Source organism: Corylus avellana, chromosome 5 (genome assembly GCF_965113065.1).
Source record: "Corylus avellana chromosome 5, dhCorAvel1.hap1.2, whole genome shotgun sequence".
NCBI classification, from domain to species: Eukaryota; Viridiplantae; Streptophyta; class Magnoliopsida; order Fagales; family Betulaceae; genus Corylus; species Corylus avellana.
The window spans coordinates 10,624,876-10,696,964 of NC_142494.1; the positions used below are offsets into that span (position 1 = coordinate 10,624,876).

General features: G+C 37.4%; 6 protein-coding genes across 7 annotated transcripts; 2 read left to right on the forward strand and 4 right to left on the reverse strand.

Moving 5' to 3' along the window:
• Positions 1-4,229: 4,229 nt before the first annotated feature.
• On the reverse strand, positions 4,230-4,886 carry LOC132181823 (uncharacterized). Its single transcript, XM_059595054.2, has one exon. The coding sequence runs from the start codon at positions 4,884-4,886 to the stop codon at positions 4,230-4,232; it is 657 nt and encodes a 218-aa protein (XP_059451037.2).
• A 3,169-nt stretch (positions 4,887-8,055) lies between these two features.
• On the reverse strand, positions 8,056-10,409 carry LOC132182520 (large ribosomal subunit protein eL18x). The gene is made up of 5 exons (XM_059595787.2): positions 10,326-10,409; positions 10,032-10,121; positions 9,814-9,942; positions 9,538-9,720; positions 8,056-8,346 (listed from the first exon to the last, which is right to left on the reverse strand). The coding sequence occupies exons 1-5, from the start codon at positions 10,326-10,328 to the stop codon at positions 8,188-8,190; spliced, it is 564 nt and encodes a 187-aa protein (XP_059451770.1). The 5' UTR covers positions 10,329-10,409; the 3' UTR covers positions 8,056-8,187.
• A 3,384-nt stretch (positions 10,410-13,793) lies between these two features.
• LOC148585759 (uncharacterized) lies at positions 13,794-14,240 on the forward strand. Its single transcript, XM_088516737.1, has one exon. The coding sequence runs from the start codon at positions 13,794-13,796 to the stop codon at positions 14,238-14,240; it is 447 nt and encodes a 148-aa protein (XP_088372863.1).
• A 14,782-nt stretch (positions 14,241-29,022) lies between these two features.
• On the reverse strand, positions 29,023-29,508 carry LOC148585760 (uncharacterized). The gene has a single exon (XM_088516738.1). It carries the CDS (start codon positions 29,506-29,508, stop codon positions 29,023-29,025), a length of 486 nt encoding a protein of 161 aa, XP_088372864.1.
• Positions 29,509-40,328: 10,820 nt separating this feature from the next.
• Positions 40,329-41,344, forward strand: LOC132182357 (ethylene-responsive transcription factor ERF011-like). The gene has a single exon (XM_059595586.2). The coding sequence runs from the start codon at positions 40,554-40,556 to the stop codon at positions 41,106-41,108; it is 555 nt and encodes a 184-aa protein (XP_059451569.1). The 5' UTR covers positions 40,329-40,553; the 3' UTR covers positions 41,109-41,344.
• A 2,034-nt stretch (positions 41,345-43,378) lies between these two features.
• LEJ2 (Cystathionine beta-synthase (CBS) family protein) lies at positions 43,379-48,159 on the reverse strand. 2 transcript variants are annotated; one of them, XM_088516954.1, is made up of 8 exons: positions 47,681-48,159; positions 47,360-47,447; positions 47,202-47,266; positions 46,655-46,703; positions 45,581-45,636; positions 44,004-44,119; positions 43,815-43,872; positions 43,379-43,730 (listed from the first exon to the last, which is right to left on the reverse strand). In XM_088516954.1, exons 1-8 carry the CDS (start codon positions 47,882-47,884, stop codon positions 43,656-43,658), a joined length of 711 nt encoding a protein of 236 aa, XP_088373080.1. In that variant the 5' UTR covers positions 47,885-48,159; the 3' UTR covers positions 43,379-43,655. The 2 variants fall into 2 exon arrangements, with proteins under 2 accessions (XP_088373080.1, XP_059451832.1); XM_059595849.2 differs by having other exon boundaries at positions 45,581-45,633; positions 47,681-48,154.
• Between the last annotated feature and the right edge of the window lie 23,930 nt (positions 48,160-72,089).

Consider the following 72,089-nt stretch of genomic DNA (forward strand, 5'->3'; position numbering starts at 1 on the left):
AGTAGAGGTTCCTGAGTCTTGTTCCGTGAGGGTTAAGGCTAGGAATTAATTACCAATTAAATAATTTCCAAGGGCGTTACAATGTGGCTCAAAACTGCCATTCTCTGTGATCATTTGCCGAGTGTTTGATGGAACAAGTCAAGGCCTTTCGTGACAGTAGGAAACAATCAAATGACGCTTACTCCAATTCTTACAACCAAGGATGGAGAAACCACCCAAATTTCTCATGGCAAGGTCAAACCTCAAGGAATTCAGCTCAACCTCAGGGACTGCACAATCAAGCACATTTGCAGCCCATCAATCATTCCTTCAACCCAACTCTCAACTATTATCCTCCTCAACAGCAATACCAACCTGAACCACCTCCTCCTAGGAACAACACCTTTGAGGATAAGGTGTTAGCAACTCTTAAATCAACCAATAAATTGCTGAGCTCCCAAACTCAACTAGTGAATTCCCGTTCTCAGTCCATAGCCAAGCTGGAAGCACAAGTTAGGCAGATAGCTAATATGCTCAATAAGAGAGAAGAGGGAAAGCTTCCAAGCCAGCTGGTGGCAAACCCTAAGGGAGTACATCTCATCCTGAGTAGGTCCATGCTGTCACCACAATGAGGAGCGGAAGAACAATTGTAAATTAGGTCAAAGAAAGAAGGACATAGCAAATTGACCCCCCTTAAGAATCTAAAGGTCACAAATGACAAAGGAGTGCGTAATGAGGACTCTTTCTCAACCTCTCCCACTCTTGAGACGTCATACAAGCCCTGAGCTCCTTTTCCTCAGCACCTCAAAGAGCCTTCTCATTTAGGGAAACGAGGAGAGAAGATCCAAGACATGATAGAGGTTTTCAAGCAAATAAAAATCAACCTCCCTCTCCTTGATGCTATTTAGCAAATCCATTACTACGCCAAGTTTCTCAAGGACCTATACACTTAGAAGCACAGAGCAAGGAGTCACATTCCTAAGAAGGTCCTTCTTACCAAGCAAGTAAGCTCTCTCATCTAGCACAACATTCCCCCTAAATTCAAGGATCCTAGTGCTCCTACCATTTCTTGGATCATAGAAGACCACGAGATTGAGAATGCCCTCCTTGACCTAGGAGCAGGTGTGAATTTCCTGCCTTACTTTGTGTATCTGCAACTGGGCCTAGGAGAGTTGAAACCCACAAAGGTTATCTTGCAACTAGCTGATCAATCTGTTAAGAAACCCCGTGAAATCATAGAAGATGTTATCATCAGGGTGGACAAGTTCTACTTCCTAGTAGACTTCATAGTTCTCAACACAAAACATGTCCCCAATCCCGATAAACTAATCCCTATAATCCTCGGATGTCCTTTCTTAGCCATGGCTAATGCGTGCATGAACTGTAGGACTGGAGTGATGCAGATATCTTTTAGGAATATTAAAGTGAGGTTGAACATCTTCAACCCTTTCCAACACCCACCAGATGAGAATGAGTGTTTCTTCTTGGACATCGTCGAAGAAACTATTGAAGACTCACTCCTTTGCCTTTTGGCAAAAGATCGTTTGGAGGCATGCCTGACTCACTTTAGCAGGGATGAATTTGATACACAGCAATACGTCGACGAGGTTAACACCTTGCTCGACAATGCTGCCACCATAGACTTTCCGCCTTGGAGAGTACCGAGAGAGCCTGTGCCTCTGACTTCCAGCACTTCTCCCATTCCTTCTCTGGAGTCCCCACCAAAACTTGAGTTAAAACCACTCCCTGATAAGCTCAAGTACGCCTTCTTAGGTTTTAATGACACTCTCCCAGTCATCATTGCTTCAAGTTTATAGAAAAACCAGGAGAGTAGCCTGTTGAATGTGCCGAGGAAGCACAAAAAAGCCATTGGATGGACTGTTCCAAATTTGAAGGGAATTGACCCGTCCATTTGTATGCACCACATTCATTTGGAGGATGACACTAGACCTTCCCGTGAGGCGTAGCGTCGGTTAAACCCTCATATGAAGGAAATAGTTATGAAAGAGGTAGTGAAACTGCTAAATGTGTGTATTATTTACCCCATCTTTGATAGCAAGTGGGTTAGCCCCATACAAGTGGTACCAAAGAATTCTAGTATCATTGTCGTTGAGAATTCGGCTGGAGAACTCATTCCACAATGCACAACCACTGGTTGGCACGTTTGTATTGATTATCGAAAACTCAACTCAAACACTAGGAAGGATCATTTTCCACTGCCATTCATTGATCAAATCCTAGAACGTCTTGCTGGCCAAAGTTATTACTGTTTTCTAGACGGGTATTCCGGCTATAACCAAGTGGCCATGGATCCTTAGGATCAAGAAAAGACGACTTTCACCTGTCCTTTAGGCACCTTCGCCTGTGGATGCATGCCCTCTGGGTTGTGTAATGCACTTGCGACCTTTCAAAGGTGTATGATGTCTATCTTCTCGGACATGGTTGAAAATTTTCTTGAGGTGTTCATGGACGATTTTTTTGTCTTTGGATCATCCTTTGATACTTGTCTCCAAAATCTTTCACTCGTTCTTCAATGATGCAAAGAGACAAACCTGATTTTGAGTTGGGAGAAGAGCCATTTCATGGTTCAAGAAGGAATAGTTTTGGGACACATCGTGTCCAAGCAAGGAATTGAGGTAGATAGGGTGAAAGTTGAACTCGTTGCTAATCTTCCACCGCCTACATGGGTGAAACAAATCCGCTCTTTTCTCAGACATGCTGGCTTTTATCGCCGCTTTATCAAAGATTTGTAGACCCTTGTGCAATCTTCTTTCCAGGGAGACTCCTTTTAATTTGATACAGAATGTCTGGGGGCATTTGAGAAACTTCACTCTCTTCTATCCTCTGCCCCTATCATGAAGCCTTCCAATTGGTCTCTCCCATTCGAAATCATGTGTGACCCATTCGACTATGCTATGGGTGCTATCTTGGGACAACGTGAAGACAAGATTTCTCATGCTATTTATTATGCCAACAAACTCTCTTGGATGCTCAATTGAATAAAACTACAACCGAAAAAAGAATTGCTAGCTGTTGTGTTTGCCTTGAAAAAATTCCGCTCATATGCAAAAGATCACATTTAAGTAAATTTTATTTGTTGTTTGTTGTTGTTTGGCACCATCTATTATGTTAATACTCTCTCTCTCTCTCACTCTCCCTCCTAAACTATCAGAAGCCTAAAGTCCCACAACCAACAAGAGAAAAAGAAAAAGAAAAAATGGGACAATATAAAGCATCATATATTTCAGACCATTTCTAACACTATATAGAGATATTGTTTAAAAGGAATTGAAATTTGTATTTGAGTCTGTTTTCACCCCATTTGGGTATAGTAAAGTTTTAATCATGTGATCTATTGTTTCATTGCTTTAGAAACATATGGGTATTCAAAATAAACAAAAAGAAAATCTCAATTTTGACTGTAAATTAGTATTTTCTTCTAAGCTGACATCAAATGTTTACTTTTGTAAGTTTTCGGTTCTAACTTGAATCAATAATTTCTCTTGGATTTGTGATTTTCCTTTAGCCTTTTTTTTTTCCTCCTCTTTTTTGTAGATGGTACCCATCTTTCATTTGCAATTCAGTAAGGGTCCGTTTGGGATTGTGATTTCAAAAAGTGCGTTTTTAAAAATTGTGTTTTTGAAACCTTTACTTTTTAAAATCGAAAAGGCATTTGGTAAAATATATTAAAAAGTTTTTTTTTTTTAATCAAATATTTGTTATGCGAAATTGTGATTTTGGTTTAAATTTGGGTTTTTCAAATAAGCACCCCTTAACTTGCTTATAGAAATTGCAGATTTTTTTTCCTATTTTAGATTAAGTGTTTTTTAAATCTCAATGCCAAACGATTTACATTTTGCGATATCTTGTAAAAACACAAATTATTCTTGCAAAATCGCAATCTTAAACGCACTCTAAGACAGATTATGATCATAATATAAAAGAAAGAGTAGGAATCAAATCCTTGTTGACAAAGACAACGACGTTGGACTCGGTCTTGCAGATGTAGGGACTGCGTATACAAATATCTGGAATCCAAATATCAGTAAGAAATTTCAAATAAATTGAATGTGAAACAAATATCTAAAATCCAAAACACCATAGAAGATGAGAAGCGTACCCGAGAGAGAGATTTGGGTGATGTAGAATGTGATGTCTTGTTTAGCTAGAAGAGTTTTGTTGAAGCAATGAATATCCCTAAATCCCAATTCTCCCTAAGTCTTTGAACAACCCAGCTTTTCCTATCTCATCTAATGTATTTTCTTCTCATCGTTCTTGTGGCCCCACCAAAACTGTTGCATAAGACCAATGAGATCATTACATAGCTTCTTTGGGAGCAATAAAATACTCATGATGTAAGTAGGAATTGCTTGAAGAACAGCTTTAATAAGAATCTCTTTCCCAGCTTGTGAAGGAAATTTCACCTTCCAATCTAAAATTCTTTTCCTTACCCTATCAGTAATATGTTGAAATTCCCTAACATGGGATTTACCAACCAAAGCTGGCAGCCCCAAATAGTGATCATACTGTTGCGAGGAAGGAACACCTGTCAGATTTAGAATAAGAGCCTGAGCATCGGCACTAGTATTTCTACTAAAAAAGACTACCGTCTTGTCTCTGTTTAACCTTTGCCTTGAAACATTTTCATAACATTCCAATATAAAGGCAAGGCACTTCCAATCATGTGAGATAGCCTTGCAGAAAAGGAGACTGTTGTCTGCAAAAAATAAATGGTTCAAACGGGGTCCTCTTTGAGAGGTTGCGACCTCCCCAAGATAATCCATTTCATTCCGCCTGATGGAGTTGGAACCCAAGAACCTTAGCACACAGAATAAACAAGTAAGGGGACAGAGGATCCCCTTGCCTAATACCTCTTGCTGGGCAAAAGCATCCCACCAGACACCCATTAACAAGAACAAAATAAGAAACTATAATCAAACATTTCATGATAAGCCGCACCCATCTTTTAGCAAAACCCATCCTCCGCATTACCTCCTCCACAAACACCCACTCCACTCGGTCATAAGTCTTACTAATGTCGAGTTTGAGGACCATATAACCCACCTTTACCCACATTCAAGTGTGCATGGAATGTAACGTTTCATACGCCGCTAAAACATTATCAGAAATCAAGCTTCCGGAGATAAAGGCACTTTATTTTGGGGAATTATAATGGGCAAAATATTCTTCGGCCGGTTAGCAAGAACCTTGGATATGATTTTATAATCCACATTACATAAGCTTCTAGGTCTAAAATCAGTCACCTTGGTAGGTATGGGCTTCTTTGGGACAATAGCAATATGGGTGAAATTCACACATTCCTCCAAAGCACAAGAATTAAAGAACTCAAAAGAAGCTTTACATACTTCGGGACCCACAGAGAATTATCAAGATAAAAACATGTTGGAAAGCCATCAGGGCCGGGTGCTTTCAATGATACCATTTGGGCCAAAGCAACGCTAAGCTAATCAGCTGAAGGCTCCATGAGAAGTTGATTGTTCATTGCCCCAGTCACCTTGCTAGGAAATCCAACAAAGCATTCATCCACACATCATTCTCTTAATTATCTCTTTTTGCAAATCTAATAGATCCACCATTAGATTTGTAGATTTATGTGGATACCACAAAAATTGAATGATAGATTCACTCATTCACTATACAAAGATGGTTAAAAGATGGTTAAGAGAATGAGTTTTATCATTTCTCCATGGAAAAACTCCCTTTGAGCACATTATCGGCACCTATAATACGCAATGAGCTGGATCAAACAGTCCCATAATAAGGCAACTAAAGTTGTTTTGTCTTCAGATGCTTCTGCCTATTACCATGTAACATTTCAATTCCCATGATTTTAGCATAGTCATAAACATTAGGGGTGAAAAGGTAGGTGGTTATAACTGCCCACTAACCGCACTAACCGTTAACCGCTAACCGCTTTTGAAGGCGGTTAGGATTTAGGTTTAGGTTTTGAAAAAACCACTAACGGCCTTTAGGTTTTGAAAAATGTAAAATTGGTCATTGTGGTAGGCCTAAATTACAAATTACTCCACGTGGTATAAAAAATAATTCATAAAGCTTTGTAGTTGACCTAAATTACAAATTACTCCATGTGGTGTTAAAAGACTTAGGAAAAGTCTACATATCCCCCCCCCCCCCCCCCCTCCCTCTCAAATTACCCCCAATTGACAGTGTCCCTTCCAAACTTTCAATTATGACAATGTCTCCATCAAACTACTAAAACATTGTTAATGTCCCCCCAATGACGAAACTACCCTTAGTAAAATAAAATAAAAAATACTAAAACTTCTAAAAAAAAACCCTAAAACTAAAAAAGAAAATAGAAATCAGGCAAAAAATTTCTATGTTTTTTATAAAAATTTAAAAATTTCGTTTTATATATATTTTTGTTTTATAATTTTTTTTTTTAAAAAAATGTTTCGTTTACAAAAATAAATTTTTCGTTTTTTAAAACATAATTTTAAAAAAGAAATCGTTTTTTTTTTAAATAAAAAATTCCATTTCAAAAAAAATCAAACATTTCCGTTTAAAAAATATATATTTTTTTTATATATATATATATATATATATATATATATATATATATATATATATATATTTTAATTTATAAGGGTATTTTTGTCTTATTAAGAAATTTGTAAGAGCATTTTTATCTTTTTTTCTATTCTTGGGGGGACATTGACAATGTTTTGGTAGTTTGGGGAAATATTGTCAATTGGCCGGTAGTTTGAGTGGAATAGTATCATTTCTAGTCCATTTTGGATTAGAGAATATTCAGTTAATGGCCAAGATCTCTCTAAAGAGATCCTAAGGCCATAAATGGGACATCGGTCCCATTAATATAAATAATAATTTATTATTATTTATATTAATGGGATTGATGTCCCATATATGGCCTTAGGTATTATTTATATTTGAAAAATAATTAAAAATTAAAATAATAAAATAATAAAAAAATAATGATAATAAAATAGCAAGGAGTGGCCGGCCACCGCAGTTGGGCCGAAGCCACCCCATGGCCCTTTGGGGTGGCCGAACCATCCCCAAGGCTCTTTGGGGTGGCCGAACCATCCCCAAGGGCCAAATAAAAAAAATAAAAAATATTTTGCCCTTGAGGGTAGCCGATCCACCGCCAAGGGCAATGGGGGTGGCTACGGCGGTTGGTGGCTCCAAAGCCACCCCAAGGCCCCAACTGGTGTGGCCGGCCACACCTTACTTTTATTATTATTATTATTATTATTTTATTTTTATTATTTTTAAAATATAAATAATATTTTATTATTATTTATATTAATGGGACAGATGTCCCATTTATGGTCCTAGGATCTCTTTAGAGAGATCTTGGCCATTAAATGGATATTCTCCTGTCCATTTTGGACTGGAGAGGATCTTATTCCAATTTGAGGGGGGTATGTGGATTTTACCATTTATTGTAAGTCCTCATGGTATGCCAAAATAACAGTTTACAGTTTACTTCATTGCAACAGTAAATTAACAAAATCTTTTATCTCCCCAAAATTTTACCCCATGCATAATTATCGCTCCCTCATCTTCATCTTCTTCAGCAACTTTAAAAAATGTGATCGTCAAATTCTCGCAAAATTCTCCCAAATTGTGGCGAGTAAGATAAAAATGAGTTAGGGTTACGCATCAAGTAAAATTTCAAGGATAAAACAGATTAGGTTAATTTACTGTAATAGTAAAACATGACAAAGTAACAGATTTTGTTAAGTTATTTAACGAAAATTGATTTTAGGAAGTAAACTGTTATTTTGACCTATCCTAAGGACTTATCAATTATTTTTTATATTACATAGAATGATTTGTAATTTAGGCTAACTAAAGGGACTTATAAATTATTTTTTATACCACATGGAGTAATTTATAATTTAGGCCAATCACATGAACCAATTTTGCATTTATCCCTATTTATATATAAAAAAAAGTTTAGAAATAATGTCATATGTAGTAGGGTATTATCATATTACCATATAAACATCGTTTTATAGCCGTAACCGTCAATTCACCTCAATTCTATGCATTTGAAAGCATCCAAAATAAATTAAAAGAAGACAAATTTAATAAATGAGCAAAGGTGTTTGAGCCAACCAAAAATCAAAACAAAAGGGCATAAGATGAGACAAAAATGATATGAATTGTTCTCTAAATGGAGAAGGGATATCGAGCAACTTAAACTCTAAACCCCCTGCTGTTTCTTCTTCCCCTAGCTTTCTCAAATTTTCTTCCCTTAGACCGCACGTAAGGTTTAGTGTGGCTGTGTGGCACACCAGGAGCTTTACCAAAATGTTTTACTGCTTCACGAGCATTCTTAGGACCTCTAAGAAGAACCTGCAATAAGCACCAGTAAAACTTTATTTGATGGAATCTACATGAGTAATAATAAACAAGCACGTTAAGACTAAATCTAGCCATTGCTTAAAAACAATCCACATACCATGATAAGACATGTAGCAAACCAGCAAGAATATCTTAAAGAGAAGAGGAATGCTACAATGCATTCTACAAACCATCTCCCCACCATCTCTTCAATTTAACATTTTGATTTTGATTTTTTTTTTTTAAAAAAAAGAGGTTAAGAGAGGAGATGGTGAGGAGATGGCTTGTAGAATGCAAAAGAGAATATCCCTAAAGAGAAATGACATTTTCACTCCCACACTCTCAAGTGTACTCTTCCTAACACGACAATAGTCCAATGGTAATTTTCCTGTTACAGTCAGGGATCAATGCACTTTGGAGTATACTCACGTGTAGCATTTCTCATATCTTAATAGAGTAACGATTTAACTTGGTGGATTCCCAATAGACGAGCAAAGAAGGATTAAGGGAAAGGAAAATAGTCAATGGGTTCCCACACAGACCATTATTAAACATCTATCTTTCATTCAGCCCGAGACCCGACAGAAAGTAAGTCTCCTAGTTCTACAACTTTCAATTTTTTCCTTCTTAATTTTCAAAAAGTTGAACATTTGCTAACAAAAAATCCCAATTACAAAATGAAAGGGGAAACAAGTCCCTACACGAACCAAAAAAAAAAATCTTTGACCCATTCTTGATAGAGAAATGTTTGGAATACTAAATATTTTACTAACATATGGGTACTAACATGATGTGAAGCTTATTCATTGGAGATAATCAAAACAATAAATAAAGAAAAATGCTACGAATACCAATGAATAAGCTCAACATCATGTGTAGTGCTCATTTATTAATAAAAGAGTTAGTAATCCTAACATTTCATTTCTTGATATCTCCTTTGAGGCCTTATGATAAAACTTCGAAAACTAATATACCGATTAGGCGATTATATACATTAAAATAAGCTTCTTTACTCATCCAATGCAGCTATTAAGACCACAAAAAATCTACAACTTCATCCTGGCCACTAGATTCTTACTTTCAAATCAATCCAAAAGCTGAACAGTTGGGTGGTAACATACATAAACACACATACATTCAAAAAATGAAGCAGATAAATCACATTTACATAAGCAAATAACAAATGGGTTCTAAGTATTATACCGTGTTCTGACCAAGAGGCGCCCTGAGAGCCAGCTGGTCAAAGGTCAAACACTCTCCTCCTGCCTTCTCAATCCTCGCCCTCGCCGTCTCCGTGAACCTCAGCGCCGCTACCTTCAATGCCGGCACCTCCTGAACCCTAACGTCGTCCGTCACCGTCCCGACGATCACCGCGATCTTTCCCTCCTATTGTCAATCCAAAAATCCACAATATTATCGATAGATTAATCCAAAAAAAAAATAAAAATAAAAAATAAAAAATAAAAAACGAAAACAAACCTTTCCTTGCGAGAACTTGATCAACCTCGAGATCGACAATGGCGGCTTGTTGATCTTGCTCATGAAAAGCCGCTTCAGAATCACCGCGCTGAAGTTACTTCCGGTTCTCCGTACCAGAAACCGGTATAGCTGATCGTACACCACAAGAATCATTCAACAAATTGCGAAATCCACATATACATATATATAATATATACGCAAAGAGAGATTATGGAGACCTTGACAAGGAGCTTGAGGTAGATATCATCGGATTTAGGGGCAGTCCGCTTGCTATTTTTGACTTTACCGCCGGCGACCAAATCGATGCCCTGGTAAACAAGATTTCAAGAGCGTTGCATGTTATGGATTGTAGAGAACAGTGATTATAATTATTACAGTCCCTGTTTGGTTCTCGAGAAAGCTGGGAGAAAATGGAAAAAAAAAAGAAAGAATTCTCAAAATTAATAAAAGACATTTTTTCTATTCCTGAGAACCAAACAGAGATCAACCTATTTGGGTAAAGAGAATATTACCATTGTTGTTCTTTCTCACAGGTCGAAGACTCGCACCAGAAGAGGAAGAAAAAGAAGGTTTTATAGGGTCCCAACTCCCCCAAGTACTTCCTCTGGTTTGCTAGGGTTTTTGGGAATCATAGAAACGACTTGTAGCTTTCTTCTTTTTGTCACAAAACGAATTGTAGAACAGTCCTCAATAGTGGAGGGATCGAACTTGAACATTCATTAGTTGGGCTTGAAATGTTAGCCCAGAGCTGCACAAATGAGAAAGAAGCACTATTGGACCAGAAGGACTGCTGGCCCATGATCAGGTGTAGGCGGCCCACTCGACCAGTGAAAAGAAGCGTTTGAATTTTGAAGCATAAAGTGAGTAGCCAAAATTGGATTGCCAATATCCAAGTTGTTTTAAGGTTTGTTAAAAGTGTAAATCATGTTTTAGGTACGAGAAAACCAACAAATGATTATGAAAGCATAATCTCAAAATTTATTTTCTCAAACTACTTACCAACATCATGTTAGCATTGATAAATGCTAATTGTAGCTGTTTTGACTCTGGGGAAACTTTTAAAGAAGTTTTTTTTTTTTTTTTTTTTTTTTTTTTTTCAGAAATAAAGGAGGGTATAGAATATAGATGTCAGAGAGTAATGATTCACACAACGCTGGCGTGCATGAACAGTCATGCACGCCCAACAATTTTTTTTTTTTTTTTTTTGTGCATGACTGTTCATGCACGCTAGCGTTGTGTTTATCATTACCGGATGTGAGATGAAGTATTTCTGTAAATGACCATAAGATTTCGACTGGCTACCCTTTCTTAAACAATTTTTTTTTTTTTTTACCAAAAGAGCAAAAGCATTAACAAACAATTTTTTTTTAAAAAAAAATACTCAAAATAAATTACTTTTTCCTTGATGGCACACCACAATCAAAAAGCCAAAAAAAAAAAAAAAAAAAACCCTTCTAAATTGTTTTTATCATAACCAAAATAAATTACTTTTACCTTGATGGCATACCACAATCAAAAAGCCAAATAAAAAAAAACCCTTCTAAATTGTTTTTACCATAACCCCTGGCTCCGTTTAGTAAGAGGTATGTATTATTTATCAAAAAAAATTAACTCTTAATATTTTTACTTTTTACATTACATCACTCACTTTTTATTATTATTCAAACAAAAAAAATTACTACAAAATAATTTTTTTTACACCAAATATTTTTACTTTTTTTTTTTTTTTTTCACAGCAATCAATTTTTACTACAGTCCTATAACACTAAAACAGTTTTAGGCCAATGCCAAACGGAGCCTCTAATTCAACCAACAAAACTTTCCCTTTCCATATAAAACAAAACAAAACACATGGTCGTATATTTCCATGTCCGATGTGACGCGTGTTGACGTGTTTGTCTATGTCGCTCGCTTATCCCCCGTTTACCTAAATCTGTAGGAAAGGCAAGAGTCTCCTAAATCTTTAGGAAATATTTGTTTGATGTTGCCCTCCACAACATCAACGACTTGATTCAATGTATGAGTTTACCAGTTACCATTTAACGTTATTTATTTATAAGTTGAGAGTAAAGTCACGTATTCACCTAAAATTGACTTTAATCTCTCTCAAAGTCTCTGAACCATTCCCAAAATTAATGTATCCATGTATCCTATGACTTCAATACTCAAAATTTTCCATGCATATCTATGACTTGTCTCAACTAATTGGCCAGGTACGTGGCCTCATCTCCATTCGGTACATTATTGATAATTTCAACCTTTTAGAAGATGAAAAAATCAAAATGTATTTAAAGATTCACAAAGAAAAAACAAAAAAACAAAACAAAATGTATTTAAAGGTCCTACATATATACTTATTAAGGACTGGTAACTTCCCCAAGATTATTGTCTTTTGTCTTTTGCTCATCTTCACACCCTACTACGTAGTCATTGCATGCTGCATCATCATTTTATTTTTCTTTCTTCATTGCCCAAACTATGTAGAAGAGCAATTTGAGAATCCTTTCAAACTCTTTCTTCAAACCAAAAGGAAAATTAAAGCCTTTTCTTTGAGATGTATAGAAGAGAACTTTGCGAATCCTTTTCAAACTCTTTCTTCAAACCAAAAGGAAAATTAAAGCCTTTTCTTTGAGATGTATAGAAGAGAACTTTGCGAATCCTTTTCAAACTCTTTCTTCAAACCAAAAGGAAAAGCCTTTTTCTTTGAGATGTAATGTTACATTATTCCTATGGTGCTTAGGATTAGAAGTTCATCTTTCTGCCTATATTCTCTTTGAGTAGATTAGAGAAGTACAAGTTGTTTGTAGTAGAAGTCGTCTGTCAATTGTAATATGAGTCTCTTTCCGTTTCAATCAATTGTGGTTAGGATTTTTGAGTTTGTTTTACATTAGGATTAATATGGTGGTAAGTATAGCACCCTTGAAATTAATTGGCTAAAAATTACCTCTGAGTACCACTCGTAGCACCCACAAATTAATTAACTTGAAATGCCACTTGTATTACTAAATATCAGAATAAATGCAGTGGAAATGTACTACTGATCTGAGCTAAAAAGCTATTTACCTTGGTATCCTTTTTTCTTTTATCAGCAATACAAACCAAAGCCTCTAGAATACATTAACATTTGAAATACTATACTTTCAGAAATTCAACAGTAAGAAAACACATAATTCTATCTCTATAAGACTCTGCACAACGACTCCAAATCATCGAGCCTTCACTCTCAGGGAACTATTACCTGCTAGTTTATAAAACAACAATGTTTTACAAGTAGAAAAGTAAATATATAAGTCCACAACTTAATAAATAAATCACTAACAAAACCTAACCCACACAGCCCGATTTAGTCACAAATAACGTAGAAAGATGAACAAGTATGCTCGATAAATTTCGATACTTGTACTTATGCTAGTAAAACCTCATGCTAAGCCATATTTGTCTAAAACCTCATGCTAAGCCATAATTTGTCTAAAACATCATAACGTAGAAATATTTTGATGACATTTTTAGAGGGAGTGTCATCAAAATATCATTAAGGCTTGGCTTAGCATGAGGTTTTACACAAATTATGCTTGATAACAATTATCAGAGTAATTATGCTAGTATGGAATACAATACATTTAGGAGGCAGTTCAAGGCATAATCCCGAGAAAAAATCATGCAGTTTTAAGACATAAAATCATGTTGATGAATAATACAATATAATCCATGAAACATAAGAAGGGTAATGGAGGGTTCATGGCTTTGAAGTTTGACATGGAGAAAGCTTTTGACTATATGGTATGAGAACTTCTCCTGGAGATTCTTACATTGCTTGGTTTCCATCCCAATTGGATTCAATAGATAAGGCAATGCATCACAACCTCTTCATTCTCTATTCTTTTTGATGGGGCCCCTTTTGGTAAATTTTTTTAGGATCTGAGATCCTTTCTAGGTTGACTTTGAGAGAATAAAATTTGGCTCTTCTTCATGGTATAAAGATGGCTAGTTCGAGCCCTCCCATCTCACACCTTTTATTTGCTGATGATGTGATGATTTTTTCTCGTGCCAATGCTAGTGAAGCTAATGTGATACTCAACTACCTCTCCACTTACTCCTCTTGGTCTAGTCAACACAGTAACATTGCCAAATCTGCAGTACATTTTAGTAAGAACTGCAAACCAGCTTCTAAGGCTGTTGTTAATAACATCCTGAATTTAGCTCAGATTCCGGCCACAACTAAATATCTTGGCATCCACCTCTTTATGCATCGACGGAAGAAAGATACAAAACAGAGCTCAAGGATAGGATTTTTGCAAGGATTACTGGTTGGCAGAACAACTCTAGTAAAAGTAGTGGCTAAATCTTTTCCTACCTATATTTTGTCTCTTTTTGTCTTGCCCAAGTCTCTTTGCTCGGATATTAATGCAAGTTTGAGGAAGTTTTAGTGGGGTTTCCTTCAAGATCAAAGGCATAATCTCTCCTTTCTCTCTCGGGAGAGCATTTGTCAGCCCAAGGCATTGGTGGGAGGGAGATGGGCGATTGAGGATCTGGTCTATGGAGTTTTTTTAACAACTCTTTGCTGGCTAGAATTGGCTGGAAGATGACTACTGTTGTGCCAAATACTCACCTAAATTCAATTGGTACGTTTTACTCGCAAGTACGCAAGATCAAACGATAGTATAGCAGGCAAATACGAGATCATTCCCACGAGAATTTGTAAATTACGTTTAGAAGTAATTTCCTATTTAATTAAACAAATAAAATTCAATTGTCACGATTGAATTTAAAATAAAGAAATAAAATAAAAAATAAACTAAAACTAAAGAGATTAGGGTTTTGATATCCACCACTAATCAGACTAATAAAAATAACAATATGTCAATGCGCCAATCATACCGGTATATTTAATGTTTGCCAACCTAAGGGCATGAGTGTCTACTCTTTGAGCTATTGATCTCCTTAAGCAATGAATTAGGCATGAGTGTCTACTCTAATTATTTTCTTTCTTAAAGGATTTAGCATGGATGTATACTAAGTTGTTCTTTAAGAAAGCATAAATCTGTGAAAATTGACAAAAACATGAGGCATAGGGGATGGGTGTCTACTCCCAGTTCCCCATGTTGATTAACCCAAGAATCCGGGGTGGATTTCTTTTGTTACTCTTATTAAACTCAGGACTCAGTAATCCAAAATTGATTTAATTAACTAGTCCATACCACATATATATGTTGATCAAGTGAACACATATGAGGAATTCAAGATAACATGAATTAATCAAGTTAAATACACCAAAATATAATTGTAACAAAGGCGCCAATATTGAAATTTTAAAAAGACATGATTAGGGCTTCAATCTATCCCCAATGAAAATATAAACTACATAACAAAATAAAAGGTGGAAGAGAAGAAAAACCCGAACTCCTCTTGATCTAGCCTTTAGTTCCTTTCCAGAGCTTGTACCTCTTTCTCCACACTTTTTCCTAGAAGCTAAGAGGTCTATTTATAGACCTCTAGAAGTCTTTGTTACACTAGTAAACCTAGAAAATCCGTAGGGTTTAGTCCTATTACAAGTGGGACTTGGAATACCCAAATATGGAAGGAAAGGGCATTCTGGCCACAGCTCACTGTTCTCGATCGATCGCAGCCCGTGTGCGCTCGATCGCACGTCTACGATCAAGTCTCCTTGTGTGCGCACGAGCGCAAGGCTACACTTGTCTGGTCCTTTTGCTTGTAGTGCGCTCGATCACACTACCAGAGCCTCCAGCTTTTCACAAATTTGCTATTTAAGCTCAATACTTCCTGGTTTTTTTTCTTTTCTTCCAAAGGCCTACAAAGACATAGAAAATACAGAAAAGGAATAAAATGGTATAAACTAACAATACTAAGGAATTAACACATATAAGTTTAAGGGCTAATATATGAATAATTTGGCACTCAACAACTACCAACCAGCCACTTCTTTAGGTGGAAGCTTTAAGGGGTAAATATCTGAAAAAATGGTATGTCTTTCTTGAATGCTCCTTCTAATCCTTTATCTTCTTGGATTTGGAAAAGGGTTGTTGAAGAATAGAAAGGTTGTTATGAAGGGAGTTGTATTTCTATATCTAGTGGGGCGAATGTTGACATTCGGTCCTTTCTTTGGATTCCTTCTTTGCCAAACTATAAGCCTTTTCCAAATGTGAACTTGCAAGATTTTCTTGATTTTTCTTTGGCTGATTTATTTCTCCCTAGGGAAAGATCTTGGAATTTTCAGCTCTTTTTTGATCTCCTTGAGCTTTCCACAGTCCAAAGCATTCTTAGCATTCATTTCCCTCAAATTAGCACCCCTGACAAGTGGATTTGGGCTCCTTCTCCCTATAGGCTTTTTTCTATTAACTCTATTCATGATGTCGTACTTATTTATTCTGGGAGAGTTTCTCCTTTCTCTGTGGCAACTTGGCATGCTCTTTAGAACCTTTAACTTCATGCTAGGCTAAAGCATCTCATTTGGAAGATTGCTTGGAATCTCTTTGTAGTGACCCAAATAATTAATTAGGCTTAAGACAGCTAAATTAAGGAGTTAATTGGACTTTGGGTCACTAGTGACACTTGGAGGGGCATTTTTAGAATTTTTTAGTTTTGAAGCTACAGTAGACGATCGCTCGTGTGGAGGACCAGATGAGCGCTTGCCTGGCAATCGTACACGAGCGCTCGTGTGGGGACAAGGATGAGCGCTCGTTGACTTTTTGTTGACCATTGGTTTTTCCCCGTGCATGCCATCTGCAAATCGAAAACTCCTAGATAAACAGTATACGAGCACTCGACACTGTAGTATACGAGCGCTCACACCTTTTCAGGAATTTTCTGTAGCGCCCTCAGTTTTTTCCCCTATTTAAACCCACCCCCCTTACGCCTTTAAACCTCCATTTTAGCCTCCAAAACCTCGGAGAAACTCTGTTAGTTTGATTCTTGAGTGTGTGTGAGGTTGTAAATGTTTTTGGAGAAGAAGGAGGTGTTCTTAGAGACCTTGCTTTGTTGAGGTAACCACTGCACCTCATTTGTGTTTTGTTAGGTTATTATGTTAGCTTCTTGCTTTACAATAGCTTAGTTGTTAATATCTTGGAGTTTTAAGCTTTAATCTCGTATTAAGTTTTCCTTTCCGTTTAAGCTTAATCTTGTTACTTGGAGATGTTATTGTGGTTAGGAGATGTTAGAAACCATTTTTGTAGTTTAAGGACCTGTTGAAAAAGGCTTGGGAGCATGTTGGCCCAAATGAAGTTCTACCTGAACCTCACTGGCCAAGTGCTCGCCCTAGAGGATGAGCATTCAACCAGAGACGTTCCAAAGAACGTCATCTTGGCCCGACGTTCTGCTGCCCATGTTTCTGAGTCTTAGGTTTGTTTTAGTTGAACTTAGGATTAATGGGAGGTTTTCCATAAATTTGGAGAACCCGGATCGTTTGGAAGAATACTCAGAGAACTTCTTTGACCCAGGTGAGTTTTAACTCACATAATGCTCACCATTTATTTTTCGCATTGTACGACTATTTTGTGTACCAAGACATACATATTTACAACTCTCACGATATACACTTTGCTACACCATGAACTTTATCATTTGTGAAAATGTGCTACCTAACAAGATAATGACATTGAGATTTGTAAAAGCATGCATGTAAAATACGAACAAGTTTAATTGCATCGTATGACATGGTACACTGGTACGTGTGGGATAACGGCCATGAGCTTACTATACATATTAACTTTATGGTCAAATGTGTCTGTTGTTATATGGGCCTTGGATCTAATGATTGTTTCATAACCAGCATAGCCTTAATGGGCAGTCACTACAGGACATACATCATTAGTACCGTGGGCCACCCGAGGTCGGACTCGGTCAGGTTGCTAGTATTATGGACAGTAACATACAATAGTCGGGGCATTGGCATTGTATTACAGGTCCTTCGGGACAGTGCCAACCCTGTTGAGAAGGGGTAATATCTCGGGTAGACCATATTGTTGAACTATCACTGATTCTCATGATTATAAGCATGTACTATATCTATATCGCATTCATGGATAACTGTCATACCTAAAATGTTGCATTCTTTACCAATAGATTTCATCATTAAAATGGCATGGGTATTGTGTGCATTATCTCTCACTAAGTCCTTGGACTTGCCCCTTTTTATTTTTCCCTCCCATTATGTATAAATTACACGGTTTAGCTAGCGTGAAGGAGGATGCTTTCAGACTAGATCATGGTGAGTGCGCAGGACCTAATTCAGTTCATTTTTTAGGACATGGTCCCTATTTGGCTGAAGTCTATGTGAGACGATGGAGGGGCTATCCAGGCAGAGATGATAGAGATAGTAATCATGCTTGAACTACTTAAGATTATGCATTGATCTTTATCTTATTGCCAGACAATTATCTTTTGGGTCTGTAATATGTATATTTTGATGATTAGTCTTCGACCAGTACATTCGGGAGATCTCTTTATAATATGATGCCTTATCTCTACTCTAGTGATTATACTTGTGGTATTTAGTTATTGCTTCTATTCCTGTAGTTTAAAGCATTCCGATGTATTCTCTCGTTTAGGAGAGATTAAGATTCCTGAGTCTTCTCCCGTGAGGGATGTAGACTCGAAGATGAACCATGGAGTCAATTACCCGTTAATTGATTTCCATGGGGCATTACACTCTTGCCTTCTTGAGCTAATATTGGAATTTTTTTTTTTTTATCGATGTGGTCTTTTTAAAGCAAAAATATATCAATAATAAAATACCACTCGCAATAGGACGAATCCTTATAAGATAGGGCTATATTGAAGGTGTCGAACCTCAATGACTGTATGGAAATTGTTATCAAGTTTTTCAAGATTAAAAGTAACTTAAGAAAAGAGTTGTTGATTTTGGTTGAAACTAAGGTGCATAAAATAAACGTAATAGAGAATTAAAATATAATAGAGAGGGAGTAGGGTATTGATTTCACCGTTATACGCACATCAATGGTTAATTATATTTAATCAGAGAAATTCATTCTATGCATATAAAAATAAACAAAAAAATATCATTATTAAGAAATAAATATAATCCATCTTTAGTTGACACGGACTGTCCACCTAATCACTAAGATGCGGTACGATCCGTCTTCCCTATATATGGATTATCTAATTCCTTAATAGGCTACATACAATCAAGGGACAAGCATAACCCATCTTCGGTTGGTACGAACCGTCTACCTAAATTACAACTAAGTTAGGGTGTAGTACGATCCGTCTTCCCTAGGCATGACCTATCTAACCCTCTTGATCATATGTCAATTAAAACCGTTGTATAATCAGCATCCTCATAATCATAGAAAACAAGAATGATTTAAGTTCAATAAAGGTAAAAAAAAGCTTTATAAGACGAGAAAAATTTCACCAATATTGAGTTTTGAAATTAAGAACAATTGCATTTTAAGATTAAGAACATTATCAAATAGTAGCAATCCTCTAGATTATACAACCAATATGCATAAGCAAAAAATCTCTAAATTAAGATATAATCAAACCATTTTGGTTAGATAGGGTTACATCAATACCCCATGAGGGTTTGAGTCGTTCATGACTCTACTAGGATGGCCTCCTGCCATGATCTTCTTCTCTTCAAGCCTCCAAGAAGTTATTTCTAAATTTTGCTATAAGCTAGCAGTGTGTCTTTCTTCAATGGTTAGAGACCTATTTATGGGGAGCAGGTAAACCCTAAAAACCCTAGAAACCCTTAAAAAACCGTAGTCAGTCTCCTAGTCCTAGTGGTAGACTGAAACCTTTTCCAAGTTGGAATTGTGCTTCTGCCGTGTTCTGGAAGGCCGTGTGCGCTCAAGCCCAAGGAGGGGTGCGCTCGAGCATAGGTGCACTCGAGCTTAGCTGATGGGGCGCTCGAGCCCATGTGCTAGGGCATTGAGCACAGGCGCGCTCAAGCCCTTCTGCTGGTGTGCTCGATCCTAGGTCTCTAGAATGCATCCTAACTATGCTTTTTACCCAATTTTTATTGGAGTTCGGGCTATCATTCTATGTAGGTGCTCCTCCTAGCTATTAAGCATTGTTGTGTTCTCTACCAGGCCCATTTCAGATTGGATTTTAGATATTCTAAATACTATTGAGTTGTTGGCTATTCCTAAGTCTAAGGTCTTTTCAACTTTTTGCAGCTCTCACTTTGGACTTTATTTGGATGTCCAGCAATAAACTTATTCATGAAGACCTATAGCATGTGCCAGCCAATGTAATCAAGCAAATATATAGCTCCATGGTTTGGCATCTCATTGATTGGCAGGCTTCTTCACTGCCTTCTATTTGGACTCCTCCATGATTAGGCTGTATTAAAGGGAATTTCGATGTGGCGGTTTGTGGCACTTTTGCTATTGCTGGTATTGATGGTGATGAAGGGAACATCGTTTTAGCAGCCATGAAGTGCATAGCTTTGATGCTCTCCAAGGTGAAACCTTGGCTGCTTTACTTATTGCTTGGTTGGTAGCTTCTACGGGTTGTAGTAGTCTTGAGCTTGAGGGTTACACCCTTTTGGAAGATTTTCTTTAGGATATGCCATTCTCTCTTCTATTCGGACCAGGAGTGAGAAAGATCATCACATGTAACCATTTTCCTCATTCAATTAGAAAAAAAAAAAAGTAAAAGAAAAATAAGTATACAATATAATAATAATTATACCACAGTCTATAACCATTTTCTATGTGGCCTATCCGTACCCATAACCCACTTACGATGATGTTTGGACGTCTCGTAGGACATTAGGTATAATATTAGCGTTCATGACATATTTTCAAGAGAACATGTATGTAAAACTGCACAACTTATAGGTGAAATTACTCATGCTCAAGATAAATTATTTTGGCATTCTCATGGGCGATTACATACCTTATATGCAAAAATAAAAAATTAGACTTTTCGAAAAGGCAAGCTCCTTGTTTATGCAAATCTATACTTTATTATTAGCCAGTCTTCTAAAAAAGCAAATCCTAGTTATGCTTATAACCCTACAATATGTTTTTTTTTTTGGGGTTGTAAGGATCGATCATTGTCAGAGGGTGACAGATCTCTGGTAGTGGCTAATTGATCACTTAGTGCCCAAAATCCATTTTGAGCCATTTTCATGTCCATGCGCTTAAATTTACCAATAACCACTTGATAAGTGCCAAAATATTCATATTTTAGCCCTTAACTTATATTTGTTAATTCCTTAGTTTTGTTAGTTTGTGCTATTTTATTTCATTTTTGTATTTTTTTTGGTTTATAGGTTTTTGGAAGAAAAGAAAGTGTTTCCGGAAAAGTTCCAAGCTTAAAGGGCAAATTGGGAAGACCTAGAAGATATGATTAAGCTTAACCAATCATAATATGATGTGGTTAAGTTTAGTCAAATAAATGAAATGATTAAATCAAAATTTCTCAAATTGGAGCCAAAATCGGATTGGATTCAAATTTGGATTCTGCATATGTCTCGGTATTTTGACCATAACTTTCAGTTCAAATATTCTATTGAGGTGATTCAAGCAGCGTTGGAAAGCTAACTCAAAATTCTACAAATTATTGTGAAATAGCATTTTCCTAATTCGGATATGCCAAAATCACCCCGCAAGATAGGAACGCAATTCTAGACGAATCCTATTCCGATTTAGACTTAGGTTTTCTTTATCCAATTGGACTAAGACTTAAATCTCCGAATTTCCTAAGATTACTAGGGCTTCTAGGACTCTCCTAAGTCCTATAAATAGACCTCTAAGCCTCACAATTCAATACACAATTTGAAGAAGACAACTTTGGGGAGAGGAATTGGAGGCTACTTCTAGGAGTGATTTTCGGTTCTTTCTTTCCCTTTTCTTTTTAGTTTTATTTTAATTATGTGTAACTAACTCTTAAGGAGGGCTAGATTGAAGCCCCAATTATGCGTATTTAATATTTCAATACTGGCACCTTTGTAATAATCATATTGTGTTGCTTAACTTAATTAATTCTTGTTTTCTTGAATTCCTCATATGTATGTGATTGGCCATTATATGCATGTGGTATGGATTAGTTAATTGAATCAATTTGGATGATTGAGTCCTGGGTTTAATAAGAGTAACAAAAGAAATCCACACTGGGTTCTTGGGCTAATCAACATGGGGAACCGGGAGTAGACACCCATGCCCTAAGCCTTATGTGTTTGTCGATTTCTACAAATTTATGCTTTCTTAAAAAACAACTTAGTAGACACCCATGCTAAATCCTTTAAGAAAGAAAAAAATTAGAGTAGACACTATGCCTAATTCATTGCTTAGGGAAATCAATAGCTTAAGGAGTAGACACCCATACCCTTAGGTTGGCAAACATTAAGTATTCATAATATGATTGGATCATTAGCATATTGGTATATTATTTAAAAATGATTAGTGGTGAATATCAAAGCCCTACCTTTTCATTTATCTTTATATCTTTTTATTTCTTCTTCACAATATCAATTTAGTGACAACTTCATATTTTTATTAATTTCAAAATAAAATCAACAATCCTCGTGGGATCGATCTCGTACTTGCTACACTATACTATCGTTTGATCTTGTGCACTTGCGAGTAAAACGTACTAAATATTATCTATTAATTTAGATAGTATTCGGCACAACACCACTCATACTAAAGTGTCCTAAGGTCCTAAAGGTAGTCATTTTAATGACCTAGAATACATTTAGGTCTTAAAGGTTAATCTTTAACACAAATCCCTTAAAAGATGTTACATTTTTCACCCACTTAGCTTTGTGTGAGTGTGTTAAAGTACTCCTTCATACCTAATTATACATTATCAAGTCACAAAATCATAAGCAAATTATAAAGTTTCAACCTTTCTTTAAAGCCATCTCAAAATCCAACTTGATATACACATCAAACCAACTAAACAACATATAAATAAACAAAAATAGAGGTTAGGGTTTCAGATTATACCTTAAGAGGGTGTATATTTTCTCCTATTTAGTCATAAGGAACCTTACAAATGGTTCTCTCTCTCTCTCTCTCTCTCTCTCTCTAGGTTGCTTAGTAGTCGAGCAAATGAGCTTCCCCAGGGTTCATGGCCTTTTTATATGGAAAAAATAGTGATTTCTCATGTTTTGGACACATTGATTTGGCATGTTGTGATGGTGCTGTTATCAAGGAAATCTCTAACCCACATAAAAATTCCTAGATCCGTGAGTTGGGGGGATTTTGGCCATCCGAGCCAACTAATACGTGCATCTATTTAAGGACAAAAAACAGGGAGCTCGATAGCAAAAGACAAAAGCATTTCTATTTATTAAATTATCATTTTCAAATTTTTAAATAAATTAAAAAAATATGTATTAAATCATTTAATTAATATTTTAACATTTATCATCTCATGTGGGTTAGAAATTTCCTTTAATAAATGAAATCCATAATGTAGAATCTTTAATTGAAATTAAAGATGAATTACATAAATTTTTTTGAATGCTTTGATATCATATCTTTTTTTTTTTTGAGAAAAAGTTGTAACTTATATTGAATCAATCCATAGATAGAGCAATTTGCTCCATCAAAATTACATCACGGATATAGTCAGGTATGATTTCTCTCCATGTATAGTCAATAGCTTGGTGGCTAGCCACCTTCACCATAATAGGAGCTGCATTGTTAACAGTTCGAGGCATATGACAACACCTCCATTGGGGAAAGGAAAGCAATAGCTGCTTCATGTCCGCTACAAGATGCCCATTACGACTCCAATTTTGCCCCTCCAAATTCATTACCATCACTGCATGGAGTGCATCTCCTTCAAAATATATGGCCTGCCCTCCAATTCTTGGCACACTTGAGCTATAGTACACACTGCCAACAATTCACCTGCAAGTGATTCTACAATACCATATTTGGTTAGACTTCTTGCTGCTACCACTGTCCCATTTGAATCCTTGACCACCACCCCTATTCCTATCCAACCAGAAGGCTTGTCGAATGCCGCAAATTAACCTTCGTAGGCAACAGGTTGTGGCAAGCACGCCACATAAATTTTTTTTCGACATTTGGGGTAGATAATTTCCATATCTTCCCCCCACCCCCCCCCCCCCCCCCCCACTATCTCTTATGCATGAGGAGCATTCTGGCTGCTTGCTTCTTTCAATCTCCATGGCTACATGGTAGGCACTCCTTACCCAAAACAATCTATTAGATGTTCCCCTCCATATGAGCACATCATCTTGATTGGTTCTACTAAGAGGGAGAGTGTTGATTGCCTCCACTTCCTCCTTCGTAAAAAGGTTTGCAAGAAGCTCCTATCCAAATCAGTTAGTTCTTCTACCCTAGCATTAGGGCTTAACATCTGGGGTGGGGAAGAGATCATGAATGTTGATGGTCTAGGTAGCCATTTCTTCCCCCATATTCTTGCTTTTGTACAACTTCCAATCCTCCACATAAGTCTCCCTTTCAATGTATCACCTGCTCCATGGATGCAACGCCAAGTAAAGGATGGCTTAGAACCCAACTTAGTATCTAATATCATAGTTTGGGGATAATATTTTTCCTTCATGATTCTTGCTAGAAGACTGCCCAGTGAGTGAAGAAGCCTCCAACTTTTCTTTGCTAACAAAGCCTTATTGAAACTAACCAGGTCTCGAAACCCCATACCACCCTTTGCCTTTGGGAGGCCCATCCCATTCCAACTCATCCAATGTATCCTAGATTCGTTAGATTGATGACCCCACCAAAATTTCTACATCAAAGCATTTATCTTCACACACAAACCTTGGGAAGCTAGAAGACACTCATGCGATACATCGGGATTGCTTGAATCACAACTTTCAACAAAATCTCCTTTCCAACTTGAGAAAGAAACTTCAATTTTCATTCCTAGAGACACTTCCAAACTCTATCTTTGGTGCCTTAAAAAGCCATGGATCTAGACTTCCCCACCAAAGTAGATAACCCCAAGTATTTTTAATATCTGTACTGAGCCGGAAGACCTGACAATTGCAATATTTCCCTCCTTACCTCTACTAGGGTATTACGGCTGAAGAAAAATGAAGTTTTCTCCCTATTTAGCCTTTGCCTGGATGCCATTTCATACTTCTTTAGTAACTTTGTCATTCTCAACCAACGACTCCTGTTAGCTTTGCAGAAAAGCAAGTTGTCATCTGCAAAGTGATGAGTGCCAAATATTGCATATTTGGATCCCTTAATTTGCATTTGCTAAGCCTTTAAGTTTATTATGTTCTGATGTTTTGGTTAGTTTTAGTGTTTTAGTGATTTGCAGGTTGTTAAGAGAAAAATACGGCTTTAAGGTAAAATTTGTAACTCATTCCATTAATTCTAGGGCTTAAGACACTTCAGGGAGCATTGGTAACAAATTGGGATCGAGCGATCATTCGCACCGAACGAGTCCCACAAAAAAGGCCATATCTGGAGTTGTATACCTCAGATTGAAGCGATCTTGGTGTCATTGGAAAGCTAACTCAAAGATCTACAAAATCATAGTTCACAAGAGTAGGCTAATTCTGACTAGAAGTGTGCTCCAGTGCACTTTTAGTGCGATTGAGTGCACTCGCGCCCTGCGTCATAGGAGACATGTTGCACGAGTGCGATCGAGCGCATCGAGAGTGCGATCAAGCACACTCGGCCGACCTGGCAGCCCTGAAACCCTAAAATTAGCTTATAAATATCATTCTTTTCCATTGTAAACGCACGGAGATGCGCCGAGGGCGCCGTACTTTGTCAAAATTTGTGTTTTCTAGGTTTTTGGAGCTTTGAACTCCAATTCGATTGTAAGTTTTACGTTTTTTTCATGATGTCAATTCATTTTGTTATGATTTTTGTTATCATGAGAGGCTAAAACCTTCAACTAAGGTTGAAGATGAAGCCTCGTCATTGATAAACATTTATGTTCTTGTTGTTTTATGTATACAATGTGATTTTTAATTAAATTGTTGTTCAAAGTTAATTCAATTATTTGATTAATTTCATTTGATTGATGTTGTCCATTTATTCAGGCTAAATTTTATATTCATTGTGTTTCGTCTGGTGGTACATCGAATGATTGGATTGAGACTAATATCCATTGTGATCTACGGATACAGTGGATGATTTGACTTCAATTAAATATTCGTTGTGATTTTTTTAACGGATGGATTCATCGAATGATTGAATATTCGTGTTTATGACTTTTGAACAATGTATAAACTTTTTGGTTGTCTATTGTATGCATAAAATGCAAGAATATGTTGTTTGATTTGGCGAGGAGGATTCGGATAACCTTAGTACTCTTCTATTAGTTGTTTTCAAATCATTTAGTTCAGTTTATGTTTTTGCACAATAAAAATACGAAATTTGGAACTAGGTTAAGATAAAATTGGTTTAAATTAAAAAATTAATTTTTCCAAACATGACTCCCTGTGGATTCGACCTCGCACTTGTACACACACTTTATTGCACACGACTCATGCGCTTGCGAGTACAATTAAATTTGTACATCACAAAGAAGAGGTGGTTTAGCCAGGGTCTCATTTTGGATGTCAGGACACCCGTCAGAACTCCTCTTTGATCTGCTTGAGCTAGAAGGGAGCTGAGAGCTTCTATACACATGAGAAAAAGATAAGGTGAAATTGGGTCTCCTTGGCATATTCCATAGGTTGGTGTAATCTGCCCCACTAGATTTCCATTAACCATCATAGCATAGTTAGCCGTTTGTACACACATCATAATTAACCTCACCCAACGATCATCAAAACCTAATTTTTTCATTACAGCCTCCAAAAATCTTCATTCCACCCTATCACAAACCTTACTCATATCCAGTTTTATTGCTATAATACCCTCCTTACCCCACATATGAGAATGCATGGTGTGCAAAGTCTCATAAGCAGCATGGATGCTATTCGTTATCAATTTGACTAAAATAAAAGTGCTTTGATTAAGTGAAATGATATGTGATAGCACAACCATCAGTCAATTTGCAAAGACTTATAGGTCGGAATTCAGTGACACACATAGGGTTTTTGATCTTTGGTATAAGTGCTATATATGTAAAATTCACCTCTTTATTCAAAAAAACAAAACTTAGAGAGAATTTAGAGAATTGATTACAACCCTACTAACCTCTTCCCCTACCACTTGCCAATTTTTTTGGTAGAAATCTACCGAGAACTCATCCAAGCCCGGTGCTTTGAGAGGCGGCATCTGGTGCAAAGCCAAACTAACCTCTGCTATAGTAAATTCTCTTAATAGTGTAGTATTCATCTCTGGAGATACTTTTTTCTTCACTGCTCTTAGGCAGCTCGTCATGTCCCTCGTAGCACTACTAGTAAAAAGCTGTTGACAGTAGTGTACAAAAGCTCCTTCCACTCCTACCTGATCCTCCCACAGCCCCCCTTGTGCATCGTGGATAGCATTCATCTGGTGGGATTTTCTTTTCTTGTTGGCAAGCATGGAAGAATTTTGTATTCTGGTCCCCATATTTAAACCAATTTTCTTTAGCACGTTGCTTCCACCTTAGGTTCTCCTCTTCCAATAGAGTATGGAGTTCCTGTTGCACTCCACGGAGCTGTTGCAGGTCCGTATCCTCAACCCATTCCTGCAAAGATGCCAGCTGGCGGGTCTTCTTTTGGATGGCCTACTCCACTGTTTTGTCGTGGGTTACTTGCCACTTCATCCACTGGTTTTTGCACAATGTCATCTTCACATAAGGGGCCTTCCATTTGTCAGCTCTATATACCTTTTCTCTCCACACTTTTTTGACAATCTGCTTACATTCCTCCTTCACACCCCAAGTGGCCTCATAACAGAAGCCTTTCTTTCCACGCCCCCCACGTCTTTGGTTTTGCATCAGCACATGCAAGGTGTTATGGTCTGAGCTAAGGGCAGCTTCTATGTTGATCTCGGTATCAGGATGAATTTCACAACATTCTTTATTCACCATTACTCGGTCCAGACGTTCTCTTGTGAAGTCATGTCCCTCTCTTCCATTATGCCATTTTTTGTTTTATAAAACAATTTCTAAAACCCATCTTTTGTTTTATTCCCTCCATTTTATTAAAGCTCAACTTAGTCTCCATGAGAAAGACTAGCTTGGGACACTTATCTTTCACCATACGGTGAAGTCTCTCACTGTCAGGAGGTTCTCAAGCCCCCGACAGTTCCAACAAATTAGATTCATGGCGGTGGGCTGGTTTGCTCAGCAAGCCCGGCCATTCTCGATCCTGTAATGCCATTCTCCTTGCCATTCTGCTTCTCATATTCTTCCCTTGCATGAATTTTTCTTCTTCGGTCCACCTTGCTTGTGTCGTAATCCTCCTTACTCTTTGTCTCCATCCTCTTCTTGCTTTTGCCACTCTGCTCTACCTTCCCTACGCTGTGGGTTACCACCAGGTTTGCCCTTGTCTTCCATTTCCAAGTTGCTAGCGCAAGTCCCTGACCTCCTCTTATAGGAGAAAAAATCTGTTGCGAACCGTGGATCTCCTCCTGCTCCTTAGATCCAAAGCCCAACCCCGTGGCAGAGTGGGCCTCCTTGGCTGTCCCCCCCTCCCACTCCTTTGCACATATTGATTTTGGGCCCAAATCCCTCTATACAATCCAAAGTCCCCTGCTACACATTTTTTGAGTTAGCTGCCACATGGCATTTTTCCATTGGTCCCACTATATCCTCCACTAAATGCAAAGCCTTGAAAATTTCTGTCCCCTCCGTATTTTCCTTTCTCATAGTAGTAAAAGTCATTCCCATAAAACCTCCCTCCCTTCCTTTCTCAAAATAATCAAAAAAGATACAGTTTCCCTTTTTACAGGATTCCTCACTCTGATTCTCCGTTTCCATTTGTTGCACAGAAACACTTGAGCGTTTTTGTCTCCATTGGAGGTTCCCGTAACTTCCATGATTCTGTGCCTGATCATATTATTTTCTTTGACTTGCCTTTCCCATCTATTATTTCCCTTTTTGGCTTGGCGTGTTTGTCTTTTGTTCAGCTCCACTAGAACTCCTCTCCACCTCTTCCTCTTCCTCGCTTGCTTTTCCACTGCCTCCTTCGATGTCTCCTTCCGTTACCTCCCGTTCATCAGTCCTACTCCGATGGCCAGGTTTCCTTCCATACACCATGGGGTTTGGGGAGTTATTGAAAACTCTCCCCTTCATCTCTCCATACCTTCCTCTCCCTACCTCCCGTTGCGTGGTGGGTGAAGGGACTCACATCCAGGGTCCAAATTGTGGACCAGAGCCATTCGTCTATGATCCTCTTCTACCACTACATCCCTTGCTTCCATGGCAAATTACACCACTATGAAAATAGAATCGTGTTAGCCTCTCATACTGAAAGACCACACAGACTGATTGTCCTTGTATCTTCAGGATTTTTCCTCTCGATAACGGTTTTTGCAGGTCAATTTTTACCCGTACCCTTAGGAATTCTCCTCGCTTCACACCATCTTTATCTGTATCTACCTCCTCCACAGTCCCAATGGAAGATCCAATCTGCATTCCAACCTCCTTGCTCATGCATGACAAGGGGAGGTTAAACATACGAACCCAAAATGCCACCTTTTCAAAAGCAATCTTTGACAGCGATGCAATGCCATCAAAAACCTCCACTAAGAAAAAGCTCCCCTCAAAAACCCTAGGTCTACCTTCTAGGACTCGGTACTTCTCCCACTCATGCTCAAACTCCATCAAGAACAAATTACTTTCTTGAACATTGAAATAGAGGGTACCCATTGGTTTCCATCCTCTTATCAATGTGGTTTGGATGAATTCCTTGCTTATGATCTGTTCCACAAACAGCTTCCCTATCAAATAGGATTGGCCTCGATTTACACCACCCTTCACGGTTTGATTCAGCACTTCCAGTTCCAGACTTTCCTCCTCAGGCAAGGAGAAATTCTTCTAGAGTTTTGTAAGGTCTTCCGCCATCACAAGACAATCCTAGCGAGAAAACTTTCTGTCACCGTCAAAAATCACTCTACCCGATCTGTAGTTGATATGTAGAAACCATCTTCTTCTCCTCTAGGTTTTAGGGTTCCTAGAGAGAATAACCCGCTCTGATATCATGTTAAATAACCATTTATTCTAAAAACTTAAGCTACTAAAAATAATATATTTAATCATTTAGGACCCATTTGTTTCCAATTTTTTAGAAAAAAAAAATGTTTTTTGAGTGTTTGGCGGGGTGTAAAATATTAGTCAATTTGAAAATGTTTTCAGTTGACAAAAAAAAAAATCATAAAGCGTAAATTGGTTAATGATTGTTGTGTGCATAATAGATTTTCCACCACTCTCCCACACCTCCATGTGGGCAATAGTAATTATGGGGCCCACTTGCCGGAGCAGATCTAAGGGAAGGAATTTAACTACCTATTCTGACCGGGGAGAACAGGCCATTCGACAGGGAGATTCTAAAATTGCAGAGGCTCTTGGGCTACCTGAACACCTGCCTGGAAAGGAAAGCCCCACAAGTGCTCTCTCACAATTGTCTATCCAAATGCAAACAATATGAGCAGACAATTACACATAATCTCAATCTCATCCCCGAAAGCCTCTTATTCTTAAATAGTCTCTTCCTGCACAAACTCCTCTTTGTTGTTTCTCAATCTTCCTCATCACTTCTCAGATTATATATATATATATATATTTTTCATACGAGCCAAACGCCAAAAAATTATTAAGCTGAAATAATTTCTCGATAGAAAAAGTTTTATACTGAAACAAACATGGCCTTAATAAATATTTTGACACCATCTTTAGTCTCAAACAAAGTTCTAACCCACATGGAAATTCTTTGATCCATAGGGGGAATTTTGGCCACCCAAGCCAACTAAAACGTGCGTTAAGGACGAAAACAGGGAGCTCGACAGTTCTACTTATTAAATTAACATTTTTCAAAATTTTAAATAAGGGTAAATATATTATAAATCTCTGAGTCAACCACCCAAAACTGTAAAATCTATAACTTTTTTTTTTTTTTTTTAGATTTTTTACTCCCTATATTAATTAAAATGCCAAATAAATCTCTACTGTTAAATTTATGTAACGCTTATTAGTCCTAATCAAAACGCACCATTTTTCCACATCAGTATAATAACTTTTTATTAATTTAATTTAAAAATTAAATCTAAAAAAAAAAAAAAAAAAATTGAAGGGGTGGCCAGCAGTGTGGCTGCCACCCCTCAACCCCAATGGGTTGGGCAAGGGGTGGGCCAACCAGGGGGTGGCCACAAGCCGCCCCCAAACCCTAGGGGTGGGCCAACCACCCCTTGCCCACCACTGGGGTGGCTTGCGGTCACCCCATAAGGGATGGGGGTGGCCAGGGGTGGTAGCCCCACCGTTGGCCACCCCTTCATTTTTTTTAATTTAATTTTTAAATTAAATTTAAAAAAATTATTATGTTGATGTTGCAAAACGATGTGTTTTGATTGAAACTAATAGGCGTTACACAAATTTAACGGTGGAGATTTATTTAGCATTTTGATTAACGTAGGGAGTAAAAAATCTATAAAAATAAAAAATAAATAAAAATAATAAATGCAAAATTGGTCCATGTGGTTGGCCTAATTTACAAATCACTCCCTATGGTTGAAAAAATAATTTATAGGTCCCTAGGGTAGGCCAAAATAATATTTTACTCCATGAACTTATTTTCCGTTAAATGACTTAAGGGAAACCGTTACATTGCCACATTACACCGAATAAAAATAAGACATATGTTCTTTTTTATTTATGCTTTTAAAAAATGACAAATAAGTTTTTCCACGTCATTTTGAGGCTCCAACACACATTGCATATCAAATTAAATAAATATAATCCCTCTATATCTCTTGTTCTGCTGTCGTCTTCATCTTCCCCAACGATTCTTGCGTCCATCTCCTGGTGAGCAGTTGGGTTTCATAGTACAACTGAAATCGTAGTCAAAGAATCGCCGAAAATGTCACAACGGTAAGCCACCTTGCTTTGGAGCTTTTTTACTTTCGTTTTTTTTATTTTCACCTTGATTTCAGTCTTACTATGAAACCTAACAGCTCACCTGGAGATGGACGCAAGAATCAATGGGGAAGATGAATATGACAGCATGAAGACGAAGATGAATACGACGGCAAGAATCGTTGGGGAAGATGAAGACAACGGCGGCACAAGGAACTTAGAGGGATTAGGTTTATTTAATTTGACGTGGAGTGTGTGTTGGAGCCTCAAAATGAGGTGAAAAAGCTTATTTGTCATTTTTTAAAAGCATAAATAAAAAAGAACACATGTCTTATTTTTATTGGGTGTGATGTGGTAATGTAACAGTTTCCGTTAAGTCATTTAACGAAAAATGAGTTCAGGGAGTAAAATGTTATTTGGCCTACCGTAGGGACTTATAAATTATTTTTTAAACCACAGGGAGTGATTTGTAAATTAGGCAAACCAGATGGACTAATTTTGCATTTATCCCTAAAAAAAAAAAAAAAAAAAAAAAAAAAAAAAAACTTATGGATTTTACATTTTTAGCAGGTTGACTCAGGGATTTATAATATATTTACCCTTTAAATAAATTAAAAAATATATATTAAATCATTTAATTAATATTTAAACATTTATCATCAAATGTGGGTTAGAAATTTCCTTTAATAAATGAAATCCATAACGAAGATTCTTTAAATGAAATTAAAGATGAATTACGGAAAGAAAAAAATTTGAATGCTCTGATATCATGTTAAATAATTATTTATTCTAAAAACTTAAGCAGCTAAAAATAGTATATTTAATCATATAGGACCCATTTGTTTATGATTTTTTAGAAAAAAAAAAAGAAAAAAAAAAGTTTTTTATTTTTAGTTTTTTTGAGTGTTTGGTGAGGTGTAAAATATTAGTCAATTTTAAAATGTTTATAGTTGACAAAAATAATAATAATAATAATAACATTCATAAAGCATAAAAGGACATAGTTTTCCTCCAAACTGAGTTGTAGAAACTTTCTTCCTATTTTTTCTCTTCAACGTAGGTATTAGTTGGCTCGGATGGTCAAAATCAGCTATGGATCAAAGAATTTCCATGTGGGTTAGAACTTTCCTTGAGACTAAAGATGGTGTCAAAATATTTATTAAGGCCATGTTTGTTTCGGTATAAAATGTTTTCTATCGATAAATTATTTCAACTTAATACTTTTTGGCGTTTGGCTCGTATGAAAAATTAATAAATATTTTTTATATTTTTATATAATATGAGGAGCAATGAGGAATACAAAGAAAAAAGCAAAGAGGAGTTGGGTAAGAATAGAGTATTTAAGAATAAAGGCTTTTGAGGATGAGATTGAGATCAAGTGCAATTGTCAGCTTATCTTGCAATTTGGAGAGACGATTATGAGAAAGCACTTGTGGGGCTTTCCTTTCCAAGCAGGTGTTCAGGTATTCCAAGATATGTTCTGGCAAGTACGCCCCATTATCACAATTGCCCACCTGGAGGTACGGGAAAGCAGCGGAAAATCTGTTATGCACATAAGAATCGTAAACCATTTTACGCTTTATCAATGATATTTTTCTTGGTCAACTAAAAAAACATTTTTCAAATTGACTAATAGTTTACGCCCCAGTAAACACTCAAAAATAAGAAAAACCTTTTTTTTTTCTTTCTAAAAAATCGGAAAAGAAAGGGTCTTAAATGATTAAATATACTATTTTTAGCAACTTAAGTTTTTAGAATAAATAATTATTCAACATGATATCAAGGCATTCAATTTTTTTTTTTTTTTTTTTTTGTAATTCATCTTTTATTTCAATTAAAGATTCTACGTTATGGATTTCATTTATTAAAGGAAAGTTCTAACCCATGTGTGATGATAAATGTTTAAATATTAATAAAATGATTTAATACATATTCTTTTAATTTATTTAAAATTTTTAAAAATGATAATTTAATACATAGAAATGTTTTTGTCTTTTGTGGTCGAGCTCCCTATTTTTTGTCCTCAACGCACGTATTAATTGGCTCGAATGGCGAAAATCCCCCCTATGGATCAAAGAATTTCCATGTGGGTTAGAACTTTCCTTGAGACTAAACATGGTGCAAGAATATTTATTAAGGCCAGGTCTCTTTCGGTATAAAATGTTTTCTATCGAGAAATTATTTCGGCTTAATACTATTTCGGCGTTTGGCTCGTATGAAAAATTAATAATTTTTTTTTTTTTATATATATAATTTGAGGAGCTATGAGGAAGACAGAGAAACAACAAACATGAGTTGCATAGGAAGAGAGAATTTAGGGATAAAAGGCTTTCGACGGTGAGATTGAGATCAAATGCAATTGTCTGTTTATATTGCTTGCAATTTGGACATACAATTATGAGAGATCACTTGTAAGGCTTTCCTTTCACGGCAGGTGTTTAGGTGGCCCAAGATTTGTTCCGGCAAATAGGCCCCATTATCACTATTGCCCACCTAGAGGTGCGGGAAAGTAGCGAAAAATCTGTTATGCACATAAGAATCATAAATCATTTTATGCTCTATTAATGTTATTTTTCTTGGTCAACTAAAAACATTTTGAAATTGACTAATATTTTACGCCGCACCAAACATTCAAAAATAAGAAAAACTCTTTTTTTTTTTTTTCCTAAAAAATCGGAAACAAATGGGTCTTAAATGATTAAATATACTATTTTAGCAACTTAAGTGTTTAGAATAAAGAATTATCTAACATGATATCAGAGCATTCAAATTTTTTCTATAATTCATCTTTTATTTCAGTTAAAGATTCTACCTACGTTATAGATTTCATTTATTGAAGGAAATTTCTAACCCAGATGTGATGAATAAATGTTTGAATATTAATAAAATGATTTAATACATATTTTTTTAATTTATTGAAAATTTTGAAAAATGATAATTTAATAAATATAAATGCTTTTGTCTTTTGCTGTCGAGCTCCCTATTTTCCTCCTTAAAGCACGTTTTAGTTGGCTTGGGTGGCCAAAATGCCCCCTATGGATCAAAGAATTTCTATGCGGGTTAGAACTTTCCTTGAGACTAAAGATGGTGTTAGAATATTTATTAAGGCCATGTTTGTTTAAGTATAAAATTTTTTCTATCGAGAAATGATTTCGGTTTAATACTTTTTCGGCTCATATGAAAAATTACTAAATATTTTTTATATGTTTATATAATCTGAGGAGCTATGAGGAAGACAGAGAAACAACAAAGAGGAGTTGTAGAGGAAGAGAGTATTTAAGAACAAAAGGCTTTCCAGGATGAGATTGAGATTAATTACAATTGTCTGCTCACATTGCTTGCAATTTAGACAGACAGAGAGAACTTTTGTGTGGCTTTCCTTTCCATCATGCGTTCAGGTAGCTGAAGATCTGTTTCGGTAAATAGGCCCCATAATCACTATTGCCCACTTGGAGGAGTGGGTGAGCTGTGGAAAATTTGTTATGCACACAAGAATCGTAAACCATTTTACGCTAGACAGAGTTTTTCTTCAAACTGGGTTGAAGGAACTTCTTCAAACTTTGTCTATAAAAATGACATGTGTTATTTGAACATGTGAGATGGACATGTTTCTTTAATAGTATGGACATAGTTAGAATAAATAATATTAAAAACTCATGTGCATGTCACATGTTATTAAAAAATGAACATATGTCATTTTTATAGGCCGGGTTGAAGGAAGTTCCTCCAACCCAGCTTGGAAGAAAACTCTGTCAAAAAAATAGAGAGCTCGATATCAAAAGACAAAAACATTTCTATTTATTAAATTATAATTTTTCAAAATTTTAAATAAATTAAAAAAAAATGTATTAAATCATTTTATTAATATTTAAACGTTCATCATCACATCATGTGGGTTAGCTTTCCTTTAACAAATGAAATCCATAAAGTAGAATCTTTAACTGAAATTAAAGATGAATTACAGAAAAAAAAAATTTTGAATGCTCTGCTAGGGCCGGCAATTTGGACACGACCCGCGAATCCGACACGAACACGACACGAAGTTAGCAGGTAATGGGTTTGGACTTATCGGGTTCGGGTCTTAATCGGGTAGACCCGATTAAGACCCGGATAAATTCGTGTCTGGCGGGTCGACCCAGCGGGTCCGCGGGTCGACCCGCCAGACACGTTTAAGTTAACGGATCTGGCGGGTCGGCGGGTCTCGGGTGACCCGCCAGACCCGTTAACTTATTTAAATTTTTTTTTTTTAAAAAAAAAAAAAAAAAAAAAAAGAAGAAGAAGAAGAAGAAAGGTAAAAAGTAAAAACCCCAACCCAAGGCCCAAGCTGCCAAGCATAAGCCCAACCCGGTTAGAAACTTAGAACTATGAAGTAAGAAGTGAGAACTAAGAATCAGTGATTTAGTGAATAAAAAACTAACAAGTAACAAGTGAAAGTGAAACCCTAAACAGCTAAACACTTCTTCTCCAGTTCTCCCTCTCAGACACTCACGCAGCCGCTCAATCGCTCACCCTCAAGGTCACGACTCACGGCCTCACGAGCCCACTACGGTACTACCCCACCAATCGCCAGCCGCCAGCCGCCACCCCCCCCACCGGCGACGCCTCTCTCTCCCCTCTCCCACTCCCTCTCGGCTCCCCTGCATCCACCAGCTCAGAATGCCTAAGGGTCCATGCTTCTTAGTTCTCTATATTTTGCCATTTTGGTCCTTCCTGGTTCTTGCACATTTTTTTCCATTTCATTTTCAATTCTATTTAATTCCTTTAAGATCTAAATCATCTAATGCTCAACAAAAGAGAAGAATGTTGAATCGTTGATTGCCCAAATGGCTTTTTAGCCTTTTCTACATATTTTTCCATGTCGGGTCGGGTCGGGTCGGGTTAGATTACCTGTTTGACGCATGTGTCGGGTCGTGTCGTGTCGGGTCTTGTTTACCCGATTTTACCCGGTAATGTTAAATGGGTCGTGTCGGGTTACCCGGGTATTTTCCGTGTTATAATCGTGTCAGACCCGTTAACCCGATTAGTTAAACGGGTCGTGTTCGTGTCTTGGGTAATCGGGTCGCGGGTCTTAGCGGGTCTTAATCGGGTCTACCCGATTACCCGAATTGCCACCCCTATGCTCTGCTATTATGTTAAAGAATTATTTATTCTAAAAACTTAAGTATATTTAATCATCTAAGACCCATTTGTTTCCCATTTTTTAGTAAAAAAAAAAAAATCTTATTTTTGAGTGTCTAGTGCAACATAAAATATTAGTCAGTTTAAAAATGTTTTCAGTTAATCAAGAAAAATAACATTGATAAAGCTTAAAATGGTTTACGTTTCTTATGTGCATAACAGATTTTCTGATGCTCTCCCGCACTTCCAAGTGGGTTATAGTGAGAAGATCCTTATGGGGCTTACTTGCTTGAGCAGATCTTGGGCTACTTGAACACGTGCCTGAAAAAGAGAAGCGCCACAAGGGCTCTCTCATAATTGCCTGCCCAAATTGCAAGCAACAAAGGCGACAATTGCACTTCATCTCAATCTCACCGCCGAAAACCTTCTATTGTCAAATACTTTCTTATTCCGCAACTCATCTTTGTTGTCTTTGTCTTCCTCGTTAACTCTTTAGATTGCATAAAAATATAAGTAATATTTATTAATTTTTCATACAAGTCAAACTCCGAAAAACTATTAAGCTGAAATGATTTTTTAACAAAAATACATTTTACACTTAAACAAACAAGACCTTAATAAATATTCTAATATTATCTTTAGGCTCCATAACCTTCTAATTAACCAAGATTCAGTGTTTCCTATACCTACATCTATCTTGCATCAAATGTGGATCCTAAAATTAACAAATGAACTTTTTTTTTATAATTATTATGATAACAGCTAGCGTAGACCTTAAAACTTTATTATATAAAATTAAAATTCACAATGGCACCTCTGTCTCATTAAACGTCGACTCTGCCACCGGCGAATTTGTAATAATAATCATTGTTGTAATGATTAGACTGCCACTTTAATTGAATAGTTTCTAAAAAAATAGTAAAATTAGTCCATTTCAAGCACTATAAATAAAAATGAGAGCTTATAAATCCCATAATCAACATCATAATCCCATTATCAATATAAACATAAAGGAACAATCACAACCCCTCACAACATTCATTACCCTTTATTCCCGTACCTAATAGCTCTTATATATATATATATATATATATATATATATATATTAGGTATGGAAATTCATCCTTCTTCCCAACACGTTTCTTTGCAAGAAAAGTGTACTTTCTCTTGTTGTTTTGTTATAGAAAGATGCTTCTTTGTATTTTGAGGCCAACAATTTTTGGCAGGATTTATTAATTTGATATGAACTTAATACAAAATTAAAAAGTTAATATTGATGAGTCTGACTTATTTAATTAAATAGATTGGGTTAAAGTTAACATATGAACATAAATTTTATCCAAACGAGTTTGGAGGAAATATTCTTCAATCCATTTAAAATAGTGTCAAGTGTCTATAAACATTTAAAACGTTAGTCTAAGTTAGTAAACTGCAATTAATGACCTTAAGAATTTAGTATGCATTTTAAATGCTTATAGACACTTAGCACTATTTTAAGTGGGTTGTAGGATATTTCCTCCACACTGGTTTAAAGGAAATTTTTGTCCTTAACATAAATATCCTTATGAGAATAACTTATTTAGGGAGGTTGCACAAAATGTGAGTTTTGTACAACCAATCAGAAGTTGACACTTAAGCCAAACTTACCAAACTTAAGTTTTTTTTTTTTTTTTTTTTTTTTTTTTTTAAAAAAAAGCTTAACTACACTAGATTATATCACATATGAAATAAAAAATTAATTATTTATAAATAAAAAATTGTTTTTTTAAAAAAGAATTGAAGGTGTGGCTGGCAGCCACCCCAAGTCCTAGGGGTGGCGGCGTGGCCACTCCCATGGCCTGTGGGTGGCTCGCCGACTACCCCAGATCCGGATTTGGGATGGCTGGCCGCCACTCCCAGCTCATGGGGGTGGCTCGCCGGCCACCCCCAGGCCATGGGAGTGGCCGCACGCCCACCCCTAGGCCTAGGTGTGGCGGCCAGCCACCCAAAGTGGGCGAGGGGTGGCCAACCAGCCACCCCTTCAATCTTGTTTGTTTTTTTTGCTTGTTATTTTTTTTAAAATTAATTTTTTATTTTATCTAGAGTATAATCCGGTGTGGTTGAGTTTTTATTTTAAATATAAGTCTAATTAAATTGGCTGATGTATTAGCTTCTTATTGGTGGCACAAAATGTGACTTTCGTGCTAAAGGTGCACCCAAGTCGCTTTCTATTCTTATACTCATGGCTCGACACGAGTCGAATTTGACACGCGACATCATTTATGGAAATTTTTGACATGACCTTCGTACTCCACACAAAAAATGCTAGGAGTACCAAATCTTTTACCAAGAGGTGAGTACTAAAATGATGTGGAGCTTTTTCATTAGAAATTATCAAAACATTTAATAAAGATAAATGTTACGGGTACCAATGAATAAGCTTCACATCATCTTTGTATCCATTAATCCATCTTTTGGTAAAAAATTTGGTACTTCTAACATTTTTCGTGTAAAATTAAAGGTTTTTGATTGAAATGTTTGACCCGTTTAATTAAGTGGACCAAGTTAAGGTTGACTTATATAATCTTATATATAAACTTTGATACGAGTTGAACTTGACACACAAACACGAATTAATACCCCTAATTTTGGAGCGTATATTTTCTTTTTTAATTTCCGAGCAAGAATTTTATAAGCACCGAAAAGAGAGATATTTATAGGTGAAACGACCGGGTAATAATCTTTTAACCTCATCAAAGAGATGTATATTTCTCAGTTTCCACCCAAAAAAATGGTGCTGTATATATAAATAATTACGCCGCCCTCTAATATGATAAGCAGGGCACCCCCAACTTGACTAAGTGGGCCACAAAAAACATGAAATGCCAAAACTGACCCTAAATCGGTCATGTCAAAGGAAGGTTTAACAAGGACAAAACTGATAATGTATTATATCGTTAATTGCGTGGAGGGAAAGTCAATTCCTAACGGTATCTATCCACCGACCACCGACCTACCCCTTTGCCCCCTCCGAAAATTATATATAAATAACAAAGACACAAAAAATAAAAAATAAAAAACAAACAAACAAACAAGTGATATAAATGGTAGCTAGCACCACCAATCCCATCTGAGCGTATTATTTTCGCAATTGATTATTTAAGTATTATACTAAATAAAAAATAATTAAAAAAAGAAATCCCAAAATCCTTTTTTCCCATTTGCCAAACGGAGCCCAAACAAAACCCACTCAGATGCAATTATATTATTCCTTTTGACTATATATATATATATATATATATACCCCATCTTTTATAATTATAGGCAGAGCATCTACGTCTACAACTAGAACTACAAACTGTTTTTTTTTTTTCAATGTTACGGCCTCGGATAACCATTACAAAAACAAAGGAAAAGCAGAGAAAGATTTGTCGGTGAATTTGGTCAGTACCCTTTTTTTTTATTAAAAAAAAAAAAAATTGTTTGCCTTTGAAAGAAAACCAACGTGGACGCTTACCCAGATGACAAGCTGAGTGGCCAAGTAGTAGTAGTAGAAACAAAGAACCCCCCACCCCCTCCAGGCCCCATCTCTCTCAAAAACCGCACTGGGTTTTTTCTTCTACTCGTTGAAATTCTAGTATTTTGATGAAGAGGATTATTTGCTCGCCCCCTCTATAATCCAGAGAGAGAGAGAGAGAGAAGAAAAGGGGTTTTTTAGGTTTTTTTTTTTTTAGTTTTTTTCCAGAGAGATGGAAGGTGGTGAAGGAGGAGGAGGGGGAGGAGGAGGAGAGCGAGAGGAGAATAGGAGGAAGAGAGGGGTTGAGATCTGCGAGAGACCCTACAAGGGGATAAGGATGAGGAAGTGGGGGAAGTGGGTGGCTGAGATTAGAGAGCCAAACAAGCGTTCAAGGATTTGGCTCGGTTCCTACTCCACCCCCGTGGCGGCGGCGCGCGCTTACGACACCGCCGTTTTCTACTTGAGGGGACCCTCGGCTCGGCTCAACTTCCCAGAGGTTTTGGCAGCCGAAGTTGCCGGTGGCGCGGCGCTTGGGGAGAACATGTCCGCGGCTTTCATAAGGAAAAAGGCGACCGAGGTGGGCGCTAGAGTCGACGCGCTCGAGACGGCTCTGCATCATCCGCATCACCACCACCACCACCATCACCATCATCATCAACATCAACTTCGGCATGTATCGCCGGCGACGAGCGAGTTCGAGTCTTGTGGCGGGTTGGTGGAGCGGGTCGACTTGAATAAGGTGCCCGAACCGGAGAACTCGGAGTCGGAGTGGGATGAGAGGAATTAGTGGAAAACTGGAATTGGAAAGTCTACTGCTTTTCTTTTTTATGTGGATTTGTGGGGGTGGCGCTAACGTGCGCGCCATGGAGGTATGGGAGTGACGGCTGAAGAAATGATGAGGCCCTCTGTTTGTAGTGTACTGTACCTTTTTCATTAGCCCTATTTTTATTTTTCTTTCTTTGTTTTTAATCAAAGAAATTTTGGCCCTGTAAAAATTGTAAATGTAATATTATTATCAGAATATTTCCTAATTTTTCTGATTTTTTTTTTTCTCTTTATTTTTTAATGGCGTGGAGGAACGAAATGGGAAATGGGAAATAGCAGTTGGGCGCAAAGGGCGACGCTAACCACTAAAGTTATAACTACTAAAGTGATAAGATTTGAAGAGTAGGTTTTTTTTTTTTTTTTTGGGTTCTGATTAGTGATTAGGAGAGTGAGAGAGAAAGAGTGGGGGGAGGGAGAAAATGGTGTGGTGGTGAATGGTGACGGTGCATGATGATGATGACGAGGGCAGCGTGGTCGGTGGGATTTGTCAATTGAGATCCAATAGATATGGATGTATTGTATCTGCCCCATCTTGAGGTCAAATCGCAAAAATTTCTGGTTAAATTAGCGGAGATCTGATGAGAGGTTTTTTTTTTTTGACTTGAGGTTTTAGCTGTTATCCACGTTTGGTTGACGATTTCTATGCGTTTCCCAGAAGAGGACAAAGGGATTAGTCCACAATTAGCGGAGAGTAACTTCTTTTTAGACATATGATAAGTTTTATTAAGATGATGATGTTAACATTTAGTAAAGTGTGAGCGGCAGCATTTTGTATTCATTTCTTAAAACGAAGATCGACAGTGCAAAAACTATTGGTAGGGGTTGATTTTTTATTTTTATTTTTTCTAATCAATTAAGGGGGAAGTGAAAGAAAAAGTACAACAAACAAAATCTGATAATGGTTGGTAACCCAAACAAGAGCCAAAAATAATAAAAAATCAGTGCAAAAAATTAGTCAAATAAATGACCAAACCTATTTGATCAACTAGGACCGCCACAAGGGGCGGTTTAAAGAAGAAATATTTTTAAATGGTCCTACACAGCAACAATTATAGCAAGGAAAAAAGTACTGAAATTTGTTGGATGGGAGCTATTGAAGGTATCCGGCAAAAAAAAACTTGGTGGGCACCAAAATAGAAACTATAACCAGATCTAGGGTTTTCCAAAGGCAAAAATAAGGTACCAGCTCAAGAGATCCAGTGAAGAAGTAAGGGAGAAGCCAATAATCTAACGAGTGGACCAAAAACAAATGGTGAAAGTGGCAGCGCATGTTGAGCATGCATTCTAGCCGGAGTTGCCAACAGAAGCTTTTGGACGTCATTGATGCCGAAGGAACGATGCTTGGGTGGTGCGGAAGAGCTGAGCGCAGTAAATCTGACTTTCAAATTGTAGACAAAAATAAAATTAAAAAATTAAAATTAAAATTAAAAATTTAAAAAATTTAAAAATAAAAGGAGGAGGAAAGAGGAGAAGAAGAGAGACCAATCCGCGTTGAGCAAAAGAAGACGAGAAAAAATTATCAAAAAAGATCTCATTGGAGTGATTAAAAAACGAAATCGACAAACTCTCCGGGTTAGTTTTTTTATAACTTTTTCTTGGAAGTAAATCAATCCGCCCTCCCAACTCCTATCTAACCCGGAAGACGAGAAAAAATTATCAAAAAAGATCTCATTGGAGTGATTAAAAAACGGAATCGACAAGCTCTCCGGGTTAGATAGGAGTTGGGAGGGCGGATTGATTTACTTCCAAGAAAAAGTAATAAAAAACAGTGATTAGATGCGCCATTACCACCCCCACCATCCGTGCGTTGCTTTTTGACCCATTTCATCTTACAATATTTCCCTTTCAATCAACAAATGTAGCTTTCACGTGGTTGCACTACAACATGATTATTATTTGTTTGTAATTAAAGAAGAAACAAGAGATTATCTCAATGGACACACAATCATTTCATACATTGTGCATTTTCTCTATGGCCACTGGGTATGGTAAACCCCTGATATTCATGTCCTCAACCACATCTCCGAACAATAATCGACATGGCAATAAAGAACCAAACCCACTCCTTTTCAACTCTTCCACCTTCCTAAATTGACATTGCAAGGACATATTGATGCTCTCCTAGCTTACCTGTTTGAATACCGGTAGTTTCCACCACAACCAAGTCAGATGTTAGCTCAAGAATTTAATTACATAGCTCCACGCCATCCGACTATGAGTGGCCCACCAACGTCCCACTAACGGAGCCTTTATGCTCTGTCCGAGCATATTATAGTCGCATAAACGTGTCATTTTAGTGGGTAAAAAAAACTGTAGCCTTTTGTCTTGATAATTATGTATAACAAATCAAATCGGTGTTTTTACATACATAAGCCAAAATTGTACATAGAGAGAGAGCTGAGAGATCCTCTGACATCCCAGTTTGTAGACTCATGGCACTTGCAGGATCGAATGAGCCCTGCTTGCCAAATTGGGGTGTGCCCCTAATTCATAGGGTAGTATCCAAGTATTATGCTTTGATTTCATCAGCACGTTTTATATGAAGGGCAGCTCTGACGACATTTCCTCTCGTAATTATCCCAACCTTCGGGTTATAAACAACGGCTAATTAAGAACTGGAGGAAGCATGATAAAGAAAGAGAGAGATAATGAAAGGGGAATTACTTACCAGCTTGCCATCAGCATCCACAACAGGAAGTCGGCGATATTTTGTTTCGAGCAACAACCTGTATTTGATAGAGCAATTCAGAATTGTCACTCTCTAGCTGCAGCTACTCAGAAAGATGGAAGAAAACAATAATAAAGAAAGAAACTAGAGAAGGGGTAAATCTGGAAAAAAGAAAAGGGATGAAAGAACCTAGCAGCGTCCTCAAGATTAGTGGTTTCACGAACAACGACAGGGGCTGGCGTCATCAAATCACCAACCAACTTCCCGTGGGTTTTACTGAGCAAGTTCTGTACCTCATTAAATGTCTGCAGCACTACAGTCAATTAGAGAAGTACCTGGTTGGACAATATAACTATTGCAAAGAAAAAAGGACAGAATTTTAATCGGGATTGCATGAATGTATTTCTTTAATAAGGTCACAAGTTTATAATGCTTCCAAAATTGAGATGCAGGTCTCAACTTATGGAGTCTCTTCAAGAAAATCCTCCTAAAATACAAAACCCTCTCGAGTAGAGATATATTCATTCTGTTTCCTTGATAATTTCTGATGCCTGACAGCATTACAAAGAACATTACATGCTTAAAACATGGACTGGAGGACTCCCAGCAAGAAAGGTGCTAAACAAAGTAGGCAAAGAAAGAGCTGAAGTTGATTTGCTTAGTGGGCTTTGGATTGGGCATCCGTTCATGGAAATTTTTGGAATTCAAAGGAGCATAGTAGTGTTTTAAGCATCAAAGAAACTGAGCAATGAGGACAAGTTGAGGGAAAATTGTCTGTGATGGAACTCATGCACCAAAAATGAAATGATGCAGCAGTAAGGACAATGATTTCAATTAAGTCGAAGGCCCCACAAAGACTCAAGGAAACCCAAAAATAAAGTGGTAAGCAAGGTCATGAAATACTTCAATGTGACTGATAAATGAAAGTCACGGATCCTGTAGCTTAACCATAAATAGTTAAAATATAAGACACTATTGAATTGGGTTGAGCTGAATTACTGATTATATTTTTTATTTTTTATATTTTGCTTTTTATTTATTTTTTTGTTTATAAGGTCAGTTCCACATGAGAAACACTAGAGCATCCCCTTTCTCTCGAAGTTCAAAACAAAAAGTGATGGAACGAAGACCAAAAAGGAACCTCAAAACAAAACCACTTTCTAACTTTGGAGCTAAAGACATTAAAAGTAAAAGGCAAAAGTGCATAAAGAAAAGGGGAATATCCTATCCCCAACAAAAGGAATATCACGGGTCCATGAAAGCCTTCAGGCATAGTTCAACAAGTACATGCTCACTGTGACTAACTGATGTTTGGAACAATACTCGTCAGGAGAGGGCAACTGTAAGGGTATGCCCACCTAACATGGTGGAGGCAAGGAATGGCAGTTTCTAATCAACCATGGAATCAACCCACAAAATCACCCTTTAAACAGTACTCTACGGACCTGGTTGCAGGTCTGAGGCACTACAGCCTTCAAGCAGCTAAAGTAATCTCACGCTCTGCTGCAACTCAGTTTTCACTTTGCCCCTAGACTCTCCTGTAGTTGGCATTCTATTTATTACATGCAAATCTTCGGAATTTTCTTTTATCTAATGGAGCATTTATAAAAACCCTAATCTTTAGTTGCCTCTATCAGGATATGATACAAACAATAATGGCTTAGGAAACCAGACATTCATCAATTCATAAATATAATATAAATGTAAAAGACACGGACAACCATGAATAGACAACTTTATTTTAAAGAGAGAATGTTTTCACATACTTTCCAAGTGCTGTCAACTTCAGGAAACATGCTCGTATCATTTCGTGCACCACCTACTTAAGATATTCAATTGCATCATGTAAGAAATGAATAATAGTCATTTTGCACATTCAAAATATTCAGTTTCAAAAGGATTTCTGAGATAAATTAAATTATGGAGAACATACCTTAAATTAGAAGATACATACTAAAAGAAACTCAACTAATAATCCAAAAAAATAAAAATAAAAATGACAGGCAACCTCTAGCACACTCCATTTTCTACTTGCACAATACAAACTGGCCTCTATTAGTTAGAAGTTCAAATTATTATTGTCTAAAAAAATGTTTCTGTCACCAAAGTAATAATCTCAAGATTCTTTAGGCTTTTCTAGATTTGATTAGTGAGATGATATTAAAACATGAGAATAAAGCAAAATAAAAATAAAAAATAACAGAAAAGGAAAAAATAAGAAGAAGAAGAAGAAGAAGAAGGCAATATTAACTCATAACTCCGTACTAGTTTGAACACATGACCTCACACTAAACCCCTTGTTTATAGTGGAAGGAGATGTCACTCCCAAAGACCATTAACGCTTTAAACATCATAAAACAGCTCAATTTTTTTTTCTCATATAAAGAATAAGTATATACTATCACAAATTCCATGAAAAAAAATCCTTAATATTGTTCCAAAAAGAATTGGATATGGCTTTATATCAGTATTTTCCCCTTTCTTTTGATAAGTAATCGAAATTCATTAAAAAGCACAAAGGCTCAACCAACTACACATGAAGTATACAAGAAAAACACCTAACCAAAAAAAAGAAAAAAAATCAAGAAAATCATGAAAGCTAGAAATATTAAAGTAGTCAAAGGCAGATTTCCAATGGTAAAGTGCATTTATGCAAAAAGCCTTCAATTCCACCAAATATTTTCCCTCATACAGGATAATTAATCTAGTTTCCAGAAACTACAAATTTCACGGGTGCAGTTTTTTTTAAAATGAATAACAACATCAAGATATGAGAGTACCTTTGTTGTTTTAAGAGTAATAATGAAAAAGTAAGACATAAATTGAAAATTTTGATTTACCTGATATGGAGTCCAATGCCAATAAGTCATAATCTGAAACAAGACCAACCTGCATTTTAAGAGAATCCTCAAAAAGCATACCCAGGATAGTAATCACTAATCCCTAAATCAGGTCATTCATCCAACACCCATTCCACCAAGCAAATAGAGAGAAGTCAAGAAACTGAAATTAACTATGCAGATAGATGGTGAAAACAGGATGTTTGTTTTAGTGTAGATAGCAAGTTTGTGACATTATGCTGAACTAATTGAAGAAAAATTCTCAATCTTAGTGAAGCATGCATAAGCTATTACTTTCGGACACATCAGTAATAGTGGGAGTCCTGTTCATTTTCACTTTCAAAGACACGAGCCGTCAAGTGACCCTCAGATATGGGACCCATTGGGAACAATTTGAGTACCTATTTCTTCTACCTAACCAACAATATCCTCAATAATTCGAAAAAATTGAGATAGTAAACAATTACAAAGCCTGATACCAGTACTTAAAACACATGCATCAACAAAAAACAGGGTGATTCAACAAGAAGGGGTAAGCAAATCTTACCAATTTCCATTCTTCATCAATCACCGGAAAACCAGTGATTCTGTTTTCCACAAGAATTTCCAGCGCTGTTGACATAAGAGGCTGGTGCATTAAGAAATTGGAAAAATATATGACATATTGTCCAAGAGTCCAAGACGCAATCTAAGTTTAACAACTACCTTCTTCCACGGTTGTCGTAGGCTTCACCACATGCAAATCTTCTTTTCTTGTCATAAAATCACCAACGGTGTACACTCCACTTCTTGGCTGCATTTCACGTGTCAATGCACAAGAACCATAAGGTATCGAAATCACAATATACTCCACTAAAAGTATGCTCGAATCCAAATCCCTAAACTTATACTCGTTCGAAAATTTTAATTATACGATTAGCGTCCACGGCATAATTAAATGCACAAAAAAAGTAGGAGGCGATTAATATTGCATAATCAAATACAAAAGGCAAAATTGAAAGCCAAAAAACGAAGAAGATAACGTACCGGCACGGAATTGGCCATCAAGGTGCCGGTGGCGGCGATAGTCAAGGACCTCCGGAGCCCCGACGAGCGATCCAGACAAAGTCCCCGCCCGGGACGCGAGACGAGCAGGCACGGCAGCTGGAAACTGAACGAACGGTGAGCGACGCCAGCGCTGACTCGGTGGTTAGCGACGGCGAAAGGCTCCGGAAGAAGAATCGAGTCCATGTCCTTGCTATTGTCGAACCCTGGACTCCGAAAAGGGAGGCTACGTGTTTGGGAAAGTGCGAGAAAGTTTCAAAAGTGTGGCTAAAGATATTATAGCCACTGACAGAGACCGCGCTAATTGGCTGTTTTACTAAACAATGCTCGCGGGGTAACTTCAGGTGAAGGGGCAAGATAAAGATCCGACGGTGGGGATTGCGAAATCGTATCGAGATTTAATCGGTGTCATGTAACAGACGCGTGCGATGCCGCCACTGTGCATCCCTGCCCTCTCTTGTTTCTTCCTTCTTTTTCGATCGTTTCTGACATTCTGTATTATCGTGCGTCGTCGTTTTTCCGACCACTTGTGTTCTTTATTCAAAATAAAAAATATCTTACAAAAAGAATAATTTTATGATTTTTGTTTTAAAAATTATAATTATAATTAAAATGGGAAGACCATTGACAAGAAAGCCCACTAGATGACACATTTTCAATCAAAAGGATATGGTTTTGTACATTTTGATGATGATGAGTCTGCCAAACTTGCAATTGAGTGACAAACAAGAATTTGTGAGAAGGAAAGAGTGCCACAGATAAGAACAAATTCAACAAGGTCAATGTCAAGAATTAGTGAGAATCAACCAGTGAGGAAGACGGTAAGAATTTATTATTATTACTATTTTTTTTTTTTTTTTTTGATGAATATGGAACTATTACCCAGTTTTGTATTTAGTTAGGAGAGATGTTTTGTCTACTTTGACAACTCTGATCAGGGAGCTCCAAAAATTTTAAATAATAAATATCTAATTAAATTATATTTTACTCTAGAAATATTTTAATTGAGAACTTAGAACGTACTCTTGGCCAAGCACTAATATTGTTTTGTTTTTCTCTCTAGGCTACCAAACCCTAGAGGAGTAGTTAAGGCTGTGTTTGGGGAAGGGCTGGACCCAAGGACCCAATGTCCCAAAATTTTTTTCCTCAAAATCAATTTTAACATTCTTACTTTTTAAATTACATCAATCACTTTTTATTATTATTTAAATAAAAAGACCACTACAAAACAAATTTTTTTTACTTTTTCATACAAAACATTCTTACTTTCTTTTCTCACATCAATCAAATCTGCTACAATACTAGCCCACTCCATTTCTTAAGTTCATTCCCAAACATGGCCTAAAGGTTTTTATGTCCGCCTTGGACTGTGAAGGAATACTTTGGTTCAGTGCTATTTCATTGTCTTTTTCGGAAGTGCTATTTCATTGTCTTTTTCGGAAGGTTGCTATGGTAGATGAGATGACTAACATGTGGAAGAAGTTTCATTGTCGGAAGAGGAAGATGTGAACTTAGTGTAATGCCTCCAAAATTAGCCTTGGCTAACCTTGCAGGGTTATTGGCAATTACCTCAGTTAAATAAACTTGTGGCCAAATGAGAAATTGCCCCTCTAAGCATTATCAGAGTTAATGCATAGGAAGGTGAAGAAAACCTAAGAAAGCTATAAATCATTACAGAAGCAATTATATTCCTCAAATAAAGACATGTAGCAACTAATCAATAATAAAAGACAAACCTGATAACTGTACAAACCTGATAACTGTATGAAGAATCTTAATATAAAAGCTGTGGTAGCAATCGCGCTACTCCTGGATCCTAGTGACAAGCTCCCTAAAATGGTAATAACAGCGTAAGTCTAACGACTTAATAAGTAAACCTCACAATTAGGTATATAATGAGCTCATTATTAAGCAGAAATAAACGTATAGTTTTGGTAGACATTTAAAAGAAGTATTGTCTCCGTTAATACACTTTGAAAATATCGTTTGGTTTGATAAAAGGTGGTGTACTTCCGGGGTATTTTAATGCATAAAAACTAATGGTTTATAAGTTATAACTATCATGTATGGTCTACCCGAGATATTACCCCTTCTCAATAAGGTTGAGGCTGTCTTGAAGGACCTGTAATATTATGCTAGTGCCCTGACCATTGTATGCTACCGTACATAATACTAGTGGCACAACCGAGTCTAACCTCGGGTGGCCTACACTACTAATAATGTCCGTCCTGTAATGACCGCCAGTTAAAGCTACGCCAATCACGAAACAACCATTGAATCCAAGGCTTATATAACAACACACACATTTGACCATAGAATCAAGTCTATATAGTAAGCCCTTGTCCATTATACCGCATGTACTGGTGTACCATGTCATACGATGCATCTTATCAACCATTTATTAAAAGCAATTACTAAGTTATTACAAAAATATAGACATGCTCACATCATCCGTGTGGTGAATCAATTGACATATTTGACATTTTTAGGAAAAGTGTTCGTAAGTGTTTACTTACCTTGTACGCTTGCTCGAGTCTTCCAACATCACGAATCCCTACTATAATGAAAAATGACCTATCGTTATAAGCAGTACTAGAGAACTCTACGAGGGTCCATCAAACGAAAAGGGTTGTTAAAACCTATTATCACACTTTTGGGGTTAAGGGTACGTGTGGCTTGCTCTATGGACGAGTGCTCGTTCCCTAGGGTGAGCGTTTGGCCAGTGAGTAAGACCCGGCCAAGAAACCCTAAAAATGCGTATAGGCTTCTATCTAAAGCTATGGGTTGGTACTTCTATTTCTAGGTTCTAAAATAAACATGCATATCACAAGAAAATGCAACACAAGAAATTAAAGAGGTGTTTAAAAGCCTTTGAAAACATTCTTAAGAAATAGGTTCGTTTTAAGCACCAAAACATATTACAAGTGTCCTTAATAGCGTCTCTTGAAAACACCTTTTGAAACAAGTTTTGTTAAACAAGGAAATGGTGCAAAGGATTGCCTTAGCACTAAAATGCTTAAAACATTGAAAGGAGAAATCATCACTTCAAGAAAACGTTTTGGCTATTGTAAAACAAGAAACTTAACAACACAAAAACAAGAAGGTGTAGAGATTACCTCAACAAGTAGGTCTCTCAAGAGTGCTCCTCCCTTCTCCCAAGTTACTCACAAAGCTCACACACTCTCAAATATCAAAATAGCAGGGTTTTTCCAAGGCTCCAGAATGGGTCGAATGGGGGTATGGGGTATTTATAGGGGAGGAAGTTGGGGGTAAAATGGGAAAACTTTTGAAAAGGGGTGAGCGCTCATGTGTTCCATTTATACAAGAGCTCGTGTACTATTCACTGCTTTTGTTAGACGATTTCTAAAAAGGTGTGAGAGCTTGTGTGGTCCCCGGTTGAGCACTCGTGTACTATTCACAACAAGCCAAAAATGTTTTTCAGACGTGTGTTTTGGGTACTAACCAATGGTCTAAAAATGGTCAACGAGCGCTCATGTGTACTGTTTATGCGAGCACTCGTGTACTATTCACAAAAGGCCAAAAATGCTTTTCAGAGTACAGTTTCACGAGGGTGGTGTGAGGTTTAGACGAGCGCTATGTGGTCCCCTGGACGAGCGCTCGCCTAGTGAGGGTATTTTAGGCCTTTTGTTCCAAAAGTTGTTGAGGACTTGGGTTAGGGTTTTATGTTTAGGGCTGATTAGAAGGCTATTAACTTCTTGAGTAAGGAGTTAAAGCTCTTTTTAAAAAGTTAGGGTATTATATTTAGAGATTAAGGAACAGGTGATGACAGGGACGGTGACAAGAGGACAATTCTATTTGATTGGGAAGCTGCTTGCAGAAAGAATAGTCAGTAAAGAGTTTAACAAATCAACCCTGATAAAGGGATGGAGGCCTACGGGTTCAACGTCCTTTAAGTTGTTGGGACCCAATCTTTTTTTGATTGAGTTCGAGCATTGTTAGGACAGAATAAGAGTGTTGGAGGGGAGACCGTGGATATTTGAGGGCAGTTTGTTTTCGGTGGAAGAGTTTGATGGGTTGGCACAACCTTCAAAGATCGAGTTCAAGAAAGCGTCGTTTTGGATACGCATGTTTAACTTGCCCTTGGCTTGCATGAATCAGTAGGTGGGTTCCCAAATAGGAGCGACAGTGGGTTTGGTTGAGGAGGTTGACATGGATGAAGAAGGAATTGGATGGGGTGAATCCTTGCCATTGAGGGTCAAAATGGATTTGTCGAAACCGATTACTAGGGCAAGGAAGTTGAAAATTTAGGGGGCAACGATTTGGGTGACATTCCAATACGAACGCCTTATGAGATTCTGCTTTCAGCGTGGAGTGGTTTTTCATTGAAGCGAGGGATGCCGAAACCAGGGTATTCGTACTCAAGGATCAGAACCTCAATTCGGTCCATGGTTGACGGTTCCACCCCCAAAATAGAGAAGAATGGGAGGGAGGGGTCGTGGAATTCCATACTATGAGTAGGAGGGCTCTGAGTACATGCCTTCTAATGGAATTTTAGGGACAAACTTCCTAGGGATATCCTCAGTAATGAGAATGAAAATGTTCGGTCCAGGATCTCTTACAGGCTTGTCATGGCTTTCCTCCTCTTTTCTCGCCTTTGTGGTCTTTTCAGGCATGGCCACTTGATTGTCCACTTGCTTTCCTGACCTCAAAATTGTGATGACTTGCACATGCTTCTGTCCATGAGTAGGGGTAGAAGAACTTCCAACAATGAACTGCCCTTTTGGGTTAGGCACAGGTTGACTAGGGAACTTTCCTCTTTCTCTCTCCCCCAAGTGATTAGCTAGCTGGCCAATTTGCCCTTCCATCTTGGCAATAGCTTGAGTGTTGATCTGAGTGAGACCTTTTAACTCCATAGTGGAATTCTTAAGCTCTTGTATGGACTGGCTATTCAACTGTATGACCTGGGAGTTGAGCATGTTGGTTTTGTTCATCTCTTGCATGAATGCTTTAAACATGTCTTCCAATGATGACTATGGAGCAGGATGTAGCACTTGAGTGGTGGACTGAAAAGCAGGAGGTTGGGCTTGGTGAGATGATCGGAACTGATTCTAAGCTTGTGGACGGAATCCCGGAGGGTATTGATTATGAGCTTGAGTAGAGGTACCTTCTTGATGAAGTGGTTAATTTTGCTTCCAAGAGAAATTGGGGTGATTCCGCCACCTTGGATTGTAAGTCTCTGCAAAAGGTCCACTTGTGCGTTTCATGTAATCATTAAAGGCATTGACTTGCTCAGTCGGATACTCAGCAAATGTTGACAGAGATGGGCAATTTAGGGCAAAGTGCATCGGTTGGCACATAAGGAACCTACATCAACTTGGAGAGCATTTGCCGCATTCACTGGCTTATTTAGAGCGATAGCTTCAACCTTACGCATGAGATCCTTGAGTTGCCCCCTTATATGAGCATCATCCTTCACCTCATAGAGGCCTCCCTTCTTGGGGATGGCGGAAGACTTACCCCGACGACTTGAGAAGTCCCATTGTTGTGAACTGTCGAATAGTTGATCCAAACACCAATAAGCTTCTTCCCCTATAAGATTCAAGAAACCTCCACCATTCATGGACTTGATCATGTTACGCTCCGGTTTTGTCAACCCATTGTAGAAAAATTGAACGAGCCTCCATGTCTCAAAACCATGGGGTGGGCACTTCATAGTCAGCTCTTTAAACCACTCCCAGCTTTCAAAGAATTTCTCCTCCTCATCCCGACTAAAATCGTTAATCTCTCGATGGAATTCATTGATCCTGGAGATTGGGAAGAATTTGTTATAGAACTTGCTCAGCAGAATTTCCCAAAAGGTGATGGATCTAGGCATGTTGGAATGTAACCAGGTTTTCGTCCAACCTTGTAGGGAAAAAGGAAACAACCTAAGATGCACCGACTCATCAAAGAAGTTTTGAAACCTGAAAGTTGAACACATATCCAAGAAAGACTTCACATTAGTGTATGGATCATCATTCTCTAGACCTTGGAAAGCAGGAAGGACTTGAATCACATTCGACTTCAAGTCAAAGTGAGTGGCATTGGTAGCAGCCAACACCATGATGGAGTGTTGGTAGTGATGGGTGCAAACAATTCCTTCGGGTTCTGGGTAGATCCACATTCTCAATCTGGTCTCCCATCTCAGCAAACTTTTTCGAATCAGAATCGGAACTTTGAGAGTTGTCAAGTGAGTTTGGGGGTATTCTTAGATTCTCTCTAGCTGTTCTTTCAATCTCAGGATCAAAATTGGTTAGCTTCAGATTTAAAAATCAGTGACCAAGCATGCAAACAGAAATTAAAAACTACTCACAAAAATAGAAGACAAAAAAAAAAAAAAAAAAAAACAAAAAACAAAAAACAAAACAAAACAAAAAATTTGAAATAGAAAAATAAAAAATTTCAGCTATGAATTGCTACAAGTGCTGACCCTTGCGTTGGTGCGCTCAAGCCCAAGCTGGGTGGGATCGAGCGCAGGTGCGCTAATCCGTAATTGCGCTCAAGCTGATAATCATGCGTAGGTGTGCACAACTCAACTGTTACTGCTGTCTTGGCTGCATGTGTGCTCGATCACACTTGCGTTGGTGTGTAGAAGCAGATGCGGTCTAAAGCTGCAAAATAGAAAACAAAAAAAATTCTTTTCTCTTTTTTAATTTTTATTTTTGTAAGATGGCAGGAAAATAACAAATTGCTGAAAAAATAAAATCCTAATTATAACTAGTAGAAAGATCAAACCAATTTAGAAATAAAATTGTTTTAAAAAATCGAGCAAATCCTCGGCAACGGCGCCAAAAACTTTTTGTTACTTGCAAGTACATGAATCGTTTGCAGTAAAAGGGTTGCAAGTGCGAGGTTGATCCCACGGGGAATTGTGTTCTTGAAAACATAATTAGATCTAAATCAATCAAACCCTAACTTAGTTTCAAAATTTGAGAGATTAATTTGTGAATGTAAAATCAAAGCATAAACTAATTAAGGTGAAAATAATCTATTAACGAAGCACTAAGGTTTTTGAATCCGCACTCACAAATTCATAACAACATCTTCCATTATCAATAATATTTCCAAAAGTTCTCACAACAAAATCTTATGTATGTTTTACTTTTGCTTCAAAGAATTAATCAAAAAAATCCTATGTGTCCATTCATTACACAAATCACAAAAGAAATCCAATTTCAATCGAATCATCAATTGTATCCGTAAATCACAAAAGATATCCGATTTTAATCAAAACATTAATTGTATCCATAGAATAAATCACAAGGAATATCCAATTTTTTTGGCAAAGAAAACCAAGCAATCAATTATGTGAAATTATCTCAAATCATCAAGTGTATCCTTGAATTATAAAAGATATCCAAGAATCATTCCACAAAATTGATTTGAAGTAAAACAATAGGAAAATCAATTCATTAAATTGGAAAATATCACATATATGGAAAGAATGTGGCTAATTATAAGTAAGGCTTTATCCTCAACCTTAATTGAGGGTTTAGCCTCTCATGAAATGGAAAGACAACACAAAATTAATTGAATCCATGAAAATTGAGATGCTTACAAATTGAAAACCCCAAATTTGAGATCCAAAAGCTAGGAAACCCTAAACTCTCTTCTTTGTCTTCTGAAATTTCGTACGCTGGAGCCTCTTCCAAAATAATCTGAGATCTCTTCTATTTATAGGCTTTAATCTAGGGTTTGTTAGGGTTTTAACCTAAAAAACGGCGTTAGGTCAACCAAGTGCGCTCGATCGCATACTTGGTGTGCTTGAGTGCACTCGAGCAACAAATTCCTCTCATGCGGCGCAGCGCTTGAGTGCTGCTTGCTTGGGCATAGGCGGAGGTGCGCTCGAGAGCTCCCTTGTTGGGCTCGAGCGCATATGCGCTCAAGCGTAGAATCTTGCGCTCAATCCCACTTCCGTTTGTAGCTCTTTTTCCAAACTTATCAACTTCCCCAAAAAGACCGTAGTTTTTCCTTAACAACCTGCAAAACACTAAAACCACAGAACTAGCACAAGACATCAATTTATAAGATAGCAAAGGATTAACAAATGAAAATTAAAGGGTCTAAATATGCAATATTTGGCACACATCAATAATGATTGTTCTTCTTTGTCAATCCAGTCAGCCAGTTAGGGGTCCTGAGAGTGTGGAGAATCCTTCTACAAATCTCCGATAATAGCCAGCAAGTCCTAAGAAACTACGAATTTCATGGACATTTTTGGCCTCTCCCATTTGACCACAACTTCTATCTTAATTGGATCTACTTCAATCCCATCTCTTGAGATTATATGTCCCAAAAATGAGACCTTCTTCAACTGAAACTCACATTTCTTGAGTTTGCAAACAACTTCTCCTCTCTTAGAATATCCAAGACCTTCTTTAAGTGTTCCACATGTTCATGATGATTAGTTGAATAAACTAGTATATCATCAATGAAGACTACTACAAACCAATCAAGGTACTTATGGAACACTCCGTTCATTAAATCCATGAACACAGAAAGTGCATTGGTTAGTCCAAAAGGCATAACCATAAATTCATATTGGCCATACCGCGTTCTGATAGTGGTTTTCTGCACATCATCCTCACGTACCTTAAGTTGATGATACCCAGACCAAAGATTGATCTTTGAGAAAACCGAAGCTTCCTTTAATTGATCAAACAAATCATCGATCCTGAGTAGAGGTACTTATTCTTGATAGTCACCTGATTTAATTCTCAACAATCAATGCATAGCCACATCGACCCATCCTTCTTCTTTACAAACAACACCGGTGCTCCTCATGGTGACACACTTGGATGGATGAAACCTCTGTCTAACAGCTTCTCAAGCTATTCCTTTAATTCTTTTAACTCCGTCGGTTCCATAAGATATAGTTCTCTGTGATTGGGTTGAGTCCCAAGCACTAAATCAATAGTGAACTCAATTTCCCGATCAAGTGGTAGTCTTGAATAAACTTATGTAAAGACATCAGGATGATCACACATTACTAGAATTAGGGGTGGGTATCGGTTTAAATGGTTCGATTTTTCATATTTCCGATTACCGAACCAAATTTATCGGTTAATCGGTTTATTAACTCATATCGTTTCAATAAGCTTTTTTTTTTTTTTTTTTTTTTTTTTTTTTTTTGAAAATTTCAGTTAAATCGGTAATCAGTGAAAACGGTTCGATTAAATCAGTTACCGTGATACAACTCTGTTTCGAACAAAACCTACCAAAAAAATTGTCAAAACCCCATACAAAACCCAACAAAAAAAATCGTCAAGCACAAAATAAAAAATACGAAAAAATAAATCAATTTGTTTTGAGGAATCCTTACCCAGAAGAATGGTGTGCGTTGTGAGGAATGAGAAGAAGAGAGGGAGGGAAGGAGTGAGGCATGACTCATGACTCATGACTGTGTGTAGTGATCCAAATAATTAACTAAGCCTAGGTAGCTTAGTTAGAGGGTTAATTTGGACTTTGGGTCACTAAGGACAGTTAGAAGGGCACTTTGGGTATTTTTGGACTTGTCAACTGGATGTAGGCTAGGGTTACCGGATGTACGCCCCTATCGTTAGTGGACAACATACGTAGGGGGACCATTGTACTTACACTGACAATAGTACATTGGGGACCATACAGACGTATGCCTGGGGACTACCCGGACGTACGTTGCTTTTTGGAAAACCTCTAGGTAATACCCAAACATACGCTACAACCTTTGGACCGCTGTGTAAACAGTATCGAATGTACGCCCCAATAGTACCAGACATCCCCTACTTTTCAGGGGAGTTGGTGAACGCTTCAGATTTCCTTTCCCTATAAATACCCCTACCCCCTTCAGTTTCACAAGCACTGTTCACTGCCTAACTCGCCCCTAGGCTGCTAAAAACCCTTGTGAGTGTGTTTTGTGAGATTTGTGAGCTTTTGTGCTATCGAAGAGGAGGTTCTTGAAGTTTTGCTTCAAGGAGGTAATACTCTTTAACCTAGCTCGTTACTTAGTTGTTACGCTGTTCTAATGCTAGCTTCTTTGTTAGTTTTTAGTTTCTAACTAGATTGTGCTTTAATCTTGTTAAAGTTAGCATTTATCTTGATTGGATGTATTATCTTTTGCATGGTGACTTCATTTGGAGATAGAAGGTCTTAGAAATCCAATTAGAAGGATTTAGAAACGATTTGGGAAGATAGGTGGACGTTTGGAACAAATAAGGTTCTACCTGAAACTTTCTGGGTTGACGTACAGTATCAATACCGGACGTACGATCAAGAGTAATTCAGGAAAAATGCCATTTTAACCAAGCCGTCTAGTAGCTCCGGTTTTCATGTTTTTGAGGTTGTTTTAAGTTAGACTTAGGACTAATAGAAAGTTTTCCGCAAATTGGAGGACTCAGAATGTTTGGAGGTTCACTCAGAGGACGTAGTATACTCAGGTGAGTTTTAACTCACATAATACTCGACCTTATTTTTCCCATAATTGCACATCTATTTTTTGTACGAAAACATGCATATTTACAACTCTCACAATGTATACTTGTTCCACATGAACTCTAGCTTTTATAAAAAACGTTGTGCTAAATATGTTAAGGAATGTGAGACTTGTAAAGAAACATGCATATAAAATACAGACAAGATAATTTACATCGTATGACATGGTACATTGGTACGTGCAGTATAATGGCCATAGGCTTACTATACATGTTCGCTTTATGGTCAAAAGTGTGAGTGTTATGTGGGCTTTGGATCCAATAGTTTCGTGACTAGGCGCAGTCATTCCCAAATGACTTGGCCATTACAGGACGAACATCATTAGCGGTGTGGGCCACCCGAGGTAAGATTTGGTCATGCCGCTAATATTATATATGATAGCGTACAATAGCTGGGACACCGGCATTGTATTATAGGTCTCTTGGGACAGCGCCAACCCTACTGAAAATGGGTAATATCTTGGGTAGACCATACTGTTGAACTATCATTATTACTCACGATCATATGCATATATCATATATCTATATTACATTCATGGAAAACTGTCATGATTAAACTGTTGCCTACCTTATAAAATGGAGTTCATTACTAAACTGACATGGGTATTATCTGTGTTAATATGCACTAAGTCTTAGACTTATCACCTTCTTTTTTTATTTTATGTCTTTCCCCTTCATTATGATTAATTGCGCGGATTAGCTAGCATAGACAATGATGCCTATGGATCGGACTTGGGTGATTGCATAGGATCTGATCCGAGTCATTTTGAAGGATATGGACTCAATCTGATTGAAGTCCATGTGAGATGATGGAGGAACTACCCGGGCAGAGATGATCGAGATTATTATCTCATTAGCATTACTTAAACTTAGGATTTGATCTATTGATCTTTTGTAAGACAATTATGTTTTGAGGAATGTAACCGTTTTGTTGTGGTGACGGTCTGATGACTGAGACATTTTGTGACTTCTTTTAATCTATGAGGAATTATGTTTACTCTGGTGAATATTGTGTGAATGTTTTATTACTACTCTCTATTCCTAAAGTCTAGAATGTCTTCCTCTAAGGTCTCTCACTTATGAGATGCTATAATCCCCGAGTCTTGTCCCGCGAGGGGTAGGGCTTAGAAGCGAACCACGAAGATAGTTACTAGTTAACTGATTTTCATCGGGGTCATTACAGTTGGTATCAGAGCCTTATGCTCTGAAAGGACTTTAGGGTAAAAGGAAAAAGAGAACCTAGGCCATGATCACACCAGAGTATAGGATGGATAAGTTGTTGGGGTCTTAACCTCTAGGTTGGTTGCTCGGTTCTAGACGAGTCGGTTCTAAATATGCTTTTTGATAAGTGTCAAATATTGCTTTATTTGGACCCCTTTAATTACATTAGTTAATCCTTTAGCTGTGTCGTTATTTAATATTTTGTGTTAGTTTTGTATTTTTAGTGTTTTGTAGGTCATTAAAGAAAAACTGCAGCTTTAAAGGGAAAAATGCAAAGTTTGGAAGAAAGCATACTTTGAGAGACCTAGATGATGTGGTTAAGTTTAACCAAATCCAAGAAAAGGTTAAATCGGATTAAAGATCAAATTGGATTAAAGTTCAGATTGGATAAAATTTCGGATTGGATTCAAATTGAAATTCTGCACACATCTCAGTATTTTGACCATAACTTTCTGCTCAAATATCAGATTGAAGTAAGTCATATGGCATTGTAAAGCTAACTCAAAATAATTTAATTTGTTATGAAATAGGATTTTCCTAATTCGGAAGGTTACTATGTCAAAATCTTCCCGCAATTAAAGGACACAAATCTGGACGAATCCTATTCTGATTTTAGACTTCTATTTTGACTAGGAGACAGACCTCCGAATTATCTAGGTTTAATAGGGCTTCTAGGACTTCTCTAAGCCTATAAATAGACTTCTTTGCATTCAAGAAAAAATATAGAATTCCAGAGAGCAAAATTCTACAGTTTTTCTCTTTTTAGTTTAGGTTTTCTTTAGATTTATGTTTTATTTTTATGTAGAGCTAAATTCCCAACTAAGGTTGGGGATGAAGTCTCCCCGATGAAGAACATCAATACTTTCATGTAAGTCTTTATTTATCTGATTTTATTGGGTTTAACATTTCAATTGTTTTACTTCTTTTCAATGTGTGGAGTGATTCTTGGATATCTTTTGTGATTCAATGATACACTTGATGATTTAAGATAATTTCACATAATTGATTGCTTCATTTTATTTGCCTAAATAATTAGATATCCCTTGTGATTTGTTTTATGGATACATTTGGTGTTTTAATTAAGATTGGATATCTTTTGTGATTTACGGATATATCTGATGATTTAATTGATATTAGATTCTTCTTGTGATTTGTGCAATGAATGGATACATAGGATGATTTTGATTAACTGTTGAAGCATAGTAAAATATATCGAAGATTTTAATTGTGAGAACTTCAGATTAATATTGATAAATATGGAAGTATGTTGTTATGATTCGATGAGTGTGAATTCCCAAACCTTAGTCTTTTTATCTCTTAGTTTATTTTAATTAGTTTATGTTTGTCTTTTAATTTCAAAACCAAATTCAAAATCAAAATCCTTTTGGAACTAGATTAGGATTTAATTAGTTTAAATATAAATTGCTCTTTAAAAAACACAATTCCCTGTGGGTTCGATCTCGCACTAGCAATCCATTAAACTACAATTGATTTGTGCACTTGCGAGTTAAATAAATTTTCACAACACTTTTCATTGTAGAGAATGCCGCCACGAAGGAGCCCAGCAACTGGACCTAACCCCCTAGAAATCGGCAGCCTTGCAAACGATGTTCACGTCGAAGCTATGGACATTCTGGTTAACGGAGCAGCACCACCGGGAGAAGATCGAGTGTTGGAAACAATTGGTCAGCTAGTGTCAGCCTTAGATCGAGTCGCCAGGCAGCCAGATGAAGGATCTGGTTGTTCTCTAAAGGACTTTTGTAGTCATCATTCGGAGTCTTTCGATGGGAGAGGTGATTATATCAGCTCAGAGAACTTGCTGAATGATGTGGAAGAGTTGTTAGCCACTATTGGATGCACCAATGAGTAGAAGGTGTCTTACACTGCCTATAAGCTAACTGGAGAAGCAAAGCATTGGTGGCAAGATAAGAAAGCCGTGCTTGTCGCTGATTTGGGATCAGTGAGTGCTATCACAAGGGATATCTTCAAGAGTTGTGCAGGAGGAGAAGGCACGAAATTTTTTGGACTTAGTTCAAGGAGGGATGTCGGTAATTGAGTATGCTGCTAAGTTTTTATAGTTGTCACGATTCAGCATGTATCGTATTCCGAATAAGGAGAAGAAGGCGAAGAAGTTTGAACAAGGTTAGAACTCTCGTATCAGGATTATGATGAGTTGCTTCAACATTCACGATTTCTCCCAGCTAGTGGATCGGGCTTCGATCTACCAAGAGAGTTTGAAGGAAAAGATAGTGAAGCATGCAGATCAAAAGAGGAGGGCTCAAGAACCTGGTACTTCGGCAGGAGGAGCTGAACCAGCTAAGATGTTGGCGGTGGGGAGTTTTCCTCCCAAAGGGTCATATGGACGTACCTCCAGCAACCCTCAAGTTCCACCGTAGAAGAGTTCGATGTGGGAGTTATGCAAGAAGTGCAACAGGGTTCATTGGGGACTTTGTAGGATAGCAACTAGACTTGCTACCAGTGTGGACAGTTTGTTCACTTTAGCAAGGACTGTGTGAACAAGGGGAGTGCCCAAAAGCCTTTGGCGCCAGCACGAGTTGACGCTCTTGCTCTAGGAGAGTCGGAAAGAGGATCGGAAGTAGTGACATGTACTATAACTATAGTTTTGTTTGATTTAGGGGCTACCCACTCTTTTTGTATCTATCATGTTTGTAAGATTGTCTAGACTCGTAGTTCAAACTTTGGAACTTGGTCTCGCTGTAGCTACCCCTGCAGGGAAAATTGTAGTTTGTAAGCATGTAGTTTACGGATGCCCTATTAGCATCTGTGGAAGGATGGTTCCCACAAACTTAGTTGTTCTCCAGATGGTTAGTTACAACGTTATTCTCAGAACAGATTGGTTGGTGAAACATCTGGCGGTTATCGACTACACTTAGAAGCAGGTTACGCTCAGGTCGTAGGGAGAAGGAGAAGTTACGTACGTTGGAGCGCGAGTGAGGTCTTTAGCACCTACTATTTCGGCCGCTCGGGCTAGAAAGCTTATTCTTGAAGGAGGGCAAGCGTTTGTGGCATTCATTACCACCCCAGCGAAGGAAGAGAAGAAGGACCTGCAAGACATCTCTGTGGTGCGAGACTATCTAGATGTCTTTTCAACAGACTACTCTGGATTGCCCCCAGAGAGAGAGGTTGAATTTGGAATTGAGTCTGTGGTAGGCACTAATCCTATATCGAGGGCACCATATAGGATGCACTATCTGAGTTGAAAGAGCTAAAGGAACAGCTCAAAGAGCTTTTGGATAAAGGATTTATCCGCCCTAGTACATCATCGTGGGGAGCATCGGTGCTGTTCGTGAATAAGAAGGACGGGTCGATGAGGATGTCCATCGACTACCGTAAGCTGAGCAATGTAACGATCAAGAACAAGTATCCTCTGCCAAGGATTGACGGCATGTTAGATCAGCTGGAAGGGGCATGTGTGTTTTCCAAGATCGATTTGCGCTCAGGCTATCACCAAGTAAGAAAGAAGGAAAAGGACATTCCTAAGATAGCCTTCAGAACTTGATATGGACATTACGAGTTTTTAGTTGACTTTCGGACTAACTAACGCGCCAGTTGTCTTCATGGACATGATCAACATATTTTTTCATGACTATTTGGATCTATTCACCATGGTCTTCATTGACGACATCCTGATCTACTCGAAGATGATGGTGGAGCATGATGAGCATCTACAGAAAGTATTGGAGAGGCTTCAAAGAGAGCAGCTCTATACTAAACTTGAAAAGTGCAAATTTTGGATGGATAGTGTGTCTTTTCTCGGACACGTGATTTCTAGAGAAGGTGTAGCGGTTGACCCGGAGAAGGTCAAGGCAATAGTGGAGTGGACGAGGCCAACCAGCGTATTCGAGATCCGAAGTTTCTTAGGACTCGCTAGTTATTACCGACGCTTCATTGAGGTTTTCTTGAAGCTATCAGGACCTCTTACTGCATGGACTAGGAAGAACGCTCGTTATGTTTGGACAGATGAGTGTGACGTAAGTTTCCAGGAGCTGAAGAAGCGCTTGGTAATTGCTCCTGTGTTGGCATTACCTACGGGATCTGGTAATTTCGTAGTATATAGTGACGCCTCTAAGAAGGGTTTAGGATGCGTGCTTATGCAAAATGGCAACGTTATCTCCTACACATCATGTCAACTAAAGACTTACAAGCAGAATTACCCTATGCTTGATTTGGAGTTGGCTGCAGTCGTGTTTGCCTTAAAGATGTGGAGGCATTACTTGTATGGCGAGAAATACAAAATCTACACGAACCACAAGAGCTTGAAGTACTTCTTTACTCAGAAGGAGCTTAACATGAGGCAAAGAAGGTGGTTAGAGTAGATCAAGGATTATGATTATGAGATCAATTATCATCTTGACAAGGCTAACGAAGTAGCAGACACGTTGAGTAGGAAGTCAATGGTAGAGCTTGTCGCCCTTGGAATTTTCCAACCACAGTTGATCGAGGAATTCGCTAGGATGGGACTGGAAGTAGTAGGCAAAGGTGTGCCTTCATGCTTGACTAGAGTGGTGGTTCAATCGGAGCTTCTTGTGAGCATTAAAGCCACTCAGTTGGAGGACCTTTAGTGTGCCAAGATCAAGCAGTTGCTAGGAGAAGGAAAGGCACAAGAATTCAGCCTTAAGGATGACGGGTTGCTGACCTATTTCAAGCAAGTGTGTGTGTCGAAAAGTGAAGGGTTAAGGAAAGAGATAATGAGCGAGGCTCATCATTCTCCATATACTGTACATCCTGGCAGCATGAAGATGTACAAGGACTTGAAGGAGTCATATTGGTTAGGGCTGGCAATTTTGACATGACCCGACAACCCGACACGAACACGACACGAAATTAGTGGGTTTGGGTTTATATTAAATGGGTTTGGGTGAAAATGGATCGACCCATTTATGAGTGTCTGGCGGGTCGACCTGCGGGTGACTCACCAGACCTGTTATTTTTTATTTTTATTTTATTTTTTAACCCTAGAACTAATAGTCAAAAGGTAGAAAAAAGCATAAAGTGAAAACAAGAACACTCGTCTTCCAGACTCTTCCTCCAGCTTTAGATCTAAAAAAAAATCTCCATTCCTCCTTGTTCTCACTCGTCACCGGACTTCACGCCACGCCACCGCCTAAGCCCACGCCACGGCCACGCCACCGCCGCTCCTCCACTGCCGGTCTCTCTCTCCCCCCGCTCCTTCACTCCTCAATCCTCATGCAGCCCCACGCCAGGCCACCGCCGCTCCTCACCTCCTCTACTGCCGCTATCTCTCTTCCGCCGATATCGCATCTGGTATGTATCTCTCTCTTTAGTCTCCTGCTCTCTTAAGTCTCATGCTTTGATTTTATGGGATTTGCTTGGCTTGGTAGATGGTTGTTGTTTGCACAAGATTTTGTGAAATTTGCTTGGTATGTGGTTGTTGTTAGAAGACTCTCTCTCCCCGGTCACACTCTCTCAGAAGACATTTTTTTCCTCTCAAACTCTCTCTCTCACCGGTCACTCTCTCTCAAAAGACCTTTTTTTTTTTTTTTCTCTCAAACTCTCTCTCTCAGACCAGATGAAATATCTTGATGTCACCTCAGTTCTCAACAAATAATTGTGCAGGTTTACGTCACTTGGTCTTATCTCAAGGTTCCTTTAATTCTTTCAATCCTTTGTCTTTGTGGCTTAAGTGCATTGTTAATTTGTTAGTTTGTTAGATATATATTTTTTATTCATCAATATATTTTTTGTTAAATTTTTGTGGCTTAAATGCATTGTTAATTTGTTAATTTGTAGTCTTGCAAATTGCAAGTTTCAATGTTGTAGAGGGAGTGGGCATGGAATGTGAACTTAGTGGCCAAGTGTCCCAAGTGTGAAATGTCAAGTGATATGGGTTAGTGGCTTAGTGAATTAGAAAAAAAAATTAAATTAAATAATGGCCTAGACTGCTTAGTTAATAGTTAATAGTTGGTGTGGGCTGTATGGCTTAGTTGTTAAAGATTAAAATTAGGGTAAAGTCCACATACCCTCCTCAAACTACCACCCAATTGACAATGTCCCCCCCAAACTTTCAATTGCGATAATCTACCCCCCAAATTACCAAAACATTGACAATATCCCCCCCAAAACTAGCAAAAAGATCAAAATGCCCCTATATATTTATCAATATGACAAAAATACCCCTAAAATTAAAAAAAAAAAAATTAAAACGAAAAATTTTAATTTTTAAACGATTTTTTTTTAAACTGAAATTTTTATTTAAAAAAAAATCAATTTTTATCTTTTTAGATTTTTTTTAAAATATTTTTTAAAAAACGAAAAATTTATTTTTTTTAAACGAAAATATTTTAATTTTTTTTTAAAACGGAAATTTTTATTTAAAAATTATAAAAGAAAACATTCTTTTAAAAAAACAAACAAACGAAAATTTTTCAATTTTTATATTAAAAAAAAATCGAAATTTTTTAAATTTTTTTTCTAATAAAAAGATTTTATTTTTTATTTTTTTTATTTTAGGTTTTTCCAGAAATTTTAGTATTTTTTTTTTTTAAAAAAAAATTTACTAAGGGTAGTTTCGTCAATGAGGGGGACATTGACAATGTTTTGGTAGTTTGGGGGGTACATTGTCACAATTTAAAGTTTAGGGGGGACATTGTCAATTGGGTGGTAGTTTGAGGGGGGTATGTGAACTTTTCCCTTAAAATTATCATTTTGACTTAAAACTAATTTTTAAGATTTCATGAGATTAAAATTTTGATTATTTTTATTATTGTAGGCTGCAGCATTGTTTTGGCTTGTCTTAGAATCTCAATATTATTGTTGTTGGGATCTTTAGGAGAAACAATTCATACAATTTTTCTTGAACTATATAGATTGTGCTTAGTTTATATTGCTAATAATTTATGCTATTGTGTGTTTTGATGCCATAAGATTAAGATTTTGAATAAGTATTTACTGTATTTTGATGTAGAAAAATTATACAAGTTTTGTTTTTAGCTTTCATTGTTGTTTTTAGCCTAAAATTGCTAAACACAATTTGACAACAAACAATTTGTTTGATGAATGACAAAGAATTAATGCTTACTTAATTCTAGTTTTGTGGTAGCATTACTAAATCTAGTTTGATTCTTACTTGAAGCCTTGAACTTATCTTTAACTAACTTGTTAACGATTATGTGTGTAGGTGATTAACGAAGATTCAGTTGTATTCGATGATGATGTGGTTGAAATAAATACAATAAAAGATCCTTCTGTTCATACGAATCCGATGACGAACAAAAGGGTCCAGAAGAAGCGTAAGAAGACCTTAACAGTTTGGACCCATTTTGATGAAGTTCCTTCTAAAGATCCAAATGACCCAAGGATATGGGCAAAATGCAAGTTTTGTGATCATAAATATATAGCTAACAGTTCACATGGAACTGGAAATCTACAGAAGCATATGAAGGTTTGCGGGGGGAAAAATGATCATGATATTCAACAATTGCTCCTATCTAGAGATCAAGAACTCTGTCAGTAAGTACCTCAAAATTTTGTCCTAAAAGATATAGAGAATTGTTGGTTGCTACGATTATTAAGCATAACTTGCCATTTTCATATGTTGAATATGATGGTATAAGAGAGATGCATAGATACTTGCGTAGTGATGTACCATTAATCTCTAGAAATATTGCTAAGGCTGAATTGGTTAAGATGCATATGTTGGAGAAACAAAAGGTTAAGTCTTTGTTAACTGTTTGTCCTGGCAGGATTAGTTTTACATCTGATTTGTGGACTTCTTTGAAAACTGATGGGTATATTTGCCTCACTGCACATTTTATTGACAAAAATTGAGTATTATCTAAAAGGGTGATAAGCTTTTCATTTATGCCCCCACCACATAATGGTGAATCTTTGGCTGACAAGATAGATAGTTTGCTACAAGAGTGGGGGATTGATAAAAAGGTTTTTTCTATAACGTTAGATAATGCTTCTGCTAATGATGGTTGTGTTGAGAAACTGAAACAAACATTAAACATGAGGAAAGCCCTTCTTTGTGAAGGTGAGTTGTTTCATATGCGTTGTTGTGCCCATATTCTTAATTTCATTGTGCAAGATGGATTGAAAGAGATCACTGATGCTAACCAAAATATTTGAGATAGTGTTAAGTATTTTAGAGGTCACAAGTGAGAAAACAAAGTTTTCTTCATGCTGTCAATCAAATGTCATTGGACAGTAACAAAGGGTTAAGACAAGATGTGCCAACCAGATGGAATTCGATATATCTTATGCTTGAGAGTGCTATTCACTATAGGTATGCTTTTGCTTATTTGGATATGACTGATAAAAACTATAAGTTTTGTCCTAGTTCACTTGAGTGGGAAAGGGTGATTGATATCAGAACTTTCTTAGGCTGCTTTTATCGTGCTACATGTGCTTTTTCTAGTACCAAATATCCCACAGCCAATTTATACTTTCCTGTAGTTGCATTGATTTATATGAACTTGAGGCAAGAAGTTGCGGGGGAAGATGGGTACAAGAGATTAATGGCAAATCAAATGCTCACCAAATTTGAGAAATATTGGTCAAAATTTAGTGTAGTGTTGGCCATTGCAGTTGTCTTGGATCCTCGTTACAAGCTTCGCCTTGTAAAGTACTACTATACGAAGATTTATGGAGTTGATTCTGAAGAGTATAATAATGTTTATAACAAGTTAATCAAACTTTTTATGGAGTATAGTACTCCTACAACTTCAAGCTCCACAGTCATTCGGCCACAAGAAGACCTAGATTGGGAAAAGGTGAATACTATCATAAGTTTTTTAGCTCCTTAGTAACTTAGTAACTTAGTATATTATATATATACTCATAACCACTTACTAATTTTATGTTTATATTCTCTTTGTTCATGTAGGAATTTCTAGCATTTGATGGAGTCGATTCTGATGCACAAAAGACTCAATTAGAACTTTATTTGGATGAACCCAAGTATGTGGAAAAGAATGCGACATTTGACATCCTTTCATTTTGGAAAGGAAATGAATTTCGTTATCCTGAAGTAGCTGCCATGGCTCGCGATATTTTGAGTATTCCTATTTTGACTGTTGCTTTAGAATCCACTTTTAGTGTTGGTGGACGTGTGATTGATCAGTATAGGAGTTCACTTAAACCTGATATTGTTGAGGCATTAATTTGCATTAGAGATTGGTTATATGGAGAGCAAGGTAATATTAGTTATTTGCATATTAAATTTTTTTCATTTACTTGTATTTTTTTTTATCTTACTTTAATGACATTAATTTCTCTTATCTTTTGATATAGAACAAGCTTTAATGACCGTAGATAATGAAGAGGAGGATGTTCTGACATTGGATAGTATCAATTCCTGTGAGATTCCAAGTTTATTTGGAGCATGTTAAAATGAGCATATTTGTGGATCATTCAACTATTCAAGAGTGGACAACAAGTGACAAAAATGAGAACCCAATTTGTATTTGAAAATTTGTAATGATGTAGTTTTTTTTTTTGTTATTTGATTAGACAATTAATCCTATTAACTTATAACTATTAAGTTATTTGGTATGGCTAGCTTGTTAGGAGTTTAATTTCAAGAGATAATTACTAAAAATATTATTATTTTATTAAAAAAAAAAATCATTTTTTAAGTTAAACGGGTAAACGGGTCGTGTCGACTCGGCACGGCCCGTTATTTTAAACGGGGCTCATGGGTCGTGTCGGGTGACCCATGAATAAACCCGTGTCGTGTCGTGTTGGGGGGTCCGACCCGTTTATTAAACGGGTCGTGTTTGGGTATTGCCTAAACGGGTTGCGGGTACCCGCGGGTCGTAAATGGGTCGACCTGTGGACCCGTTTTGCCAGCCCTAATATTGGTGGAACAATATGAAGTGGGACATCGCAAGGTTTGTGGAGCAATGTCCAACCTGCCAACAAGTGAAGGCAGAACATCAGAGACCTATAGGAAGCTCAAGCCTTTGCTTATACCAAAGTGGAAATGGGACGAGATCACCATGGATTTCATTTCGGGGTTACCCAAGACACCCACTCGAGAAGATTCCATTTGGGTTGTAGTTGACCGTCTCATGAAGAGTGCTCATTTCATTCTGATGAAGGTTAAGGATCCGATGGATAAGTTGGCTAGACTATATGTTTAGAATATAGTTCGATTACATAGAGTACCGTCGGCCATCATATCAGATAGAGACTCTCGTTTTACCTCAAGGGTTTGGTAAAGTCTACAAAAAGAGATGGGCACGGAGTTGAAGTTCAATTTTTCACCCATAGACAGATGCTTAGTCGGAGTGGACTAACCAAATCTTGGAAGATATGTTGCAAGCGTGCGTGTTGGATTTCAAAGGTAATTGGGTCCAATATCTACCTCTGATTGAGTTCGCCTACAACAATAGCTATCAGGTGACAATTGGAATGCCACCTTATGAGGCACTTTATGGACGTAAGTGTCAGTCACCCTTGTATTGGGACAACATCAGCGAAAGGTTGACATTGGGGCCGGAATTGATCCAAGACACTCGAGACAAGGTGCTCATCATTAGAGATAGGATGAGTGCAGCTTAGAGTCGGCAAAAGAGTTATGCTGATAATCGGAGGCGACCATTGGAATTTGAAGTAAGGGATGCTGTATTCCTCAAAGTATCACCCATGAGGGGAGTGATGAGATTTGGGAAGAAGGGGAAGCTCAGCCTTCGATTTATTGGACTAGTCAAGATCACCCAGAGAGCGGGAAGATTGGCATACCAAATTGCCTTATCCCTAGACTTGGTTGGTACACATGACGTTTTTCACATCTCAATGCTGAGGAAGTATATCGCTAACCTTGACCTGGTGGTGGAGTATGAATCGTTAGGGATCCAAGAGGGATTAACCTATGTCAAGGAGCCAGTAAAAATCGTGGATAGAAAGGAGCAAGTGTTACATACCAAGACGATACCTATCGTGAAGGTGTTGTGGTGTAACCATGGTGTCGAGGAAGCATCATGGGAGGTAGAGCATGACATACAGAGCTGCTATCCGCATTTGTTTGAGTGATTGTGTATGACTCTTTTCTTCAAGATTATACTTGGATAGTATAATTTCTGTTTTGGAAAATGGAATAGTCGACTAAGAAAGAGTTGCTTTTCTCTACGGGATTATGGCCCCTATACTAGTCGACCCGAATTGTATGTGGAAGTACTCTTTCTATGAGCTGATTGATTTGGGAGTCGTGATTGATGACGATTTGTATAGCGTTGGTGACATCAAGTATGATGCATTAGACGACTTACGAGCCGATTTTCCACAGCTGTTTGAGGACGAAGAAGTGCCGGGAGGTGAATGGGAAGAGATAGCTCAGGAACCTACTGAGCACGATATCATCGATGCTATGTACGAACGGTAACATTCTACCCCTTATTAAGTGCTATTCTTTTGGTATTTTAACTAGAAATTTCAAGTACGAAATTTTTATAAGGTGGGGAGAATGTAGTGACCAAAATAGTTAACTAAGTTTAGGTAGCTTAATTAGAGGATTAATTTGGACTTTGGGTAAGTAAGGACAGCTAGAAGGGCACTTTGGGTATTTTTGAACTTTCGGACTGGACGTACGTTAGGGTTACTAGACACACGCCCCTATCATTAGTGGAGGCCGTACGCAGGGGGACCACTGTACATACGCTCTCAATAGTACATTGGGGACCACATGGACGTGCGCCTGGGGACCACCCGGATGTACGCTGCTTTTTGAAAAACCTCTGGGTAATACCTAGACGTACGCTATAGCCTTTGGACCACTGTGTAAACAGTACCGGACATACGGGCATACTATTCATTGCCTAACTCGCCCCTAGGCTGCTAAAAACCCTTGTGAGTGTGTTCTGTGAGATTTGTGAGCTTTTGTGCTATCAGAGAGGAGGTTCTTGAAGTTTCGCTTCAAGGAGGCAACGCTCTTTAACCTAGCTCGTTACTTAGTTGTTACGATGTTCTAATGCTAACTTAGTTGTTAGTTTTTAGTTTCTAGCTAGATTGTGCTTTAATCTTGTTAAAGTTAGCGTTTATCTTGATCAGATGTATTGTTTTTTGCATGGTGACCTCATTTGGAGATAGGTGGTCTTACAAATCCAGTTAGACGGGTTTAGAAATGATTTGGGAGGATAGATGGATGTTTAGAACAAATGAGGTTCTACCTGAAACTTTTTGGGCGGACGTACGGTGTCGATACCGGACGTACGTTCAGGAGCAATTCAGGGAAAACACCATTTTAACCAAGCCATCCAATAGCTGGTTTTCATTTTGTTTAGGTTGTTTTAAGTTAGACTTAGGACTAATAGAAGGTTTTCCACAGATTTGGAGGACCTGGAACGTTTGGAGGTTTATTCGGAGGACTTAGTATACCCAGATGAGTTTTAACTCACATAATACTCGGCACCATTTTTCCCATAGCTGCAAGTCTATTTTTTGTACCGAAACATTCATATTTACAACTCTCACAATGTATACTTGTTGCACATGAACTTTAGCTTTTTTCACAAACGTTGTGCTGAATATGTTAAGGAAAGTGAGAGTTGTAAAGAAACATGCATGTAAAATATATCATTAAATTCTTTCTTAAAATAGACCCAGGTGATCTCGACTCCTCTCAATTCTCGGTCCAACAGTTCTTTCCTTGTCTCCCACCATCTTGATGCTTCACCACTAAACTTGTAAGCGGCGTAAAGGACCTTCTTTTCATCTAT

Excerpts from the sequence above, each read along its gene's own strand:
- LOC132182520 (XM_059595787.2), bottom strand. Across the intron at positions 9,943-10,031 it reads ACCTCAAGCTCCTTGTCAAG|CTATACCGGTTTCTGGTACG; the intron begins GTCTCCATAATC and ends GTGTACGATCAG. Across the intron at positions 9,721-9,813 it reads TCAAGTTCTCGCAAGGAAAG|GAGGGAAAGATCGCGGTGAT; the intron begins GTTTGTTTTCGT and ends GATTGACAATAG.
- LOC148585759 (XM_088516737.1), top strand. The coding sequence starts at position 13,794 with ATGGCTAGTTCGAGCCCTCCCATCTCACACCTTTTATTTGCTGATGAT.
- LOC132182357 (XM_059595586.2), top strand. The coding sequence starts at position 40,554 with ATGGAAGGTGGTGAAGGAGGAGGAGGGGGAGGAGGAGGAGAGCGAGAG.
- LEJ2 (XM_088516954.1), bottom strand. The coding sequence starts at position 47,884 with ATGGACTCGATTCTTCTTCCGGAGCCTTTCGCCGTCGCTAACCACCGA. Across the intron at positions 47,448-47,680 it reads TGATGGCCAATTCCGTGCCG|CCAAGAAGTGGAGTGTACAC; the intron begins GTACGTTATCTT and ends CGTGAAATGCAG. Across the intron at positions 45,637-46,654 it reads GGCATTGGACTCCATATCAG|TAGGTGGTGCACGAAATGAT; the intron begins GTAAATCAAAAT and ends GAATATCTTAAG.
- LOC132181823 (XM_059595054.2), bottom strand. The coding sequence starts at position 4,886 with ATGGGTGTCTGGTGGGATGCTTTTGCCCAGCAAGAGGTATTAGGCAAG.
- LOC148585760 (XM_088516738.1), bottom strand. The coding sequence starts at position 29,508 with ATGGGTACCCTCTATTTCAATGTTCAAGAAAGTAATTTGTTCTTGATG.